At 37.8% G+C, this 72,089-nt stretch overlaps 1 protein-coding gene, 2 long non-coding RNA genes and 1 pseudogene across 4 annotated transcripts in view; 1 reads left to right on the top strand and 3 right to left on the bottom strand.

Moving 5' to 3' along the window:
* LOC148855518 (uncharacterized) overlaps positions 1–7,120 on the bottom strand; it is a 10,419-nt gene extending 3,299 nt beyond the window's left edge. The window contains exon 1 of the long non-coding RNA XR_016112923.1: positions 6,664–7,120. This is a non-coding gene — a long non-coding RNA (uncharacterized LOC148855518). The remainder of the gene's footprint in view (positions 1–6,663) is intronic.
* Positions 7,121–7,464: 344 nt separating this feature from the next.
* On the bottom strand, positions 7,465–9,317 carry SWA1 (transducin family protein / WD-40 repeat family protein). Its single transcript, XM_088984535.1, has one exon. The coding sequence runs from the start codon at positions 9,192–9,194 to the stop codon at positions 7,602–7,604; it is 1,593 nt and encodes a 530-aa protein (XP_088840661.1). The 5' UTR covers positions 9,195–9,317; the 3' UTR covers positions 7,465–7,601.
* A 10,148-nt stretch (positions 9,318–19,465) lies between these two features.
* LOC148855516 (uncharacterized) lies at positions 19,466–26,570 on the top strand. The gene is made up of 3 exons (XR_016112924.1): positions 19,466–19,651; positions 19,766–19,887; positions 26,111–26,570. It is a non-coding gene; the product is annotated as an uncharacterized LOC148855516 (long non-coding RNA).
* LOC148855515 (protein argonaute 1B-like) lies at positions 24,016–51,878 on the bottom strand (annotated as a pseudogene). Its single transcript, XR_016112922.1, has 10 exons — positions 51,852–51,878; positions 50,637–51,370; positions 50,337–50,548; positions 50,039–50,179; positions 49,814–49,944; positions 48,927–49,036; positions 48,494–48,600; positions 48,190–48,328; positions 47,990–48,106; positions 24,016–24,380 (listed from the first exon to the last, which is right to left on the bottom strand). The product of XR_016112922.1 is annotated as a protein argonaute 1B-like (transcript).
* Between the last annotated feature and the right edge of the window lie 20,211 nt (positions 51,879–72,089).

Here is a 72,089-nt window from a genome sequence, read left to right as displayed (position 1 = left end):
TCAACTATTCATTGTCCCACATTTTTAAATTCTTCTGGTTTCTTTTCTACTTTTTGAATAGCAACACAAGAGTTCTAAATGTTTTTTTGTGGTGCAAATTTTATTTAAGCAGGTGTAAATCTATGAGAGTACAAATAGAGGCCAGGTGTAAATTCTGGTTTATTTTTGCTTCAGTTGTGCTTTTATTTATTTGTGAAAAGTAAAATTGAAGGTAAAATGATGTGATGTGATCCTCGTCTTATATGAAAGAGAATGGAGATTGGAGATGGAATATTTATTGGGTGAGTAAGGTAAGAAGCAAGATGATGTGATCTCTACTTTGTATGAGAAAGAATTGATAGAGGAGGAAGAGAATGCAGGCATGCATCAGTTTCTGTGATGCAAAATTTACATTACTAGTGAATGCAAAGGAGACAAACATTAAGTTCAAAATTAGTATCAAGTAAGAGTTCAAACCATGGTTGTAAAGAAGCAGATGGAAAACTGAACTGAGGTGCAAAATTTATGTCTAGTTCAAACAAACAATGCCTAAAGTTGATGAATTTTTCCACTAAATGAACTTGCCCATTGCTGGTAAATCTATGTGGTGAAAAAAGTGGGAAGAGGAAGAGGTTTAAATTTGAAGTAATGTGGACTAGACATGAAGACTATAATGATGTAGTTGGCAAGGGGTGGAATCAACAAGCAGCTTGCAATGTTTGTTCTGCAGTAGAACATGTGTGTTACAAAATAAAAAGAATCCGATCAGTGCTGAGCAGTGTTTTAAAAGCGCAAGGCACAAAAAAGGCACAGGGGTCAATTTGCGCCTGAGGCGCAAGGCGAGGCACACGCCTTTTTGATGCAAGGCGCAAAAAAAAAGTCAAAATAATAAAAAAATTGCCAAAAAAATTAAAAAATATATATTAAACATAATCTTAATAAAAAATATAAACTAAAATTTTAAAATAATGTTTTAAAAAACCTATTATCTAAAATTAAAATACATAAACATAAGATGTAAAGCATATTCAAATGAGAATTTAAAAATAAAATCAAACATATAAAACATTTTCAAGCATGTAAAACCTCTAATTTCTTTTTTCACTCAATTGCAGTACTTCGCATAGCTAATGCAATGTAAAACATATTAAATTCCTAATTCTACAAGCCGGCTTTGTGCCACACCCCTCGAGGCAAGCCCAAACAAGTCCACATTAGGTCTTAAATTCTTAGTTTTCACACAAAAAATAATGATTTTATAGTTTTATTTCATTACCCCCAATGTTGTTCATTCATTCATCCTAATAAAATGTCTTCTTAAAAAGCAAATAAAACTATAAAATCATTATTTTTTGTGTGAAAACTAAGAATTTAAGACCTAACGTGGACTTGTTTGAGCTTGTCTCGAGGGGTGTGCACAGGGGTCCGGGGGCAAAGCCCTGGGCCCAGTTGTTATGTTAAAAAAAAGCAAAAAAGCACCAAATTTTCAAAAGGCACATGCTTGGGCTGAGGCGCAAGGCGCATCAAGCGCACCAGGCGTGCACCTTTTGAAAGGACCTAGGCAAGTTGCATACCCTGAAATGTGCCTCACCTGTGCACCTAGGCACGCCTCAGGCACACCTTTTAAATCACTGGTGCTGAGTAGGTGGAACAAGACAATGTTTGGCAATGTTTCACACAATTACACAATTTAAGAAGGAAGTGGTTGAGTTACAATAAATGCATCCAAGTGAGGAGGCTCTACAGAAAGAGAAAGAGCTCACAGTGCAAATGGATCAATTGTTGGAACAAGAGGAATTAATTTGGAAATAGAAATCAAGGGAAGTGTGGTTGAGAGAAGGAGATCATAATATAAAGTTTTTCCATCTTTCTACAATAGTGAATAGAAGAAAATTGACTATTGAGCACTTAAAAAATGAAGATGGGGGTGGACAGAGGATGTAAAGGAAATCCAAGAGTTGCTTGTGAAGTATTTTTCAGAAATGTTCTCTTCTTCACAACCTGTTATGTCTCCTACAATTAGAGAACTACTACAACCAATTATTTCTGTTGAAGATAATGAGGCATTGACTAGAGTCCCTTCACTAGAGGAGATACGTAACACTACATACCAAATTAGAGAGCTAAAAGCATCCAGGCTTCATGGTATGTCTACAACTTTTTCCATAAATCTTGGTCTATAGGTCATGATGTTTATAAAACTTTTTCAAAGATTTTGGCTTGCTAATAGAAAATGGTAATTGATAAAATAATTTCCCCATGGCAAGCTGCCTTTATAACTAACTGTCAAATCATAAATAATGTAATTGCAAGCCAATAAGTGATACATTACATGAAGAGGAAAAAAGGTAAAAACAGCATGTTTTCGTTAAAGGCTGACATGGCTAAGGCTTATGATAAAATGGAGTGGGGCTTTTTAATGGAGATGGAGTCTCAGTGGTTTGATGAGCGGAGGTGGCTAGTGCAAATGTGTATTTCCAGAATGTAGTTTGTAGTGCTTGTTAATGAAGAAGAACCTATTTGATTCACTCCTAGTCATGGACTGTTGCAAAGTGATCCTTTGTCACATTTCTTATTCATCTTGGGTATGAACCCCCTATCCTTGATGATACAAAAAAGGGTGGATCATGGGGAGTTACATGGAATTCGGGTGAGGAGGGGTTTCCCTGTAGTGTCACATCTGCTATTTGCAAATGATTTGCCTTTTTTTTGGTGTTCAATAGGTTAATTTAAATTTCTATCTCCCTGAATTATGTCTACCTCATGAATTTAGTACCATTAGCCTATTGTAATCATCAAAGGAGCAGCAGATGTAATGGTTTACAAGCAGAAAAAAAAAAAAAAAAACAATGGACAAAGCAGAACTGGATTGTCATTCAGGCTTAGCTATCTCTCTGTTAATTTTGCATTGAAAGTGTACCCGTGAAAACTACAACTCTTTGGGAGATTCTCAGAGGCTAGCAGGGTGGAGGAGAAATTACATCTCTTTGGAAGGAAGAATCACTCTAATAAAGAGAACCCAGGTTCAAAATATCGATACGCCCGATACGCCGGTAGGGGCGTATCGGGTGTTTCGATACTCATTTTTTACGTTTTTTTTTTATTTTTTATTTTTCAAAACTGATTCAGGGGGAGCCAGTCTAGGACCCCTCCATCCCCTGAACCAGTCAGACCCCCAATACACCCACTGTAGGGGCGTATCGGAAGGGTCCCAGAACGATACGTATCGGCCAATACAGGCCGATACATAACGATACTTTGAACCTTTAAGTGAACTTTAACAAACCTACCAATTTACTTCGTCTCTACCTTCAAGATCCCCACTAGTGTGGCCAATAAACTGGAGGAATTAATGAGGAATTTCTTAAGGGAACCAAGGAACACCAATTTACTTCGTCTCTACCTTCAAGATCCCCACTAGTGTGGCCAATAAACTGGAGGAATTAATGAGGAATTTCTTAAGGGAACCAAGGGATACAAAGAAAGATCACTTGGTGAAGTGAGAGGTGGTCTCTAGAAGTAGAGATAGTGGAGAGCTGGGTATAGGAAACATAAAGCTAAGGAATACAGCTTTGTTGGGGAAGTGGCTATGGAGACTACCTCTGGAACAGGACAACTTGTGGCACAAAGTAATAGTGAGTATACATGGATTGCCAGAAAACGGGTGGGGTGCTAGTCTTTGACCCTAGGGCATTCCAGTTATCTCCTTGGAAAGCTATCCATGGCATATTGCCCGTGTTTCTCCTGTATATCAGACTTGATACTTGTTCAGGGAATAAAGTTCGTTTCTAGAAAGATGTCTGGTTTGGGGATGTCTCCCTCATAGATGCCCGTCCATCTACTCTCTTTCACTGAATAAAGAAAAAAGCATTTCCTCGGCCTATCTAAATGATAACTCTTGAAATTTGGGGTTGAGGGAGTCTGAAATGGGAATGGTTGACAATCTCATTGCCCTTCTTAATACTATGTTCCTAGATAAGTCTTGCTTGGATAGCAGAATTTGGTCAACCTTTCCTTCTGGGTTTTTTACTAGTGCTTCTTTCTACACTGCTCTTCTTCAATCCTCTAACATGGCAGGATCCTTTCCAATGAAGGAGGTTTGGTGTAACCTTCTACCCCAAACTACTGCCTTTCACCCCGAGTGTGTAGCCTTTGCTTGACCTGTGGTGAGACAATTACACACTTACTTATATCCTGTCCTTTTGTGTCCTTTGTTTGGAATCGGTTTCTTCACTTTTTGGTTGCCCCTTCCTTTGGATGTAGTAAGACTCTTTGATCCAAACTTTTTTAGACCTCCAAAGAAGAAAGTAAGAGAAATGTGGAGAGCAACAACAGCAGCTGTATTGTGGTCAATCTAGGAAGAAAGAAGCAATAGGATCTTCCGTGGTTCTGAAAGATCTAAGGAGCAAATCATTGATTGCATAGCTACCAAGATCATACATTGGCTTAAAACTTCTCCTTTATTTAAAGACTATTCAGCCGATGACTTGTTTAGAGGATGGAACACTGTGGCAAACTCTTCTTCATTGAGGTGAAGCTGAACTTCAATGGAAGCTCTTTAGGCAACTCGGGTCCGTCTGGATGGGAGGAGCTTTTAGAGACAGGGAGGGCAGATTGTTTGCACTGTATTCTGGCTAAACAATGGGGCCTACACCAGAATGAGGTAGAAGAGGACTCCAAATTATTAATTGGGTGGATGCATTCACATAATTTGGGGGCTTGAGTACATCGACAACTCATGAGGGAAATAAATTGCTTAGCAAGGGAGGTTGGGGCTCTGTTCAGGTGGACAAGGAGGTCAGCAAATGGACTAGCCGACACCCTGGCAAAGCAAAGAACTTTTAGGGAGAACTTGTCTTGGGCTGTTCTGTAATTTGAAAGCATTCTTCTAGGGGTCAACACCCTTATCTAGGTGGTGACAGTGTATTATTTTAAATATTTTCTAATGAAAATTACCGTTTCTAATAAAAAAAAAAAAAAACAGAAAGTGTATCCATAAAGAAGGTTAAAGGTTAGTAGTCAGCCCCAGTATTTTCAATTTGTTGTTGACCCATCCATCCAGTGACATGGTCACAATCCCGGTTCAGGTCATCCTCTAACATGTTATGCTATAAAAAACCATTGACTGAGCCAACAACTTATAGACCTGGTCAGTTGAACTGTTAACCAATCTGACCTGTTTAATGGGCTACCATTTTTTCCTACTTTCCTTTAAAAGATTTTACAATGATAGCATCATATGTTGATCCAATTTGGATGGTTGAACCACTGACCATTGACTTGGAGGGAAAAGCAGTTCAGCGTCCAGGCCAAGCTTAAAACACTGGTTGGCCCTGTGACCAGTTATCCAGTAGGCACAGGAAGGATCAAAATAAATCTTTTCAGGGTTTGCAATTAGATGACTCAACTATAGAAGGCTCAAGGCTCAGGAAGAGATCTATGGTGATAAGCACAGAATCTGAAGATGATATTTATAAGCATTATAGAGCTAAGGAGAAATGGTTGTGTTTCTATTGATAGTGTGAATTGAGGGGAAGAAATTTGTCACCCAAGAAAGTACCGAACTAGGTCACTATCAGCCGAGTCCACTGAAGAATCTGAGGATGAAAATTGGAAGCAAGAGAAGTGAGGTTGGCACATCATCGGCTCAATATGGTGATGGAAATGGAATAACCATGGATGAAGTCCATTTAGTAAACAAAATGATAGATTTAAATTTGATTGGTACAGAAATCCTTATAGGTAGGAATGCAGAGAATGTTGATATAATCAATATTGGATGTTTATATCCAAGGACTTTGAAGGCTTATCACTTAACCACTGATAGCTGGGAAGACATTTTTTTTCATTTCTTGTTTCAATACACAGGGTGATACATGCATATTTTTGTACATGGTTTTAGGCCAAGTTTGGAAATGCTTAAAAATATATGCTTATTCGGATAAGCACTTATTTTGGGTCGGGACTACAACAATAAGCACTTATTTGTGTTTGGAAATAAGCCCTGAGAAGCTCAAATTTTGGGCTTGTTTTTAAGTGCTTATTTTCTTTCTGGCCTATCTTGGCCTGCCATGTCATTTAAAAATACCTATACTACCCCTGTATAAAATAAGTGTTTTTTCACCAAACATACGTGCTCATTAACAATGTAGAGATTTCTGTAAAATAGTAATACACCATACACTATTTATAAAAAAAAAAACATTAGATTTTTGTAGAATAGAGATACATGTAATCTGGGGACAAGTGTCTCAAAAATACCATCAAAAAGATCAAGCAATACTTGAGGGAAAAAAAATACCAACTGCACGATACATACCATACCTTTAATTAGTATGAGCTCATTTGTTAAGGGAAGTTAACAAAAAAAGCATCCAATTAAAGTTAGACACAGGCATTGTTCCATAAGTTTAAAAACGTTTAGGAGCAAGAGCCCACATAACCTGGCAGGGTAGTAAAATTGCCTGCTTCTAGTTCGTTGTTTCTAAAATATACCCAGCGGAGTGCACAACATCAAATTAAAAAGTAAAAGGTAAATGCTGATAAGAACATAAAATAAACAAAATCGGATAAAATTTTCTTCAAATCAAAATTGCAGAATTTCTTCCTTTGTAATGAACCAAATACAGATACCAATCAAAAAAGTTCAAAGAAATACAGATGGAAATAAAATCAGAACAGTACCTCAAAAACAAGCTAAGAGAGATCACATTTATCTCCTTCCAGTTATCATCAACAAAGGAGATATAATACCCTGTATCTCCTGTAATGACTGCTGTGTTCTTATCTCCTCCTCTACCGAGCTCTTGAGGTTTCTAATGTGGCCCTTCAAGACATCCTCAGCCATAATATCATCAGCTCTCAACTGAAGAACCTTCTTGCACAATGCCAGCAAGAAGCCCGAGTATCTTGGCATTGTTGAGTACCGTTGTAGAAACCGAAGGAGCAACTCAAGCTCCTCTCTATCCAAATTTGATACACATCCTAGCAGCTTCTTCCTAGCCACCAATTCCTCCATAACCGCCACCACACTCTGCGGACTATTCCCATTTAACGCAGAAACTAGAGCTTCCTTGTGCCTAAACTTCTTCAAGAGTTTATCGTGCTCTGCCAATTTCACCTTTGCCGGTCTCTTAATCAAGTAATCTGGGGACAAGTGTCTCAAAAATACCATCAAAAAGATCAAGCAATACTTGAGGGAAAAAAAATACCAACTGCACGATACATACCATACCTTTAATTAGTATGAGCTCATTTGTTAAGGGAAGTTAACAAAAAAAGCATCCAATTAAAGTTAGACACAGGCATTGTTCCATAAGTTTAAAAACGTTTAGGAGCAAGAGCCCACATAACCTGGCAGGGTAGTAAAATTGCCTGCTTCTAGTTCGTTGTTTCTAAAATATACCCAGCGGAGTGCACAACATCAAATTAAAAAGTAAAAGGTAAATGCTGATAAGAACATAAAATAAACAAAATCGGATAAAATTTTCTTCAAATCAAAATTGCAGAATTTCTTCCTTTGTAATGAACCAAATACAGATACCAATCAAAAAAGTTCAAAGAAATACAGATGGAAATAAAATCAGAACAGTACCTCAAAAACAAGCTAAGAGAGATCACATTTATCTCCTTCCAGTTATCATCAACAAAGGAGATATAATACCCTGTATCTCCTGTAATGACTGCTGTGTTCTTATCTCCTCCTCTACCGAGCTCTTGAGGTTTCTAATGTGGCCCTTCAAGACATCCTCAGCCATAATATCATCAGCTCTCAACTGAAGAACCTTCTTGCACAATGCCAGCAAGAAGCCCGAGTATCTTGGCATTGTTGAGTACCGTTGTAGAAACCGAAGGAGCAACTCAAGCTCCTCTCTATCCAAATTTGATACACATCCTAGCAGCTTCTTCCTAGCCACCAATTCCTCCATAACCGCCACCACACTCTGCGGACTATTCCCATTTAACGCAGAAACTAGAGCTTCCTTGTGCCTAAACTTCTTCAAGAGTTTATCGTGCTCTGCCAATTTCACCTTTGCCGGTCTCTTAATCAAGTAATCCCCTTTCGAGGGCTTTTCGTTCTGTCCTCTTTGAAAGTACCGAAAATATGTAGGCTTTAAGACCCGACTCTCAGGCTCCTCCAATGAACCGAAACCCAAAAATTTATCCATTCCTGGAATATCATTATCACCAGAACTTGGGTATTTCTTCCTCTTCCCAACAAAAAGGGCACCATTGGAGGTACCAATAACTCTGCTAGAACAATCAGGGGAGAACCCCATCGACAGAAGTGGTGAGGGGTACCTCATTGAATGGACGAGCTTCAATGCCGAAAAATCAAAAACCTTCATATACCCATCCAATGACACACTCAAAAGCCTGAATTGTTGAGACTGCTCACCGCCATTCTTTCTGACTTTACCGACACAAAGCGAAGTCACCGTCTTATTGTGACTCTCCATGGTATAAACAAGCTTCCCACCTCCAATGGCATCCCATATCTTAACAGAATTCCCACCAGCAGTCGCAATTAAGCCACCAGATGGAAGAAAGATAACGTCTTCCACCGGTTTTCCATGATTAAGCTGCAAAACCGAGCTTAGAGAAGAAACGCGGACATCCCAAAGTCTAACTGTATGATCATACGACCCAGTCGCGAACATGTCCGAACTAGCAGGCGAAGCAAACCCACATCGGACGTAGTCCTTATGGCCTTGAAAGTTAATTAGTTCGGTCTCTGAAGCGACATCCCAGTACTTGACGAGAGCATCGTCGCCACCTGAGAACAGGTGGAGTTTATCCAGTCCTGGGTACCGAACGAGTCGAACCGAGCGAGAGTGGCCGCGCAGCTGACGCAGGGGAATCCGTTTCTTGAGATCCAAGACTTGGACGAGTCCAGACTCGCCTCCCGCGGCCAGGAGCTTTCCGTCGGAACGATAAGTAGCAGAGTAAGCGACATCAGTGAAATCGGAGATTTTCGCTTTGGGTTCGAAGGTTTGGGAATCGTAGATGGTTACGGAGGCAGAATAGGTAGCGGCGAAATCGTGTGGGGGTTCCGGGGAGAAATCGATGGAGGTGATAGCCGAGATGAGGCCGGAAATTTGCTGAGTCTTGAATGATCTCCAATATTTGGATTCAGGAGATGACGAGGGATTTTTTGGAGTAGATTTCAGCCGTGGTTTTACAGGGAAAGTCTTCCGCAGCTCACCGTCCGCCATTGGAGTTTGATGGCTTCTTTCGCCAACGCCGGCTGGTAGGGGTTTAGGGTTTAGAAAACAAACCCCATGACTAAGTAGTTGTTAGCGATGGTTACGACTTACAAGTTACGACCCACCTTTAGCACGACGCTTGTTAGCGATGGCTTTTTAAGGCTATGTTTGGTTTGAAGGAAAGGATAGGGAAAGGAAGGAAAAGACAAGAAAACCTATAGAAAATTTGTAAAACTTTTTCACCTTTTCGTTCTTTTCCCCACCTTTTCCTTCACGTAAGAGTTGAGGACCTGAAGGATTTGTATAACGCACCGGTATATATAATTGTTATATTTTAATTTTTTAAATAATTCATAATTATTTATATTCTATATACTATTTTCAATACAAAAATAAAAATAATTAATTTCGTTAGAATGGTTCATCAAATTGATGAAACTAACCAACCTGACCTAACTTGACTTAAATTGGTCAATTTTTTAATATTTTTCAGTCATTTTTGGTTTAGTGATTTTGACCATTTGTAAACTGACCAAATTCAAGTCAAGTTGACCATAGATATATATAAATATATATATATCTTATATTTTAAATATAACTTTTAATATAAAAAGTGAGAAAATTCTCATATTTCTTAGTCTAAAATAATTTATACTATAAATTTCAATTATTTATTTATTTTTTAATATTGTTGTAATTTTTAAATTTAAATCTCTTGAGTCAATTGACCAAATTGAAATAACCCAAATTGGCCAATTTTTACTAATGGTCGGTCGATTTCAAGTAGACATATAGATCGATAAGCCCAATCTAGGCATTTCCTCTTTATAAATAGAAAATGACAAGGCCTGAACCGAAGCCTATCCCAACCATTAGGCCTAGATCTTGATCCCAAGTCCTAAGCTTGACCTACACAAATATTTTATATTATATTAATTATATACTATTAATAATATATTATATACTTTAAAATATTCTATATATTATAATATATAATACCTTTCACTACTAATTTTATTATTATACATTAGTTGGCCAAACAGCCTTTAACCGAACCAAAATGACCCATGAACACTCCTAATTTTAGCTAAATTAATAGTTTAGCCTCAAATAAATAGCAATAGTTTAATCTCCAATAATTATTAAGAATTTATATAAAAAATACACTATTATTGAAAATAAATTTATAATGAAAATATAACAAATAAATAATAAATATAAAATGAATACAATAATTATGAAAATACATTAAACACTAAAAATATATTAAATTAGTCAATAAATAGTGTAATATACAATAATAGTTTAATCTCTAAAAAATATTAATCAATAAATTATAACAAAAATATAATAAATCTAATAAGTATAATAAATTAAATTTAAAATAATATTTTAATCTCCAATGATTATTGAAATTTTTCTATTAAATAACAAAATAAAAATAGATTTATACATAATTGTAAAAAATATATTTATCACAAATACAATAAATAATTACTCAATTTTAATTAGTATATAAAATATATAATAAATATAGATAAATATTGTAAATTTATTATTATTAAATACTAGCTTTTGAAAGTTATTACATAATTTCCTTATTTAATCTATTTTTAATTAATATTCAGAATACGATTTAGTTATTAATTTTTATATTTAACATATTTAAAAATTAGTTATTTAAAATAGTATTTATTTTTTCAAATAATGACATTATTTATATTTTTTAAATATTAATTATTTATTGAATATAATAATCTTTAAAATTATAAATTATACTATTATCATATAATTTTGTTATTCTAACTATTTAATATTTAGTTATGTTAAATATATCGCTATTTAAAATATTTAGTTATTTAAATATTTAAATAATATGTAAAATAATTAAATTTTATTTATTTTAAAGTTATTATGTAATATTCAATATTATGTTGTATAATTATTTAGATATTTTTTATATTTTTTATTTAAGGTATTTAGTTATTGAAATATTTGAATAATATTTTTTAGTTTTAATTTTTTATTATGTTAATAATGTTTAAATAATTTTGTCATTTAAATTTTTAAAATATTATTTAGTTATTAAATTGAATAATCCATAAAAATATTATTTTTTTGTTTATAACAAATATTTTTAAGCTATTACATAATTTCATTATAATATTTAAATAATTCTTACATTTTTTAGTTCAAACTTTATTTAGATAGATATAGATCAAAAGTGGGAGAGGGTAAATATGACTTAGAGATAATTTATGAGAGAAAATCTCTACGTAATTAGAAATAATTTTAGAGATAAATAGGAATTAGAAATAATATAGAGGAAGGTGGGGGATAGTGCTGCCACTTGGCTTAATGTGTGGGTTGGGAAAGGAAAAATAGAGTCCTCGAAAGGGGTATAGGAGAAAGGGGTATTCAAAACTACCAATTAGAAACTCTACTTCACTAAAAAACCTTACTAAAATCTCCCTCTCTCTCTCTCTCTCTCTCCCACATGTTCCTATAACCTAAATCAATGTTTTAAAAACTCACTCAGAGGCCAAACCATTTATGCCTCTGGGTCGTGGGTCACCAGTTCAATTGGCTAGGTCGAACGGTTCAGGCTATGCCACATCATCATATATATGTATTAAGTATATATACTTATATGCATATGTATATGTGTATATATCTATACTACTTTAAAAAGCACGAATGGCATCAATAATATTTTTGGAATTTTCTAAGGACAAAATTTATCCTTCTATATTTAAATTTATTGATAAAAAATAAGGCAAATAGGGTAATCGATTCTTGATATTAAATGAGTTGAAAAGAGGTAATTTAAAGATTTTCAATGCATTCAATTTTCTCTCATTAATTCCAACATTTAAGTTATTAACTTGCATTCATGTTCATTGAATCATATATTTAAGTCATTTTTGTTTCTCCTCATTATTAAGTTCAATTAATTAAATCTGTAAATAAATAAATAATTCCAATAATATAAAGCTTATACTTTTAAAATCTACCTAGCAAAAATAGTGTTTTCATCTAGGTGTTGGTAAGAAATTAAATCATTTTGGGTCAAATGGATTATTCCATGTCGCCACAATTAAATAATAAAATTAAAAAATAGATAAAATGAAAAAATAGAAATTAAAAAAATTGAGAACATCTTTAACATACATATTAAACAATAATAAGTATGATAAATAAGAAATATTTTTATTAATGGTGGTAATGAAATGTAAAATTTAGAACCAATTGGAAATAAAAATATTTTCCTATTCTCTCTCATTAAATCCTATTGATGGAGGATGATTTGACCCGACCTACTGAGACGATGACATGTGGATCTGACTCAGAATGAGCAACAACTCAGCATCATGGCCTAACCACAGCTAAGTATCGAGCCTGTAGAGCAGCTCGCTACATCATAGCTCATTACAACGCGAGCTCCAGATTCGTCGAGCTACCGATAAGGGAATACTCCAAGATTATTTCAGCTCGCGAGCCAAGGGAACCAGCTCACTCCAGCACCTGGGCAGAAGAACTGCCTCAAAGACCAACCTTGATGAGGGTCACCTCGAAGTACCCCTAAGAACTTGCTACAAAGTAGCTCGCGGCAAAGATAGCTCGCTACGAGGTAACTTGCAACTGAGTGATGCGACGCTCTCAAGAAGCTTCCATCTGACAAGACCGTACCGGACAAACTGCGCTACGTCTCTTGACTGGCTTGTCCTTTCGATAGTCTGTACCCACGTTCCTCGATAGATGGAGGCGTGCCTGTCCCTTTGGGACGTGTCACTCAGCCAAGCGGATAGTACACTATAACAATCACCCGCGCAGACCTGGCAGGTAACAACTGCGACAGGAGCCCAGTGGCGGTTATGCCCGATCTCACAAGAGCACCCCTATAAAAGCCCTCAGGGCAGAAGAGAAGCTTAGGCGGGAGACCTCTAATCTCTCGAGTATAGTGATAAAGCGTGACCTACACTCTTAGCTACCGACTCTTCTTTTCCTTCTTTCTTGCGTTCTAACTTAAGCATCGGAGTATTCCCACCGAGTAAAATCCCCAAGAATCCTTCCTTTCATCTTCTCAAGTACCGTCCATTGCCAGCAAGGAGCCAGTCAGCAGTCAGCTAGGAGTGCCCGGATCGTGCCGTATCACCTATATTTAAGATATATTTTTCTTATCATTAAATTCTTGTAATTAAATCTATAATATTAATTTTAATAGTATAAAAAAAATATTTTAAAAAATAATTTGAAAACAAAACCATTTTCTTCCCTCCCAGTGGTGGGCAAGTAATTCGATCATTTGGGGTCAAATGGATTAATAAATAATGTCATAATTAAATAATAAAAATTTTAAATAAATAACTATGAAATGTAAGAAGTATTTTTGTTAATGATGAAAATTGATTGCGGAATTCAAAATCTACCTAGAAATGAAATGATGTCATAATCAAATAATAAAATTTTTAATAATAGAAAATACAAATAATCATAAAAATAAAAAAAAATGATAAAGAAAATTTTGGGCACATATCTAATGTTATATATTTATAAAAAATAAAATTTTAGGTACATATCTAATATTGTGCATATTAATTTTATCGATGATGGAAATGTAATACAAAATTTAATGTCAACTTAGAAATCAAACAATTTTTATTTTTAAATGGTGGGTTAGTGGTTTGAATCAAATGATACCATAGACAAACAAAAATCAAGTGTGATAAGTAAAAAATATTTTATATAGTGTAAATGAAATATATAATTTAAAGGAAAAATTATAGTCAAAGTCAATTGTACATTTAAAATTAGGTTTTAGGTTGGTCTAGAAACCAACAAAACTCTAACAACCAGCTCTAAATTTTAAATTATAAAAACCCCTACTATGTCGTCGGAGGCTTATGTAGATGTTGCCAACATGGGATTCTTAGTCCATGTTGGACACAACAAAAAACCTATACCAAAAATAGGTTTTCAGTTTCTCTCCCACTCCCTCTGTCTCTCGATCACCTTCCCTTCTCTTTCACTTTCATAGTCATATTTTGATCTCCCGCTCCCACTCCCTCTGTCTCTCCCACTCTCTCAGCTTTGGTTTGTAGCCAAATCAAAATTGCTCTCTCTCTCTCTCTCTCTCTCTCTCTCTCTCTCTCTCTCTCTCTCTCTCTCTTTATATATATTGTTCTCCTTTAATCTTTTCCATTCTTCTTCTTCACTCTCCCTCTCGGTCGATATTTTCTTCTCCCTCAATCTTTATCATTCTCCAATTGGTGTAAATTTCATAGCCAAGAGTTTATTGTGAATTTTTATCAAATTGGTGTAATGATTTTTGAACCATACTAAGGAAGAATAATAGAAATTAAGGGAGAATGAGATATCGACCAAGAAAGAGAATGAGAAAGATTGAGGGAGAACGATAGGTAGAGAGAATGAGAGAAATTGATATAGAAAACATAAATATAGAAACCAAAAACCATTTTTATTTATTTTTAAATCACATAGTCCTTGAGTAGATAAAGATGACTGTGAGTGAGAGAGTATAAGGGAGATTGTTTGAGAGAGAGAGAGAGAGAGAGAGAAGTAAAACCCTTTTTTATTTTCCAATCACCTAACATTAAAGGAAATTTTCAGTATATGCTTTTTGTTGTGTCCAACATGGACTAAGAGTCCTTTGTTCGCAACAACCACACAAGCCTCCGATGATACAGTGAGGGTTTTTATAATTTGAAATGTAGAGCTATTTGTTAGAGTTGTGTTGGTTTATGGACCAACTTGTAGCCTAATTTTAAATGTACAGCCAGGTGCAACTATAATTTCCCCTAATTTAAAACTAATCCAAAAGCAAATCTATTTTCTTATCTACATGGTGGGTCATTGATCAAACTTTTCAAAGAAACCCGTGATGTCATAATTGAATAATAAATATTTAACTTTATTTTTAATCATATTATTACTTTTATTAATTTTCTATTTCTATCTTAACTAGTAATTAATATGAAAAATTTCTCGCGTGCAATGCATGTGCTTAATTACTAGTGTATATATGTGTATAAATATATTTTATCAATAAATACTATATAAATATGTTTTAGATATATTATATGTATTATTATATTTAATTTATATTTTTTAACTTAGTTTTAAAATTTTTTATTTATAAAAAATATTAAAAATTGCAATTTAAGGCTAAAAAGGTGGGTCCTTTTGCTAAAACAGCCGGGTGCAAAGTTACCTAAAATTAAAAAAAAAATCACCTCAATCGAACATCGGAGTGCAAAGTTATGACCTTGGAAAGTTTACATTAAGTGTGCAACCTACGACCTAGTGACCGGGTCGAACGAGTCAACGGTTGAACCAACCAGGTTGAACGGTTATTGACCAAGCCAACAGTTTTTGACCATCTAATGGGTCTTCATTGAACTGAAACCAGAATCTTGGTCAGGTGACGGTTCAAACGGGTCAACGGACTTGGTCAACAACGGGTTGAAAACACTAACCTAAATAATCTACTATACTAAAATTTCTCCTAAAAAATCACCTCAATCGAACATCAGAGTGCAAAGTTATGGCCTTTGAAAGTTTGCATACATTGAGTATGCAACTTGCGACCCAATAACTGGTCGAATGGTTCTTGGCCAAGTCAATGGTTTTTGATCGTCTAACAGGTCTTGACTGAACTGGACCCAGAATCTAGGTCGGGTGACGGTTCAAATGGTTCGACCAATCGAGTCAATTACGGGTTCAAAACAATGACCTAAATAATCTAATATCCTAAAATTTCTCCTAAACAACCTCCCCTACTATCCCCAACTATCTCCTAAGCTATCTCTAATTTAGTAGAGTTTCTCTCCTAAATTATCTCTATTTCTTAGTTATCATCTCCCCCACTTTTTATCTACATCTATCTAAAGAAAGTTTGAATTAAAAAATTTAATAAATATTTAAATATTCAACCAATATTATATAATAACTTTAAAACATTTATTAAAAAGATAAAAAATAATTATAATTAATTTAATAATATTCATATTATTAATAATTATATACTTTTACAAAATTTATCACAAAATTATGTACAAACAATACAAATAATGATTTTTCTGGATTATTCAATCCAAATGTTATTAAAATAATAAAAATATAACATTAAAAATGAAATATTATTTAAATATTTTAAATAACGAAATATTTAACATAACTAGATTTTAAATAGTTAAAATAATAAAATTATGTATTAATAGTAATATAATTTTATGGACTATTAAATTCAACAAGTAATTAATATTTTAAAATTTAAATAATGATATTATTTCAATAAATAAATAATATTGTAAATAACTAATTTTACTTTTATCAATTAATAATTCTAGGAAATAACTTTCAAAAAAATATTTTTTATTAACAATAACTTTAAAAACTTAATCTTTATTTTTTATATTTATCCATACTAAAATTAATATTTATTTTATTTCAGTAATTGTTTATTGTTTTTTTTTGATAAATATATTTTCAATAGTTATGTATAAATCTATTTTTGTTTTGTTATTTAATAAAAAATTCAATAATTATTGGAGTTTAAACTATTGCTATTTAGCTTGTTAAATTTATTGTGTATTATTTGAATTTCTGTATTTTCCATTTTTTGGGTTTTAATCTTTTTAAAATTTTATTATTTAATTTTGACATGAATGGTTAACACATTTGACCCAAAAGTTGAATTGTTAACCCACCACTAGATAGGAAAAAAAATCATTAACTTCATTTGGACCAGTTTTAAAAATTGTATTTCATTCCCAACATCAATAAAAATATTATTGGTCACACTTATTTTTCTTTAGTTTGATTAAAATAAAATATTATAGGTGTGCTCAAATTTCTTTATATTTTTTATATTTTTTGTATTTATTTCTATTTTGAAAGTTTTATTATTTAACTATAACATCATGGGTTGATCTATTTGACCTGGATGGTTGAATTGCTTACTTCCCACTATGACACAAGAATGGTATGAGTTTTATATTGTTAAAGGTATTGGATATACTAATGATAGAATTTATTGGTGAGGAAAATTAAATTAAATGTAGGATCCAATCATAGAGAATAGAAAATAAAACCTTAAATATAAGACTTTATGAGAGGGAAGTGAATGGGGTCAAGAGTAGTAGTTCAAATTACATTTTATTGCCTCACAATTAAAGAGGTACCAAATTAAAAATTGGTGTATTTAGTTAAACATAGGATTCAATGAAAGATAATGGGAGTTAATTTATTAAATATATGACTTAATGAGAAAAAACTAAAGGAGGTGCAAAGTAGTAGTTCAAATTACATTTTTTTTTGCCCTCACAGTTAGTGAATGACCAAATTCAAAAATAGGGGATATTTTAGCCAAACAAAATTTCTATACTCTCATTTATACTTTTAAAGGTAGTATAGATATAGATATGAGAACCGAACCCTCCTAAGGTCATCTTTGTTGAACCAGGGTATGTATACAAATTCTGCACCAAGTAATAGGGCCACACTAGGACTTATTTGTTTTTCTTCATTATCCAACCTAGGGGTGGCAATCAGATAGGTTGGGGGTTGGATTGAGCTTCAATCCAAACCATATGATCTACCAACCCATTAATGTCTTAATAATGCATTTAATTGAAATTAAATGGGTTGGATCCAACCAAACCTGCCTTGACCCAACCAAGTCAGCCCAACCCATTAATCTTTAGAATCGTCAAATGAAACGTTTTGTTTATACATACACAGACACGGATTTTGCTCTTTCCAATATGTTTCTATCCAAATTGAAGTCCTCTGCTTTTTTGGTACTCATTAAAAGCCAACAAAGGGACAAATACACAAATCAACAACCAACAAAATAGAAACACGGCACCAGAAATACTTAGAACTAAAAAACAACAAAACTTCTCAAGACATCTAGAAAGACTAATACAAACTATTATAAATATATAGGTAGAGGAAGGGTGAATGGAGCTTATCGTTTTTGCACACTTTGAACTCGTGTAAGCTACAAAAGATCAAGTTTGAAGTGTGAAACACTGCAAAAGATGCTTGTGAATTGCAAAATTGCAAACTGAAAGTGTGAAAATAGTGAGGAATGACCTAAAATTGCATATGGCACTTGTAGTGCAATTGGGTTTTGCAAATAGGTTTATAAGATGAAACAACCTATAGGTTTCTAGTAGATGTGCATTCATTAGTCCTCATTGAATCAATTTAGAGTGCTCTTATTATGATGATAGTGTTGAAATAATGTAATAGCAGTAATTGTGTGTCATCGCATTGTCTAATTCCCTATTAAACATATATGTGTTTCCCCTTAAGCAATGGTTAAATGGATTAATGTTTAAAACATAACTGTTTAAAAGGGATAAGATGTGGCATACATGTATACTTGCACCTACACCCATACCCACATCTCAACCTAGCCTGGCCCGGACTGACTTGGCATGTGTGCATATGTGTGAAAGCACCCCCAACCCCACACAAACATGTGAACACAATGTATAGTGTATTCTTCTCCAATGGATCTCAACCCATAGAGATAACAAGGTAAGTTATAAGTTGAATAACACATCTTTTCCTACGAAAAGTGAGACAAGGTGCTTTTACATATTTTGGAAGGTTAGGACAAGAGATGAAGACAAAATAGATAAAAGATAAACCAGAGAGAGAGATTCATGTATTTTGCATCTTCCCTCTAAACCACTAAAAATACAACAATTTCCTACAAGATTCTAAATACAGGAACAATCCAATATCAAAGTGTGTAAGACATTCGTATTGATGTCTTTTGGATTTCAATCAACATTTAAGTATGATAAATTATATCATTGAGTATGGGTAGAGTTGGCCTCTTTCAACCTTTTCCCTTAGGGTCTGTTTGTTTACCGAGAAAGGAATGAGAAAAATGAATATTCCCGAATGCTTTCCCTTTCTTGTGTTTGTTTGTTGGTAAATAGTGTTTTTGGGATGAGAAACGAGAGGGATGCGGGATACCAAAATGAAATGAGCGGTGTCACACCAAAATAGTGCAACCCCGGTGGGAAAAGAAAAAGCTAAGAAAATTGCTTGGCTTTTTTAAAACAAGAAGTCAACAGTCTCCTCTCCCTTTGAAGTAGCAATCCAACGGCCATGTCTCCGGTAGCTTTTCTAGCCATCTCTCTGAAAGGTAACACAAGATCCATGAATCTCTCTCTCTCTAGCGGTCCTATTCTATCCTTCTTTGTTTTTGTTTTTTTTTTTATTTATTTTTTCCGGTCCATGGTTCCTTCTTCCCTAACCCCATGTTTTTCCCCTCAATGGCTGGAAGCTCAGACATTTTTTTTCATTGTCTCTGGCAAAGGTTTTGCCGAAATAAAATCACGCTCTCCACGAGCATGCATCCATGTCCAGATTTAACATTTTAACCCCATTTGCGTAGATCACTGAAACTTTGAACCCAATAGGTTTTCTTTATGCCATTGCTCACTCTTTTTCTCTCTCATTTTTTCTAAGAAGTGAAGTGTTGAAGAATGAAATTGGTTTCACTAATTTACTATTATTATTTTTTTGAGTTTCAGCCTTGAGGAGAGATTTACGAAGAATCCAAGTATCTCCCACTCATCTGTTTTAGGATACAGAAGGAGCTAGTTTTCCTCCTAGATGAAGAAGCTTCCACTTCCGCTCCAATTTTCTGTCTGAAGTAAGAAAACTTTGATGATTGAAGTTTTCCTCTTTTCAATTTTCTTTTGCAAAACAAAATTCATAAATCCATTTGAGTGTTTTAATAACATGAGTTGCATTTGTTTTGTCTTGAATAAAGTGTTCATGAGTCATGATTAATCATCTTAACTATGGGGTTATTCTGGGAAGCATCATGAGTCATGCACAGGTTTTTTATGGATAAGTACATTGAGTAGACCTATGAACAAATTCTATGATGAATGAGCATGTCCAAATAATGAAACATTTCTTACTCTTTTAAGTGAAATTTTTGAATGAGCAAGTTTAATAACACTGTCATGCCACATTGCAAGTTCAATAGTATGTGTCATTCATTTGGGGGGTGCAAGTTGTCATAAAAGTAAATTATATGCATTTTTATCGTTGAGCATGATTTTTTTCCTATAAATTTTCTTGCAAAACAAACACTAGAAAGCGGATTTTCTCACAAAATTTTTCTCAGCAAACAAACACATTATAACTAACTGAGAAAATAAATTTTCCTCTTCTCATCCCATTCTTTCTTAGTCCAATTTTCTCAGCAATCAAACAAACCCTTAGTTAAACTACCATTAATTCATTATCTTATCAATTCCTTATGGTTTGTTTGGTTTGTGAGAAAGGAAATGGATGGAAAGAACATTGGTGGAGTATTCCACGTTTCCTGCATTTGTTTTGCTAGAAACCGAGGAAATTAGAGGGATGGGGGGTCATGCCAAAATGGTTAGACCCCGTTGAGAAGAGAAAGAAAGTTTAGGCTTTGTGAGAAAATTTATTGAGCCTATCAAACTACCGAGACTCAGACCATCGTCTTCCGCTTGCTTATCCTCCAAACTACTCACGCTCCGGTGATGTGTCTAGCGGTCTCTTGCAACGGTAAGCATATATCCAACTTCCTCTCGTGTTTTCCTTTTATTTTTAGACCATTTTCATTCACTTTCGTGATTTCTTCTCCATTGACATCTTTTCGTTTTGCTTCTTCAACCATGGTTGGTTGAACAATTTTTTCATTGCTAGTGAGTAGAAACAAGGCACCAGTTCTCTAGACCTGGTGCATTTAGCACTTAGCTTAACCTTGTTGCTCTAGATCTGGCAAATTCATGTGTTCATTCCAGATCTATCACTATTTAACACCTGGTTTAGCATTGATGATCTAGATCTAGCGATTACATGTATTCGTTCAATATCTAATGTATTTCCCACGGTTTCCTCAAATTGACCATGGTTTCCGCCGACTTCCACCCATTAACACTACTATCCTAGGTCTGTGTGTCAATTTCCTCCATTTAACATTTGACTAAACATACTTCTGAGCCTCAACCGGCCTATGTGTTAATTTTGTTTTATTTTTTCTTTAACATTGTTTATTTAGTGTGTTTACTTGCTTGTTCAATTAATATGTTTGATTTGTGTGTAAAAACTTGTAGATGTAGATGTATATTCCATTCCATGAAGTATTTCATTTTGGTTTATATGTGAATGAATCTTTGGATAGTTACTTTGTTATTCAAAAGTAAGCCATTGTTTATTTTGCTTTCCTTTTGTTCTTCATAACAAGAAAACATACTTCACACAAATGTGTTCCATATAGTTTTGTTGCTATTTAAAAAGACCATAGAATTACACTAAGGGGCGTTCTTTTTTTGGATTTTGAGAGGAGAGAAGTTGGTCAATGGGATTTTGATTCCGATTGATAAAAAATCCCATGTTCTTTTTTCAGATTTGTGTGGGGACCAGGGAAAATTTATTTTCCTAGGTATCACTTACCCCATCTCCTAGGTGGGTAAATAACTTTCCCACCTTGGGGGAAAGTTGCCAACACTTGAATGGGACAAAAATGTCCCTTATAATAATGGATTTTTATGGCTAAAATGGTCATTGTCTGGTTTGCATGGGAAATAAAAGAACATGGGTAAATGCACTTACTTGGGTAAGTCTTTCTTGGGAAACACTTACTTGGGTAAGTGCATTTACCTGGATAAGTACCTTACCAAAAAGTGAACGGGGCCTAAAATGAAATATACTGCAGTAGTTATGAATATATACATTTTCTCTTGTAGCATAAAACTAATTCTTTACTGATTTGTAAAATTGAATATACTATTCTAATTTACAGGTATCTTGAATATCCTCTTGAAAATACGGTGGGGGAGAGCGGGAAAATGAAAGAGAGAGGGAGAAAGAGGGAGATATAAAGAGAGGGATGGAGAGTTAGGGGGAGAGAAAGAGATATATAGAGATATAGATGGAGGGGGAACATGAGAGAGAGAGATAGAGGGATGGGGATAGTGAGGGGGAGAGAGATAGAGAGAAGGGGAACATGAGAGAGAGAGAGAGTGGGGAGACAGATGTAGAGAGAGAAATGGAGAAAGGGATGGAGAGAGAGGGAGAAAGGGATGGAGAGAGAGGGATGGGGAGAGTGAAGGGGAGAGAGATATAGAGATGCAGAGAGAGGGGGAACTTGAGAGAGAGAGAGAGAGAAATATATATAAAGGGGACATTAGGGGGAGAGAGAGATGGAGCAAGGAAGAAAGGGGGATAAAGAGTGTAGCACCAACAAAAGTGATATTTATATCAACATAAATAATTTATTGATATGTATGTTCTCCTATTAGAAATATAACCCAACATGTTACAAATGATCTAATTATAAGTTCATCATTGTGGAATCCTTTTACAATGCCATCTAATCATGGACCTTGGAACTTTGTGTCATATGTTGGATCACTTGTTTTATATTCCATAGATGGATAATGAAATGCTAATTATGATTGTTGTAGTTGCATTGACCATTGTACAAGAATGGTTGGACTATGTTAATAGGGAACCTTCCGTTAACTGAGAATTATAAAGATAAGATCTATGGGATCGATTATATAGGGGACAACAGATTGATTGTTACAACCAGTTAAGAATGGGTAAGGAAACCTTCTACTAGCTTTGTAAAATCCTATGGGAGACTAGACGACTCCATGATACACTGAGGACTACTATTGGAAGAACAAGTTGCTAGATTCCACACATAAATAGGGTTGTGTTGTGGAATTGGATACCAAACTAGCTAAAACCAAACATTTTACAAAATTTTCTCATCAACCAAACATTGAAAAGCTTCTATGAGATAATATGTCCGAACAAAGAAACACAGGTACCCAAGTTGAGAAAATAAAATTTTACTTTCTCATCCCATTGTTCCTCAACAACCAAATGGACTATTAGTGATTCTTTTGTATGTGGAACATTTCTTCCTTGTTCCGTTTTGATATCATGATTATCTTAGAAAATCGGCTTAAAATTCTTATAAATATGACCACACTTCACACTCACTTAAATTAATTACTTAGGTGGCGTTTGATAAATCTGAAATCTTAAAAGTTAAAAAGATGTTAAAAGTGTCTAAAATCTGAAAAGAGGCATGGATGCTTTTCTACTTTTTAGAAGTTCTAATTGATTTCAACATCTGAAATTCCCCGGTGTTATCTGAAACTCCCCACCCTACCTCGAATAGCACCATTGTCAGCCAACTAAGAGCAGCGATAGTGGCGGCTGACAAGAAGAAAGGGGGAGAGAGAGAGAGAGAGAGAGAGAGAGAGAGAGAGAGAGGGAGGGAGAAGGAAATCGAACAGAACCACCAACTGAGAATGCCGCTACTGAGAAATTGAACAGGACCACCGCTGACTGATTAAGAGCAACAACAATGGCTGCCTTCGGGAAGACATGGGAGAGAGAACACGAGAAAGAGGGAGGGAGGGAGAGGGAAATCGAACAGGACTGCCGACCGAGAACACCACTGCGGAGAAATTGAATAGGGCCACCGCCGGTCGACTGAGAACAGCGGTAGTGGTGGCCGACGAATATAGTGTTTGTTCGAGTTCCCTGTCACCATCTCCCTTCGAGTGTTGTCCTGCGTCACTGATGGTTAGGAGTCGAATGAAAAAAGTTTGGGTTTAAAAAGGGATATCCATTTCAATATTATGAGGGGCATTTAAGACTTTAAAACACATTTGAAACGCGTCTGAGCACGTTCAGTGATGGCCCGCAATCTAAACATTTCAGATCTGAAATTCAATTTCAGATCAATTTTAAGATGCATACACAAACGCTTATGGAATCTGAAAAGTAATGTTTTTAGATTTCATAACTCTTAAAAGTGTTATCAAACACCACCAAAGTGTGCATTGCAATACACCTTTCGAATTCATAAAAGGTTTGTAGTGGTAAGAATTATTTGATAGATGTTCATAGCAAAGGTTAAGCCATCAAGTACGTTCTCTTTTTTCAATTTGAAGCTTTTTGTTGCTTGTAGTGGTTGTTGAATCCACCTCCACCTGGATTCTTATATAATCATTAAGAAACTGCTGCATTTCCGTTTTCCTATCTACTGCTAGCACCTTCCCTTTCGCCTCCACCACCTTACTCCCCATGAGCGGGTTGTTCGCCTCCATTGGTAAGATGTATATTTTGACCCAAAGGCTGCATTTGGTTGCAACACAATTTCATTTACACTAGTACAAATACATGGGAGTACAAATAAAAAATATGCAAAATTTGGTTTAATTTTGTTTTGGATTTTATTTTATTATGCTTCAGGTCTTATTTTATTTCATTTTTACTGCAAATAAGTAAAATAAAGGTAAAGTTTGAAATAAAAGTAAATCAGAATTTGCACCCAAATCATTTGCACTACCAGAGTTTTGCACTAATGCAAATAAATTTGCGTTGCAACTAAACACAGCCAAAGTAAGTGCAACCAAATTTGTATATCAGCCAAACACACCCAAATCATGGCTAAATTGTATCGATGCTAGGCCTGTGTTTTTCCCCTATGGTTGAATGAGTAGTAATTGCTTGTCGAAGTTCCAACTTCCATGGCCTATTTTCAACCACTCCTTGCATATGCTTTGCACTTGTGATAAAGCTATAACCTAGGCCCGGGGGCCTATGCTTGAAACATAAATTGATCCAGACCTGATTATGAACCTATATATTGTATGCATAAAACAATATACATAATATTTCCTATATTATGTCATATAATATGTATACAAAATTTATTTTATAAATTGTATAAAATAACAAATACTAAATTTGCATTTCAATATTTTGAACCTTGCACTTAAGGAGATGGGGCCCAAACAAAAGTGAGAATTATTGTTAATAATTTTACTTCAGTCCAGATCTCCGACTCTTAACTAAGGTTTACACTAACCAAGGTTCAAAAAATTTCGCAAAGTATATTAGTTGATACGCTATGCAGAACGTGTAAAATTCATTTGTTCTGTTTCTTTTTATATGTATCACGTTAATACAGACCCATATCAGGCTGTTTTAGCTGATACGGGCCCAAAACAGTCCAACACAACCCAATACACTTGATTTTTTTTTAGGTGCCCTTCATTCATTAATCTCTTTAATTACTTCTATATTTAATTCTAACTTTTCTTTCATTAATTAGTCATTTATTCCTACTTTAAATTTAAAATTACTTTTATATTTAATTCTAATTTTTCTTCCATTAATTAGTCAATTTTTCCTACTTTAAATTTAAATTTGAATTTTAGCACCTATTCGAATTCTCTTATTAATTCCACTAATTAATGATACTCTCTCATTGATTTCATTTTGTTAATGTAAAAACTACAGACTTTAAACAATGGCAAGATTCGGACTAGTCACTAGGTTTTAACAACCGTGAGCCACCACTAGGTCATGCCCATTTGTTTGTTATGGTCATATGCATTATAATTTTTAAGTAAATTTTCTCTTTTCTTAATAGATATTTATTAGTAAATGCTAGAATTAATTATTAAAATTTATATACTAATAAATATTAATATAAATTGATGTACACATAACATTTATATCGGTTATTTGAAAATTGATGTATACATATTCATATTTTAATTTTTTCTCACATTTTATTTATTCCATCATTTTTTCAACAATTATTGATTGTAATTATTTATAATTAAATGATTATAAATATGGATTTTTACATTTAAATAACTTATTTACAATCATTTAAAACTTGTAATTATTGTTAGTAATATATTTTTTAGGATATATTTGAATTTCCTAAAATATTTATAGTATCTTAATTTTTCGTCCATATCTATGCGTATCCAAAGCGTATCTTGATACGTCTCTTAAGATTGTCTTTCCGATATTGTTTGCGTTTCTGATACTTTGAACCTTGTGTGCAGTTATGGTGCCTTGTGGATAGAGAATCTAGACTCTTCTAAATGCAAGTTGGATGCAGCTCTTGGATACAAATTTCAAATTCGGACCCTATGGTCCTTGGGGTACAAGCCCAATAACTTTCAAGAGAAAATACCATTGTTTTCAACCCACCATTGATGCGACCAGTTAAACCGTTTGAATTGTCACTGGACTAGGATTTTAGGTCTGTTTCAGTCAAAACCCATTAGGTGGTCAAAAACCATTGATTTGGTAAAAAATTGTCTGATCCAATTAGTTCAACTATTGACTTGTTAGACTTGGTCATTGGGTTGCGGGTTGCATACTCAAAGCATGCAAACTTTTAGAAGCCATAACTTTGCACTTTGATGTCTGATTGTGGTGATTTTTTTTTTTTTTTTTTTTGAGTAACTTTTCGAGATCTATGCATCCCAAGGTGGCATAAACACCTTTTTTGGCCACAAATTGCAATTTTTAATACTTTCATAAATAAAAAATAAAAATGAATTAAAAACATAAATTAAATATAAAAATACATATAACATATCTAGTGAGGAGTAATTTGGCCCTCTAGTGACATCACGACACATGGCACCCCATAACCATCATATAACACCTCTATTCCATGTAAGCATTGACTTTGGAAGTACTTCAAATACATTGCGCCTGTCTTAATCTCCTCGACCCCACCTCAATAGGCCGACCTATGGATGCCCTGGAAGATGGCAGGTCGGCGTAAGAGGCGTCTTGCCTTTACTAACCTAACCAAGGTTTGATTGGTAACTTGCACGATGTGATGGGCGACCTCCTTCATGAGCAAGTTATCATGTCCAACTGATTCAGGACCACATCGCTACACCAATGGAATTGACTCCCATCCTGCCCGCTTCAGAGGCAATCAGATAGGTGTTATCAATTTATGCAAATTCCGTCTCTGGCATGAAATCACCTGCAAACCAAACAAGCCGGTGATCTCAGATGCGCTACATGAAGTCCACAACAACCTCTGCCTATATAAAGGTGCCCCATTCCTAAAAAAAAGCGTGTGATTTAGCTCTCAAGCATTCTAACTCTCTTACTTTTTAACTCTCACAACTCTTTGCTGACTTATGCATCAAAGTGCCCATCCCAAATACTCTAACTGTTCTCTTATAGTTTGGCCTTCCAACCTCACACGCTGACGTTTGAGCTGTCATTCCAGCAAAGAATTACTGGATTGTGCTACATCAATATATATATATATATATATATATATATATATATATATATATATATATATATATATATATATATATATACACACACACATTTGGGATATAGATATCAGTCATGCCCTTGCGGCACTAAACTTAAAATAAAACTAAGTTATTTCAACACTCCCCCTCAAGTTGGGATATAGATATCAATCATGCCCAACTTGTCAGATAAATCATCGTGCCACAAGTGATGTAAGCCTTTTGTAAATATATTTGCCAGTTGTTCTTTAGAATTCACATATGAGGTGCACACTTCCCCATTAACAATTTTCTCTCTAATGAAGTGTTTGTCAACCTCTATATGCTTAGTTCTATCATGAAGAACTGGGTGGGCTGCAATATTGATGGCAGCCTTGTTATCACAATACAAGGACACAGGGCTATCAACAGGAAAACCCAGTTCATTCAACAGATTCTTTATCCACATGCCTTCAGCCACCCCATGGGACATTGCTCTATATTCAGCTTGAGCACTAGACCTAGCCACCACATTTTGTTTTTTGGTTCTCCATGTGACTAGGTTTCCTCCCACAAAGGAACAATACCCACTAGTAGACTTTCTGTCATCAACTGATCCAGCCCAATCAGCATCTGTATATACTTCAATCTTCAAATGACCATTCTTTTGGTATAACAAACTAGCTCCAGGAAACCTCTTTAGGTATCTGAGTATTCTTTTTGCTGCCTCTAAGTGTGTGGTCTTAGGAGCATGCATGAACTGACTAAGAACACCTACCGCATAAGCAATGTCTGGCCTGGTCATGGATAAATACATAAGCCTTCCCACAAGTCTCTGGAATTGTTTTACATCTTTGACAACTTCTCTGACCTTGCTGTCCTGGCTTCTTATTCTAATCGGGCTTTTTACTCATTTCCTGAGCCCACTTTGGCTTCCCATGAAGCTCCCAACATGTCTCCCGAGTATGCCTAGACTTTTGATAGTGTGTACACCATAACTTATCTTTGTCATCACCTCTCTTCTGGAGGTCACTCTTCTTGAAGGAATTTCCACCACCTGTAGCAACACTCCCTTTAGCTGCTAAAGCCACATGCTCTCCTTTAGGATTATTCATCACATTCCGCCTACTCTCTTTTGACTGCACCAGAGCATATACTTCTCGTACAGATGAGAGATCTTTACCCCCCAATATTTGAACCCTGATAGATTCATATATAGGATTCAGCCCTAAGAGAAAGGCAAACACTCGTTGCTGTGAAACCAGAGACTTGTATGCTTTGGCATCTGCATCACACTTCCAGTCTATATTCTGATAGTGATCGAGTTCCTTCCGAATAGAAGTCAGGTTTGAATAGTAGACGGAGAGACTCCTCTCCCCTTGTTTACAAGTTGAGGAGGCAACATGCAACTGATATATTTTAGCATAATACCGTTGTTCGGAGTATGTAGACTGTCTGCTCCCATATCTCATGAGCTATTTCTACCCACATGAAGGTCTTTCTCACTTGTTGCAGCATAGACAATAACAGCCATGACATCACCATGCTATTTTCCTGGTCCCACCTATCATGTTCCACACCACTAGACCGGGGTTTTGTAATTCTACCATTGATGTATCCTGCTTTTCCCCTTACGATTAAGTAAAGTTTGATTCCCTTGACCATTCTAGGTAATTAAAATCGTCAAAGGGAATCACAACCATGGGAAAACTCATACCAAAACCTCCGTTCATCCCACTCTGACTAGAGGTAACACCAGACATACCAGAATCTTTTGAAGACATAGAAGCAAAATCTAATCAGTCACAAACCAACTAGAGAACAAGTTTTTCAGTTCAGTTCAGACCCACAGTATAGTCAAAAACATGTTACAGCAATCTGATCAAGTTTCCAGTTCAACTACACTTCTAGACAAAAAAAAAAAAAAAAAAAAAACTTGTTCTCACTCAAGGAAATCACAGCTGGTCCCACACCATTACTGTTCTCAGATTTCAGCCCTACTGAACCCTTTTAGACTGATCACATACCACTTTAGATGTGTAAGGAGTATAAAAAAAAGACAGACTGACCATTCCCTCCAACAACAAAACAGATTTCACACAGTAACTTAGGTTCAATATGAGTAGAAGAAGAAAATAATCTACTGTCACAGCAGTTACATATCTGTAGCCTTGAAATAATGACACCTTTTTGGGCAAAGTAAGGATCACTTGATCCACATACAATGAGAGAAAATACTCTCACACCAGACGTAGGTCATTAGACCCACATAACCCATACATCTGGGTACAAAAAGGATCAGTTCGATCCACAAACTGAGGAAGAAAAAACTAAAAAGAACTCACGGCATTCGATTTTTTTTCCTGATAGTTTCTGGGCTCACGACCAAGAAAAAAGGAACAGTCTTGCAGTGAGCTTCCTCACACGTCCACCAGAGATCTTGTTCTTTGGTTCGACCACCAATAGACAGAAAAGGAAAGAAGCGCCGCCCTGGTCCTAAGATTGGATCTGTCGCTCTGATGCCATCTTTTCTTGGTGCTGAGATGGTGTGATTCCAGAACAGAGAGGAGAAAAGAAGGAGAAGGGAGAAAAGACAGAATTGAAAGAGGCAAAAGTCCACTGGCGGCACCAGTTTATTTGGTATATATACTAGGGCAACCATACATAAAAAATAAAAGAAAAAATTACAAAGGTGCCTTTGCGGTACTAAACTTAAAATAAGACTAAGTTATTTCAACATAGTACAAACTTGTTATCTGTTAGTAGCCTTACTAAAAGCCTGAATTGCTCTATGACCATTTTCCCTCATGGTAATATTTTTCAAGATCTAGTGTCCATGAGTATAATTAGGAGTGGTCATGAGGAAAATGGAATAATATCTTTTGGACATGCCTCCTGGTAAGAGTTCTCAATTGAATCATCTTGTCACTTGCAAACCTAAGCCCTCTAAGTCTGTTGATTGGGTGATTCTTTGGCATGCTTGTCATTTGACATGGTCATTTAACTTTCCATACTTCGAGTCAATTATTTCCGTTATATTTTCTTCTATTCAATTATCAGATTCACATTGTGAAAGTTTTCAATTAGCTATCATTTAGATAAACAATGTAGATGTTTGTTTATTTTAAGTAAGAAAAAAGATCAACATTTCGGTCTAGGATTATTCATTCTTATGTAAGGAGGCCTTACCATTTGCCTACTATAGATGGTAATCAATATTTCTTGTTATTTGTTGATAATTATTTCCATTGTTCATAGTTGTATTTAATCAGATCCAAAGATTAGGTTCCAAATTTAATTCATCAGTTTCATCATATTATACTTGCTCAATTTGATACTTGTATCAAAATATTCCATTCTGATAATGCTACAGAATATATTTAGGACCTCACTACTTATTCCTTGGAGTATGGGGTTATGAGTTCAACTATGATGTAGGAAAATTTTATAACCAATTAACCAGCATCATAATAGTGGTAATTATCAAGTCAGTTTTCATCGAAATTCATGGAGGGTTTTGATTGGTCAAAATCTTTGTGGTATCATGTCTCTGACATCATAGATTTTTCTTCGAGTTACTCAAGGATGACAACAAGGAGAGTTCAGAGACGGTTTTGCATACTCTAGACCCTCCCCAATTCCCCAAACCTTCCAACCCATATCCTCCCCCAACCCACAGGTTTTTAGAATCCAAACCCTCCCTATACATGAAAATGCAAAACCCTCCCCAACCTTACACTCCCTGCATTTGAGGTTGGGGGTAGGGGTCGGATTGACAGATTGAGTCCAAAACCAGCATCTAATTTCCTGTTATTTCCTATTATATATAAGAAATAAACAAGCAAAATAGCATTAACAAACGTAAAAATTTCCATTCATTTGATTGAAACATATAGAAAACAAATACATTATCAATTATACTTCAAATAAGATTCAAAACATCATTAAATTCAACACAACAAATAAGTTCATATCCCTTGGTATATTGCTAATTTAATTATAAGCACAAGGGTTGTTTTAGAAAATTCAATATACAGGCTGGAGAGGATTGGGTTTAGCCTACTATCATACCCTACCCATAACCGTATGGGTTATAGAATTCTAAAACCCATCCCCACCCCAAAATCCATTTTTCAGACAAAAAAAAATACCCAACCTAGCAAGTCAGGCACCCAACAAGTAGGGTGGAAATTTCCATCCCTAGTTATTCATCAGATTTTTCATGCCTATACTCCTCAACAAAATGGTATTTCTAAGAGGAAGAATAGGCATATTCTTGAGATAGTTAGGTACATTTTAGGGGGGATGCCATTGTTATTGCTATTTATTTTATTAACTATATGCCTTCTAAAATTCTTAGGCTTAAGATTCCTTTCCATTATATCATAATGGAGAAATGCTATATGTTCCTCTGAGAGTTTTTGGCTACACTTGTTATCTTCAAGTACTAGGTCCCCATAGTTCAAAGCTTGATCCCAAGTCTATTAGCTATACCATTCTAGGCTGTGCATTAACCAAAAAGGTGTATTGTTGCTTTGATTCTATCTTTGGATGAGAGTACGAGTCTATGGATGTCACCATTGATGACCTTCTGTCTTCCATTTCTTTTGCTTCTGGTGAGAGAGAGAGAGAAGGATAGACTTTTTTATCCTTCCCTTGCTCCTCTTCCTATTCCTATAACCAAGTTGCTACAGTATTACGTATTCATCTAGTCTTACCTCTCCTATTTTGAGTCCTCAGGAGTTATAGATGTATCAAAGGTGTAGGAGGGTTGTTGCAACTTAAGACATAGGCTCTTCCACCATCAATTATTACCAAGGATGACATATTCAAATGCACACCATATTGAGTTCTTATATTTTGATGTTCCAACTCCCAACAACCTTGAAGAAATGTAAATACCAAACTACTATAGATCATTATATTTCATACTATATTTTCTATGAATATTTGTTCCCTTCCTATAGATAATTTCTTGTAGCAATTTCTTCTTGCATTATTGGTCTATTCCTAGGTAAATGTCAAAAGCTTTATACAAACCTGAGTGGAAATCAACTATGCAAGTAAAAACAGATGCTTCGGTTGAGGAACCATACTTAGGAGATTGTTGATTGGTCAAGGGGAAGGAAACAATTGGTTGAAGATGGGTATTTTCAGTGAAGTACAATGTTGATGGTTCTATAAATATAAGGTGGGACCAATGGCTAAGAGGTATACCAAAACATATGGAGTGGGTTATTTAGAGATTTTTGTTCTTGTAGCCAAGATGAACTCAATTATATTTCTTTTATCTTTGGTAGCATTCTATTCTGAACATCTATATCAACTAAATATAAATAAATAAATAAATGGTGATTTGCATGAAGTGATCAATATGGAGCTTCCTCTTGGGTATCCGTGTGGATTATCTATATAACAAACCATATTTTGTTTATTAAGAGAAAGGGTACCTCTATCACTGCATTGATTGTATATGTTGATAAAATCGTTTTGACAGTGCATGGTATCATAGAGATGGGGGAATTGAAGAAGTTCATTGGCAATGAATTTGATATTAAAGACTTAGAAGTCAAATATTTCCTAGGTATTGAGGTAGCCTTATCCAAACATGGCGTGTTATTTCCTAGAGAGAGTATGTGCTGGTCATGTTGAAAGATACAGGTAAGTTTAGTGTTAAGCCTATATATGCACCTATAGATCCTAATCATAGATTTTCTACATCTAATGGTTAGTTGCTTTAAGATTGAGGCATGTTTCAAATTAATCAGCAGGTTGTTATACTTATGCATGACACAACATGATATTAGCTATGCTGTAAGTGTCATAAGTTGGTATATGCACTCACTTAGAGACACATTTGGCTGCAATAGAGAGCATCCTTGCATACTTGAAAGAACAACTTGGCAACGTCATTTTATATTCTAATCATGGCCAGATGAGGATAAAAGGATTTATATAATTAAATTAGGCAAGATTAGTGGATGACAAATGCTCCACATCTGGTTACTTTACTATAGTAGCTAGCAATCTTGTTTGATGAAGGAGCAAAAAGTAGTTAGTTGTTGCCAAGTCTAGTATTCAAGCTAGTATTAGGCTTTGCCACATTGAGTTTCAACTTTCAAAGATGTAGTAGGTTCAATCTTTACCATAAGAATTGGTTGCATCTTAGGACAGATATGTGCAGCTCTGTTGTGATAATCAAGTAGTCATAAGTATAGCTCATGTTGTAACATGTAGTGACCCTGTAAGGGCTTTTTTGGTTTTTTCCATGATATTTGCTATAAGCTGTTCCCCTAGGTACAAATATTAACTTAGGGCGTCACCAGCCTTACAGATAATACTGAACATTTTCTTTTTCTTCTTCTTCCCTCTCTCTTCCTTCTCTTCTCCTTTTCTCTTTTATTTCTGTCGATCTACATGGTATCAGAGCGCTGATCTGATCTGGGCACAACCTTCTCAGATCGATCTCTTCATCTGAGTTTTTTTTTTCTTTTTAATTAGAAGAGGACATGAAGACCTCATTGTGTTCTTCTTCTAGGCGTAACCTTCAGCCCTCGTTTAATTAGAAGAGGACGTGAAGACCTCATTGTGTTCTTCTTCTAGGCGTAACCTTCAGCCCTCGTTTAATTAGAAGAGGACGTGAAGGCCTCACCTGTGGTGGCAGCCGAATGCAGTAAGGAGTTTTCTCCTAATGGTTTTCTATGGACTGTAGGTCGTGGAAGCCAGGTATGGTACTGTTACATTCATATCAAGTGTATGACCACTGTGAATGTCACAGTTTTGAGGTTGTAGGGGCTGGTTGTCTCCTCCTATAAGCTGAAGTGATTCAGCTAAGGTTTATTGACATACAGTTCGAGTAAAACTATATTTGGAGCCTTTTTTGTCAAACTACAGAAGTACAAACCTTCTATCTCAGATTTCTTTTTGAAAAAAAATCAGCAGTAAAGTATGAGAAAAATGGCTACTGAGGATTCAGCAACCTCTGGCATTACTTCCCATCAAGGAAACCTAAATAGGGGAATGTACATCACAGCTAGGGGGAAGGGTGGTTACATAAGTGGAACAATAAAAGAACCGAAGTCCCAGACTGCTGAACATGATCGATGGAATCAAGGAAACAGCATGGTTGTTAGGTTCCATGCTACCTCATGTAAAGAAAAATTTCATATGGGCTGACACAGCTTGTGAAATTTGGGAACAAGCCAAGGTAACCTATTCTGAACAGAGGCACTTTGCCAAAATTTATCACCTTCAAGCAGAATCATCTACTTGTAAGCAAGGGGGACCGTAGCCTATCTACATATCATTCAGCCCTTACATCCGTTTGGAAGGAGTTGGACTATTATCAGACTATTGAGTGGAAGAATGATGAGGATTCACAGGCATACTGGCATACAAAAAACTTGTCTCTCATAAAAAAGTATTTGCATTCTTGCATGGGCTGAATCCTGCTTATGAGCCTCTTCGTGTGCAGATTTTAGGAAGCAAGGAACTTTCTTCAGTTCAGGAAGTAAATGCCCTAGTCCAATATGAAGACAGCTGGAAAAATCTAATGAATGTTTCTGAGGGGGAGCAACCTGTTGCCCTGGCCGCAAAAGGGGGTAACATCGGAATGAAAAAGGGAGAGTCAAGGAAAAGTGAGGACAAGGACAAACTGTGGTGCACACACAGCCAAAAGCCTAAACACACTTGAGAAACATGTTGGGAGTTAGTGGGGAAGCCCAAGTGGGCAACCAAGAATCAAGAAACTTCAAAGAAACCTCCTTAGAAGAAATTTACTTCTGCAAATCTGGCCGCACAAGATTACCATCCAAATAATTTGGCTACTGGATTTTCCCAAGAGCATCCTAGTGTTTCTAATCCCAAGGAAGACATCATTAACTCCTTCAGAGATCATTTGTGAAAGCTGAAGTGCTATAGCTAAAGCAGTAGAAGAGAAGAGAAGACCAAGAGATGTTGTGAATGTCGAACTGAACTAACCCACTCGACAGTACTATTATTTATATTAAGTTACAGTGTTACATGAAATGACTGGGATGCCCCTGATTAGTGATGGGACACCCAAACAACTTAAAACACTAAACATACTTAGGCCCATTAACACAGGCCCAATACATAACAACTTAAACTCAAATACAGGCTAATAAGAACTCTTATCAACCGAACCATCAATACATACAAAACCTTCAACCTAACACTCCCCCTCAAGCTAAGCATGCATGTCAATCATGTTTAGCTTGCCAAGAAGGTCCATGAACTTTGCTGCAGCCAACCCTTTAGTCAATACATCTGCAATTTGCATCTCATATGGAGTATAAGGAATGCAGAATTCTCCCGAGACTATTCTCTCTCTAACAAAATATCGATCAATCTCAATATGTTTTGTCCTGTCATGTTGCACAGGGTTATTTGCAATGTTGATGGCAGCCTTGTTGTTACAATATAGTCTGAGAGGACCCTCAGCTTTAATGCCAAGCTCATTAAGAAGGGTCCTGAGCCATAGGAGTTCAGCAACCCCGTGAGCCATAGCTCGATATTCTGCTTCCGCACTTGATCTAGCAACTACATTCTGCTTCTTACTGCGCCATGTGACCAGGTTCCCTCCCACAAATGTGCAATATCCTGAAGTTGATTTTCTGTCTCCAACAGAATCAGCCCAATCTGCATGAGTATAAGCTTCAATTTCAATTCTATTGTTTTTCCTGAATAGAATTCCCTTCCCTGGGCAAGTCTTCAAGTACCTGAGAATCCTTTCAACTGCTTTCATATGAGGGACCTTTGGAGAGTGCATGAATTGACTGACAACATGTACAACATAAGCAATATTTGGCCGAGTAAGAGATAAGTATATCAGCTTCCCTACCAATTTTTGGTATCTCTCTCTATCACAATAGTCCTCCCTTACTAATTCTTGTAGGCCATGATTCAGTTCTATTGGAGTATCTGCTGGCCTACACCCCATCATGCCTGTTTCCTCTAGGAGGTTAAAAACATACTTTTGTTGACATATGTAGATTCCTTCTCTTGACCTAGCAACTTCAATCCCAAGAAAATATCTCAAATGGCCCAAGTCTTTGATCTCAAATTCTAAAGCTAAAAACTCCTTCAATCTTTTTATTTCTTCCAAGTCATTCCCGGTAATTGCCATATCATTCACATAAACAATCAGTGCCGTAAGTTTGCTATCCTATCTCCTTATGAACAATGTATGATCTGCACCGCTCTGAGTGTACCCCACTTTCTTCATGGCCCCACAAAGCCTCTCAAACCATGCACGAGAAGACTGCTTCAAACCATATAATGCTTTCCTCAGTTTACACACCTTTCTACCAAAGTCATAGCCTGGTGAAGGTTCCATAAATACCTCTTCATGAAGATCACCATTTAGGAAGCATTTGTTGCTAGTGACAATAGAACCCGAATTGTGTTGAGCTTTGCTACTGAGGCAAAGGTTTCTTTGTAGTCAATTCCTTCTTTTTGAGTAAACCCCTTTGCCACAAGTCTGGCCTTGTACCTTTCAATGGACCCGTCCTCCCTGTGCTTTACAGTAAACACTCACTTGCACCCAACAGTGCCTTTCCCCTCTGGCAAATCCACTAATTCCCAAGTTATTGCTTTCATTTCTTCATTCATAGCTTCTTTCCACCTTGGATCAGACACTGCCTCTGAGTACCTAGAAGGAACACGTACAGAGGAAAGAGCGAACACAAAGGAGTGATAGGCAGGAGATAAATGTGAGTAGGAAACAAAATCAACAATGGGGTGCAGGGTGGTACAAGAACGGATAGGCTTACAGAGAGCAATAGGAAGATCCAAATCAGAAGTATGTAAGTCAGAATTACCCTGATTTACGGAGACAGATTGATCTGAGTCCAATTGGTTGCTGTCATGAGGCTAAGGGCCCTTTTTCCTTCTGTTGTATGTGAGTATCTCTTTCTGTTGCCTACTGGAGCCTTCAGGGACATCTACAACATTAGAAGTAACCAGCACAGTGGGAGCCTCACTAGGTTGACCTGGAATGCCACAACTAGGAGTAGCAGAAGAGGATGGAAGGCCTGAGGCAGATAGAGGGATAAAAAAGGAGGGAGAATGAGAATCCTCTTCCATCCCACTAGTCTCCCCCTGAAGAGGATTCTGAGAAGACTGAAAATAGGGTTGAGACTCAAAAAAGACCACATCTCTGGTGACATACTTTCTCTTGGAAACAGGATCATAATACTTGTACCCCTTCTATGTAGGAGAGTACCCCAAAAATATTCCCTTCGTAGCCTTAGGATCCAGTTTGGTCTTCTTTGGATCCTTCACATGTATGAAACATATACAGCCAAAGACCCGTGGAGGGAGAGGAAAGTCTGGAAGAGTGGGACACAAAACAGAGAAAGGGGTTTTCATACCCAATACCTTAGATAGCATCCGATTTATCAGATATGATGCAGTAAGTACAGCTTGAGACCAGTATTGCTTGGGAACTTTGTGTTGGAATAGTAAGGCTCGAGCTGTCTCCAATAAATGTCTATTCTTGTGCTCAGCAACCCCATTCTGCTGAGGGGCATTAGCACAGGATGATTGATGTAACATGTCAGCATCTTCCATGAATAAGTTCAAGGATTTTTCAAAATGTTCAGTAGCATTATCTAACCGGAATTGCTTAATCTTCTTATCAAACTGTGTTTCAATCATCTTTCAAAAATCTATAGTTATCCGTGGTACTTCATCCCGTCCTTTTAACAGATAGATCCATGTGCATCGAGAATAATGGTCAATAAAACTGATAAAGTAACGGAAGCCATCAATAGAAACAATGGGTGAAGGACCCCAAACATCAGAATGAACTAAATCAAAAGGAGCTCGAATTTCATTACTGGAAATTCGATAAATAGCTCTACATTGTTTTGACATTTGACATACTTCACAGAATAAACTCTGACTTGAAATGCCCTTAAACAATTCGAGAAACAACATTTCTAATGAAGAGAAAGACACATGACCTAGCCTAGCATGCCACATATGCAACCTAGCTATTGACTCCACACACTCCGGACTACTAACAGCAGATGCTTGTAAGGCTGAACCGATGTCTGCATCAAAATAGTAGAGGCCTCCATACTCATGACCGCTTCCAATCGTTCTCCTCGTCAATCTGTCCTAAAAGACACAATGAGTAGGAAAAAAGGTTATACTACAATTCAAATTTTTTGTAAGTTTTGAAACAGACAAAAGATTTGAGGTAAGATTGGGAACATGTAGAATTGATTTAAGAGAGAGGTCCTTGCTTAGGTCAATCACCCCCTTTCTAGAGATGGTAGAGAAAGACCCGTCAGTAACTCTCATCTTATCCTGACCAGACAACAAATGATATGAAGAGAATAAGGAAGACATATGTGTCATGTGGTCAGTTGCACCGGAATCAATAACCCAAGAAGTAGAGTCAATAGAACTAGTTGCACTAAAGGCAGAGACTATACCTGATTCGGCAAGAGAGGTGGAAGCAAAAGAATTATTGCTTAGACGGGCTAATGCCCGGCTAAGGACCTCTACCTCACTAGCAGTGAAGCCCAAAGCACCAGCTCCAGAGGAATCAGCAACCTGCCCCATAGGAGAAGAAGACACTGTTGGTATATTCTGTGAGTTGTCACCATTGTTGTTGGTGAAAAGATTCCCACTTGCCGCATGACCCTTCTATTGTTTCTTGTCCTTTCTCAATGCAGCTGGCTTCAGGTGAAGGACCCAACACTTTTCTTTTACATGTCTCTCACCACCACAATGAGTGCACTTAAGGTGCTTCTTGTCTGGATGTCTGTTTCCCTTAGTGAAGACCAGGGCTGAATGTTCTCCAAATTGTTCAGTTGGTTGAGTCTGAGAGTCAACTTGCATCTCCTTTCTCCTGAATTCTTCATTCCTCACCAGATAATAAACATGGTGTAACTCGGGCAATTCATCTCCCTAGAATTTGTGACCTTATACCCTCATACACTGGGTCCAGGCCAGCCAAGAACTTAAAGGCTTTGCTCTCTTCAATCTACTTATCATGTCTCTCCTTGTCCCTAGCATTTTCCCAGTCCAATATCAAGTGATGGTCAAGTTCTTCCCAAAGGCCTTCCAGAGTTGCAAAGTATGTTGCAACTGTCATATCCCATTGCCTTAAGGCCGCAATGTCTTGATTCAATCTGTAGATTCTAGCATTGTTTTTCTTATGTCCATAGGTCTTAGATACCTTTTTCCAAATCTTAGCTGCTGTAGGAAAGTGATGAACAGTCCTGGCAACCCGAGGAGTCATAGAGGCAAGCAACCATGACATAACTGTGGCATTCTCCTTGCGCCACACATCATACTCTGCACTGCCAACCTCAGGTTCCTTCTTGTTCCCATCTAAGTAGCCTATGAGATCACGAGAAGTAATAAAAAGCATTACAGGAACGGACCACTCCCTGAAGTTGTACTCATCCAGTAGCACACTTGTAATCTGCAAGCTGTGCAGATTAGGGTTTTCCAGATTTGAATACCTTGCAGCAGGTCTGTTGTCCCTAAAAGAAACCTCTCCGAATACTGAAGACATCTTGACTGCAGCCTCTGTGTAGATGGCACTGTTTAAGACTAGCCGAAATGATCACAGTGCTGAAAGAGAGACTAGTTGCAGAGTTGAAGAAGGTTCTAACAGCTCGCAACACTGTTTCAGACTTGTCGAGACTGTCACAGTTCCGAAGCAGTTCAGTTACAGCAACAAATGAGGGGTTCTGGACTGGTAACCGACCTGAAACTAAGGGCTCTCCACCACTGTGCTATGCGGAATTCACTTGAGTTTCGAGTACTGCAACTGTAAAGAGAGTTCTCCCAACTATGCTATGCAGACTTCACTTGAGCTTCGAGTACTGCAACTGTAGAGAGAGTTCTCCCCCTTACGGCTACTGCTAGGACTGTTGAAATCAGTCCTCAACTAGGTCTATCCTATACAAACCTCTCTTAGTAGCCGAATAGCTACTATCTACTAGAAACAATCTAGTAGGACATCAGCGTCTGGGTCTTACTTCCCTTGCGCCCTACAACCAAGGGAAAGCCTAGGTTCGAACCTTGTTTTGTTCTCCTACAACCCTAGGGTTTCACGGAAGGTGCTTAATGCTCTGATACCATGAAAGCTAAAGTGATGTAGCTTAAGCAGTAGAAGAGAGGAGAAGACCAAGAGATGCTGTGAATGTCGAACTGAACTAACCCACTCGACAGTACTATTATTTATATTAAAGTACAATATAATGTTACATGAAATGATTGGGATGCCCCTGATTAGTGATGGGACACCAGACAACTTAAAGCACTAAACAGACTTGGGCCCATTAACACAGGCCCAGTACATAACAACTTAAACTCAAATACAGGCTAATAAGAACTCTTATCAGCCGAACCATCAATACATACAAAACCTTCAACCTAACAATTTGGAACTGTATGGTAGGACTCTCAAGCAGATGGATAGGTCGGTTCCTACCCCCTCCACTTCATTTGCTTCTACATCAGGAAAAGGTGTTTCTACATTTCATGTGTGTACCTTTGCTCCCAAGTCACCTTAGATCATTGACTCAAGGGCATTGAACCATATGACTAGTAAGTCAAATTTATTTCAAACCTATACTCTTCTCTCTAGAAGGGATAAAGTGAGACTTGCTGATGGGTCTCTATCCACTATTGCTGGTTAGGGATCTGTATCCCTTCCTGATGGCCTTGTTTTACCCCATACCCTTCATGTTCCCAAACTTCCTATAAATTTATCATCAATAAGCAGTATTACTTAATCCTTAAACTGTTGTGTAACCTTTTTTCCTTATTCTTGTGTTTTCTAGGATTTAACCTCGGGGATGACGATTGGTAAAAGAGATATGGTTGACGACCTATACATTTTGGAGAATAAAGCTAGTCCTATGGCATCAGCTCCTATAAGTCTTATGAGTCAGTCTACAAAAAGTCGGTTGTGGTTGTGGCATAATCGCCTTGGTCATTTATCCTTTGAGTCTTTGAAAGTTATGTTCCCTGACTTGTCCACGTCTGTGTCTATCACTAGTTTACATTGTCAAACGTGTCAACTGAGTAAGCATTGTAGAACAACTTTTACATCAAATAATAAAAAATCTACTTTGCCTTTCTATGTTTTTTTTTTTTTCTTTTTTTTTTCTTTTTTTTTTTTTTTATGTTTAGGGCCTTGTAAATATACCTACTGAGAGTGGATACAAGTATTTTATCAGCTTCATTGATGATTATTCGAGATACACTTGGATATATCTTATGCATTCTAGAGAAGAAGCACCCAAGATTGTGGAAGACTTCCACCGCATGGTTTTCACTTAATTTCATGTTGAAGTTCGAATTTTCCAATCGGATAATGCGAAGGAATATTTCCATCATGACTTAGCTGAATTTTTCTCCTCTCATGGATCTCTTCATAGAAGCTTGTATGCCAAAACACCACAACGGAATGGTGTTGCCAAAAGGAAGAATAGACATCTTCTTGAAGCTGCCCACAGTATGATGCTTCACATGCAAGTTCCAAAACGTTTTTGGGTTGATGTTGTAATGGCCACAGCTTATGCTATCAATCGTATGCCATCATGCCTCTTGCAATACAAGGCCCCACATCAACTTCTTTCCCCTCAATCCCCTTTATTCTCTATTCCCCTGCATGTGTTTGGTTGTAAGTTTTTTGTTCATGATCTATCTCCAAACCAGGGTAAATTTAATCCTAAATCTGTTTTGTGTGTTTTCTTGGGTTATCCTTCTTCCCAAAAGGGATACAAATGCTTCGATACTGTCACTCATATATACTTTGTATCGATGGATGTGTACCTTTTTGAATTTGAATCCTTCTTCCAAGCCTCTCCTCAGGGGGAGAATAGTGTGAAGGAGGAGAGGCAAGCTCCTCAAATTTCTCTTCCCTTTATTCCTGACTCCTCTCCATTCCATGTCTTCTTGAGGCGCCGTAAGGGACAGCTGAATTCAAAGGCTGTGGAGCAGCTTGAGACTACACATCCAACACCGTCTAACTCCTTGAAGGAAAATCCAGGTACCCTTGTTCCTTTTGACATTACTGAACCTATTGCTATTGATGATTCTACTAATGATCTTGATGTCCCGATTGCTCATAGGAAAGGAGTTAGATCATGTACTACTAAGCATCCTATTGCCTAGTTCCTGTCCTATGAAAACATTACCCCCTCATTGATTGTGTCTCCAACTCTCCATTCCGAAAAGCGTTGCAAAGGCCCTATCTATACCTGAATGGACTGAGGCAATGAAGGAAGAAATTGGTTCTCTACACAAAAACAACACCTAAGAGTTGGTGAATCTTCCTAAAGGCAAGGAGACAATGAGGTGCAAATGGGTGTTGACAGTAAAGCACAGAGCAGATGGGTCGGTTGAGAGATATAAGGCCAGGTTGGTTGCAAAAGGGTATACACAGGTATATGGGGTCGATTATGCAGAAACATTTGCCCCAATTGCTAAAATAAACACTATTCGGATTATACTATCCTTGGTTGTTAACTTTGATTGGGAACTCCACTAACTGGACATAAAAAATGCGTTATTGAATGGAGATCTGGAAAAAGAAGTTTACATGATTCAACCTCCTGGGTTTATAGTACAAGGGTGTGAAGGGAAAGTTTGCAAACTAAAAAAATCTTTATATGGTTTGAAACAATCCCTAAGAGCCTGATTCAACAAATTTCACTTGGCTCTTCAGCAAATTGGGTTCAAACAATGCCAATATGACCATACCCTGTTTGTCAAAAGAATCCAGAAGAATGTTGTGGTATTGATTGTCTACGTTGATGCCATTGTGATTACTGGAAATTAGGACTCTAAGATTCAAAAGGTTAAAAAATCCCTTGCTATGCAGTTTAAGGTAAAAGATCTGGGACAACTACGTTATTTCCTTGGTATTGAGGTTGTTGGCTCAAAAAATGGCATCTTCATTTCCCAAAGGAAGTATGTCCTAGATCTCTTGTAGGACACTAGAAAGTTGACAGAAAAGCCTATAGAACCAGTGACAAATGTCAAGAAGTTTCAAAGGTTGGTAGGAACACTTCTCTACCTATCAATGACTCGGCCAGATATAGCCTATGTTGTTAGTGTTCTTAGTCAATTTATGCATGTATCAACATCCTCCCATTTAGAGACAGCTGAGAGAGTACTCAGATATCTAAAGAAATATCTAGGAACTAGGATACTTTTCAAGAAACACGGTCATATGCAAGTGGAAGTCTACATATATGCAGATTGGGCTAGAGCAGTTGACGATAGAAAATCAACTAGCGGATATTGTACCTTTGTTGGTGGAAACTTGGTCACTTGGAAAAGCAAAAACAAAGTGCAGTGGCCAGATCTAGTGCTGAGGTTGAGAATAGGACCATGGCACATGGAGTTTTTGAAGTACTATGGCTAAAGAATTTGATTGGAGAGTTGGGCTTCTCTGTTGATGGACCGATGTCTCTCTACTATGACAACAAGGCTGCCATTAATATTGCAGCCAATCCAGTTCTTCATGACAAGACCAAGCATATTGAAGTCGATAAGCATTTCATAAGGGAAAAACATGAAAAGGGGGAAGTTTGTACTCCTTAAATCAGCTCCAAGGAACAATTAGCTGATGTCCTGACAAAGGGTCTTTACTATTTGCAACATAATGAATTGTGTGACAAGTTGGGCATGATTGACATGTATGCTCCAACTTGAGGGGGAGTGCTGTAACATATAGCAGCACTGTAAGGGCATTTTTGGTTTTTTCTATGATATTTGTTATAAGCTGTCACCCTAAGTATAAATATTAACTTAGGACGCCACCAACCTTACAGATAATACAGAACATTTTCTTCTTCTTCTTCTTCCCTCTCTCTTCCTTCTCTTCTCCTTCTTTTCTCTTTTATTTCTGTCAATCTACAACTCATAATCTGGTTCAGCATACATAACCAAACACAGAGAATTTAGTAGGCACTTTATCAAAGAGCCTGTAGTTATAGGGCAAGTTTGTCTTCCCTGCGTTGGTATAGATGCCTAGATGGATAGCTAGGTAAATTGTTCAAATGAAGTCAACAAGGTAAAGCTTGATTATTATGTAGGCAAGGCTGTCAAGCTAGGAATGATTAGTTTATATGCTCGGCTTGAGGGGGAGTGCTAGAATATGGACTGTTTCTGTTCTTTTATTACTCCTGTATATGGATTGGGCTCTTGATAAGCTTTGTCATTTATTATAATTTTTATGCTTCTCATTGCTGTCAACCACTATGGGTAGATCAATCTTTTTAACTTTTATTGTAAAGGCTCTCTTATAATGAATAGAATGGGATATATGGCCCATTCAGTTTTGCTTCCCAAAATACAACTTCTTTCTCTCCTCCCTCCTCTTTTCAGCGCTATTACTAATTGGTTGTCTCTTGAATCAAATCAATTCTTTGATCAACTACTGCAACTAGATCAGAATCTCAGAAGTGTGCTTGCTAAAAGTAGTGCTGAAACTGAGTACAGAGCAATGGCACACGCTACTTGTGAGTTGATTTGGTTAAAGCGTCTCCTTCAGGAGATACACATTCCTATAGCTAACCTATAAAGCTATTTTGTGATAATCAAGCTACAAAACATATTGCCTTCAATCCATTTTTCCATGAGAGGACAAAGCATATAGAAGTTGACTGTCATTTCATGAGAGAGAAGGCAATAGGTTGCGATATAGTTACACCATACGTCAAATTAAAACCAACTAGCAGATCTCTTCACTAAGAGCTTGAGTTGAACTAGAACATGCCATATTTGTAACAAGTTAGAGCTCTATGATATATATGCTCCAGCTTGAGGGGTAGTGTTAAAGTAACAGTCTAGTTGGCAGGGGTATAATTGTCTTCCCATTTATATTTATTAGGATGCTTATTCTTTCTCTTACTGGGACTTAAATAATATTGTAATTTCACTTTAAGTTATGAAATAAAGTATAAGGGTCGACAGTTAGGGGAGTCCAATTCGAACTCTCTTATTGGAAAACCCTTCTCTTGTTCTCTTGTTCTCTTGTTCTCGTGTTCTCGTGTTCTCTTCTTCTCTTCTTCTCTCAGCCATACCCTTCTTCACTTTATCTTTATTTTTCCTCTTCTCTTATTGTGTCTATGGAAGATTACATGGTACCAGAGCACCTTTAATCAACCTGGACTGCTTTTGACGTCACAAGAAACCTTTCCATTGAGAGCACTCCCTCTCTACTTCGAATGAAGACTTCAGATCAAAAAGGACTGGTCGTTTTGGGGTTTAGTAGGTTTCCATGTCTCATATTTCAGTCATTGACAGTTTTTCGGTGGTTTCCTAGACTCCCTCTAATCTGCAGCCAGAAATGGGGTGTCTTTTTGGTGTAGGAGGTGTCCAGTTCTCTATCAATTGTGGTGATCAAGTGGTATGATGTGGTGTAACAGTAGCCTGATCGTGTGGCTATGAGGTTGTACTAGTGATTAAGGTAGGTGGTGTTTTTTTTATTGGTTTTTAGTGTTGAAAATTGGGTACAGTAGAATTCCATCTTTGCTTTTTTACAAGAGCTTTCTTGAGTAGTTGTTAGCAGTAGCATATTAATCAAGCAACTGGAGAAGTGAACAGTGTTCTCTTTTTTCCCTTTTGATCTCTTTGGCCTGATGGCTTCATCAAATAGTGGACTTAAATCAGTTCTAGCGTTACAGCAAGATTTTTTAAATTACCAATTGACTACAATCAAGCTTCATGGTACCACTTATCTACCATGGGCGAAATCAGTGGAAGTTTCATCTATTGGGAGAGGAAAACTGAAGTATATTAAGGAGGGACAACCTAAGAGTGGATCTGAAGGGTACAATGAGTGGGTACAAGAAAATTCCCAGATTATGATATCATTATTGAATATTATGGAGAATCACCTAAGTATTAATCTTATGTTCCTAGATACGGCTAAAGACATTTGGGATCGTGCAAAACAGATATACTCTAGACTGGACAACGTGACGAGAATCTGTCAATTATATCAGGAATATTTTACCCTCCAACAAGGTGATCAAACTGTAGAAGAATATTATTCGGCCTTGAAAAGTCTGAGGAATGAACTGAATGTATATCAGCCCCTACCCACTGACTTGAAGGTACAACAAGTACAGAGGAAACATTTAGATGTTGCTCAATTCTTATCTGGGTTGAAAACTGAGTTTGAACCAGTACAGGCTCAAATTCTAGGTAGTAGTGACTTTCCGTCACTCTTTGAGGTGTTATCCCGCATTAGGAGAGCTTCCAATCCACAAAATAAAAGCACACTCATATCAGAAAGACCTAGGATCCTTGAAATATTTCACAGGGGCAATCTTGAAATTTCACTTTAAGCTATGAAATAAAATTAAGGGTTGACAGTTAGGGGAGTCCAGTTCGAACTCTTTGACTGGAAAACCCTTCTACTCTTCTTCTTCCTTCTGATTCTCTCAACCCGACCCTTCTTCTACACTTTATCTTTCTTTTACTCTTCTTTTATTGCTGTCTATGGAACATTCATCAATCATCTTCTTTTATTGCTGTCAACAGTACAGTAGTAGAAACCATTCATCATTCTAGAACTATCCCAACTTATTTGCACAAAAGAAACCCAATATTCAATCATCTAAAAGTAAACCGTCAATATTTTTTACAGTCCCAGATAATACAAGGAAGACTATTACTTTAAATAAGATAAGATACAGCTAACGAGATACAGATTGTTTTATTCCAATTGTCAAGATTCTCAAATATAGTATAAACAAGAAGAGACCTCTGCAATGCATGGGCTGGTGATGCCCATGTTACATTCAGTTTCTCAACTGAATTGGTTGTAGGTGATCTTAAAAATCCCCATATTTAGTTTTGTATTTTAAAAAATTAAAAACACACACACACAAAATTCTAGAAGGGTTGGGAAGCAATAACGAGGAGTTTGACGTGGACAACTGCATTTTAGATCATAGTGTAGATTTCCATTTCGGGCCAATCCAACAGTCGTCCCAGAATGCCAATGAACATGTATTTTAGTTGTTCACTTGTTGTTTTTGCATTGTGATTTTAGAAACAACAATGGATGGATCCTACCTAATAAATTCCTTATGCCCAAAACCTAGCACTATTAGAACATTTTCACCCATTTGATCTTTAAAATATTTCTGTCAGCATTCTAGAAGCTCTATGGACCATCCAAATATAAAAGGAAAAAACTATAATTATATCATACGATCAGGCTGATTTTTTGGCATGCAGGGTCTCTTAGTCTAAAATACAAACAAAGATCAGAGATCAAGGGTCAAATGGTACAGTATGGACGGATCTTATTTCAGGTTGACTTGTTTCCTAGCATTTATCCACAGAAAATATATATATATATATATATATATATATATAGTCTAGAGGTGAAGACAAGAAGCCTGGACCAATCCACACCAAACTTTGTTCAATATTTCATTCAAAAAACTAAAGTAAAATGATCCCTGACTAAGCAACCAGCTCCATCAATTCCAAGGTTTGTTTCAGGGTCAGGGATAAAAGTTGAATTGAATAAAAAAAGGTTTCATGGGTTTCACCATCACTACAAGCAAACAGAAACCCTCCTTAAGCAACAGTTATTTGGGGCATGAAAGGAAATGAAGAAATACTTTAGAAGTGCTGATACATCACCTTCAAAATATCTTCCTCTCGATCAATGGGACTTTTGCAGTTGAACCCTACCATATTGGAAATTTGGTTATCATTCAAATTCTTTTTATAATTCTGCCCACGAACAATCTTGCAAACCTGAATGCATTTGAAGAAAGATTAGCAGGTAATTCACCCAGCAGAACAGAAGGTAAAAAAAAAAGTATGTTGAATATGCTGACCTCCATTGGCAGATAAATTGGCTTCTCATTACTCCCCACTTGCAAACAAGGAAGTGAAGTATGTTCAAGGATCACATTGTAGGTCTCTTTGAAATACTGAACAACATATTTAGGGGGGCCAGTGTCGCCAAATGGGAAACTATTGACAAATAGTTACCAACCGAAAGAAAGAAAAAGTAAGAAAGAAAATGAATTAATAACATATAAAATGCATTTCAGATAGAATATAGAGTAACCGATAGAATGGAAAGGTTAACCAGTAGCAACCATGGTGTAAAAATAACTTTGGAAAATAATTTCTTACCTAAGTTCTATAGTGGACTCTGATGTTATACCAGATATGCGATATCTCCTGCGAATGTTCCCTCTATGTGTAACTTCAATTTTCAAACCTATAAGAGCCTTCTTGATCTGTGAATTACTCCACAAGGCACTGATTAATACAAGTGATAAATGCAATTTTTTATCACTAACAAGAAAACAAAAAAAAACGAAAATACAATAAAAATGCAACATCAAATTGACCAAAATATGGAAACAGAAAACATACACCAAAATTTATTAAGCAATGAAAAAGAAAAAAATAAGTGTTTCAAAAACTTGAAATACTGCTACCACCAGAGTTCACTAGGAATCGATGAAGGTAAAAACCAAAGAGGGGATGAGAAAAATGCCAATTCGCTTTAAGCAAGGAGGTTAATTATCATAACAACAGCTGTAAACCAAAGCAAAAATACCTTCAGACGGTCAGCATCAGATAACGGTCTAGTTGAGGGATTCTTGTTCAATGTCTGATGCACAAAATCACAAACAGGCAAATCCTTGACAAAAACAGAACCTGACATGTCTGTGACAGAAAGAATCCTCTCAGAAAAGACAAAATTACTTGATTTATAATGAAGTGTCACCATTCCAAGGAAAAACAAGAAAATGATCACCTATATGGGCCAGTTGATCTCATAAGTTTGGTTTTCTTTACATCAAAACATGTCAATATAATCCAAGAACCCCAGAAATAGGCCAAGCACAATACAAAATAGCTAAGAAAAATTGGTCAAAAAATACTAGAAAATAGTTCACAATATATATGGATGTAATATCCATGAGAAGCACATTTATTAATGTGATAATGGTTGGATTAGTCCTTATTTGTTTGCAGTTGTCATGGGTGAACTGACTAAACATATTCAGAAAGAGGTCCCTTGGTGCCTGTTGTTTTCTGATAACAGGGTACTAATTGATGAAAATAATGAAGGATTAAATGCAAAATTAGGTTTATGGAGAGAAAGTATACTAAAAGGCTTGAACTCGTGTACAGTGGACCATCTACTGCAACTATAAGAAGTGATTTGTTACAAGTTGAAGGGGATAGAAAAGCTACAGGCAGACTAGAACAAACATGGGTTGAAGGCTCAAAACAGTAAGAAATGATTTAATCACTCATAATTTAACAATGCATATGGCACTGAACAGAATGGAATGGTGAAACAAGATTCATGTAGCCGACCCCATATGGTTGGAACAAGGCTTGGATGATAACAATATGATGTATGTATGTAAATATGTATATGTATGGATGCAGGTAAGAAAAAAGCCACATATGGATGGTAATATATGCACATACCAATATTTAGTGATAACCCCATCTCAGTTGATCTTAAACTCTGGTAGAAACCACACCAAGCTTCCAAACCATTATCAATTTCTTGTCTTCCTAATTCATCAGAATAAAATGATCACCTCAAGGGAGTATACCTACAATCAGTAATAGATAACATTTTCTCAATGTAGAGAACATGATAATGCTCTAAAAAGATGGAGGACACATCATAGAAATAACAGAGATTACTTGTTCATAGGTGTCTGGCGCAGAACAACATATAGTGCCTGAAGAACCACTTGAGACACATTACCATGCTTCCCTTTTATTAAATGATGCACATCAACACATGCAGCAAAGTTAATCAGAACCTTAAATTTCCTTTCTCGCCTGTATACAAGAAATGCAACATGATGAGAATCATGAGATATAGAAGGTAAAAACATACACATACTCCTACATGACAGACAATCAGAACAAAAGCAAAAACCAATTTGTACACAGCAGAGCAGAGTAACAACAATATGAAAGTGCTTTATGCAAGGACCTGGAACCTCCTCCACTTTCATCATCCTCATTTCTCAGTATGATCTCAAACTCTTTTGAAGTAAATGGAAGTGGACCGGCTGTATAAAGACTATGTTGACCGTCAAAAGCAGGCATCAAGCCTCCCAAATGGGAATGTTCATATAGTTTCACCAACTCTTTCATCACAGCTTGGTTAAGACTCACAGAAGTAATCTCAGGCTTCAACGAAACCTAATCAAAACCATTTTCATATTAATATTTAATTCAGATATCACCAAATCAAGACACTAGAAGATTTAATAAGGAATATTGAGCTCACACGATATTGATGAAGGTCTTTAACAGATAGCTGTACTAAGAAATGATTTGCCTTCACCATGCACTTCATCCCTAATTTACCCTTGCCAGGGCGCAGTGGGAACCTCACAGATTCACCTGATGGAACAGGGTCCACAAGTGCTTGAGTAGATGCTCCTTCTGATTGGACCGACAACTTCTGAATTTCCTGTTCCATTTGCAACAAGGGCAACTGAGATGAAGAAGCAGCGTGTGATGAGGATCCTGCAAGTTCTGCAGAAGGTTTTGGCTGGATGCAAGCCAGGGTTGCTTGGTGCAGATCAGGAGTTTCCGAATTGGAAATAGTTGCAGAAGAAGGGCCTCCACCATGGCCACCAGCACTGGCATCACCCATCTGTCTCCTTTTAGATTCAGCCATAGCAATACCTGAATGTTGAGCCAGCAGGCCTGTCTGTGACTGAGATCCAATAATTGGAGGCTGAGGGATAAATTCATCAAATTGCTGAGAGGCAACCTCACCACGTGATCGGTATCTACCATGCCTCTGATGATATCCCTGCCCACCACCTCGTCCCCGATGACCACCTTGGCCCAATGGACCCTGACGGGCCCGACCCCTTCTCCCTTGAAATCCTCTGCCTGCAGGTTGTGATGATGAGGCTGTCTCCACTGAGCGTTGGAACCCTATGCCTCCAGTAGCTCCACGTGACCCTGAAGTAGGATGCCCATCACCCTTGTTCCTCGCCATGATGATGACTGCACAGGAACATGAAGAAAAAAATAGACTATAACCAAAGAAACAAGTAAAAATGCATAATTCAAAATAAACATAAGCCCCAAAATGGAGAAGCATGCTTACAACCGAAACCATAAATAATTCAGTGCAATAAACTTTCGTATTGAGACAACAAAAACCCAATTTTACTGAAAACAACACATTTATGCACAGGAAAGATGAGATTCCCCAAGCACATAACAAAAGTAAAACCCTTAGACAAAGCATCAAAAAGATGAAACAGGAAAAACCACAGAAAAATTCAATCATATAAAACTGAAAAATGCAATAGTAAAAATAAGTGTACAAGAAATCCAGCAGGACAAACAAATAGTCTGCACAAAAATAACACATAAAAAAAGATAAATTAAGCATTCCATATCCATAATAATAAGATTTTAAATTAGAATCAGTGGAAACAACAAGGCATCAAAACAACTGAGAAAATGCATATTTACTTACTCTATGGACTCGCAACTGAGAAAGAGTTCTTTTGAACATGAGAAACTGGAGGAAAAACTACATAAACACAAATTTCAATTTACAAATCACTTCGACTTCTAGATAAGAGGAAGCAAGGAAGAGTACTTCATGAATTCCAAAACTTTCAAGAAATAGCTTATACCAAACATACATACACCTGAATCTCAAAAATAGGACCTCTAAAGTAAGTTCACTTTTTCATTAGCCATAGGTTAATGCTTCCTCTAATAGCACATTAAAGTAAATCAGTGTATAAGTAAATCTGCTCGAAACGTAGAAAATAAAAGACTAAGGAAATTTCAACTACAGTCTCAAACGATTCAACAGACACATTAAAACCAATATTTCACTTCTAGTTCAGATTTCGAAGTCATATTTTCTGATCTAAAAAAAATTACACAAAATTATTGCACTCTGTATTCATATTTGCAGCCCAATCAAAACATCATCATCTTCAATCAAAAAAAGAAAATCCAGAGGATCTTACTGAGTCCAAGCAATAAGCAACAAAAACTTCACAAGACGATCAACTCATTTTCAACCAAAAAAACAGAGAAGACAAGGCAAGTTCATGAGAAATAAATCTAACCGAGTGAGAACTACAGCCATACATGATCATAATAACCAGAGAACAACGTTGAGTAATTTAATTCAGAAACCTCTCTCTCTCTCTCTAAAAGAGGAAGTAGAGAGAGGATTTTACTGAATCAAATAAGAAGAACCAAAACCTCATAAGACAAACAACTCTTCTTCTACCAAACAAAAAAAAAAAACAGAGAAAACAAGCCAAGTTCATGAGAAACAAATCTCACTGAGTAAGAACTACAGCCATACGTGATCATATAACCAGAGAACAACGTTGAGTACCTTAAGCTTATCAATTCAGAAATCTTTCTCTCTCTCTCGCTCCGTCGCTCGTGGCCACTGAAAGGCTTCAGACAAGACTTTTAAAAGAGGGAGTGGAGAACAGTTAGTTAGGCAAGGTGAAAATTCATGATATCGCGGATTCGCGGGCTCTCACTGTGGGACCACTATGTATTGCGGGCTTAAAACACGCCAGTGTTCCTTACTCATGATACTGTGCGAAACACTGACGTGTTCAAATTTTATTGGTTATTTTGCCTTCTATACAAAGCGCTATAAACAGCGGATCAGGTCTCGTCTAGGCTCAGACCCTCTGTCTCTTAACCACTCCTTCAGTCCTTCCTTAGTTCAAATCTGCCCCTCATAGGATGGACCGAGCAGTTACATCGATGAGATGAGGTCCACATGGATGCGGATGTATTATTTGCAAACATGCAGCCTACACAGCCGGCCCAACCAACCTGAGATGGAGAATTGTAAATGCGTAATTGTAATTAAATATTTTTACAAAGTTTCCCTGTAGTATAGCGTCAGGGACAAATACTCCTAATTTTTATTTATGATAAAGACCCATGAATACATTATAACAAATACCTAACCGCTCAGTCAACTGACAGAAGCTATTTTTTTTTTAAAAAGAAAGAAACTGACAGAAGGCGATAAATTACCAAAATTCCGTCTTCAAAATTCAAGGGGTATGAAATGAAATAAAATTTTCAAAATAACAAAAATGGGAAAGTCATTCCCTTTTTTGTCTATTCCCTGCCTATTATGATTTTCTCCTAAACCCTTTTCCTTTTTTTGATTTACAAATTTGCTTTTTTTGATTTACAAATTTTCTTCCAAGCAATGGTATGGAGTGGTCTCTTGTTCTAAGAATCATTCCACCAAAACTTTTTTTTTTGAATTTGCACCAACTTTGAGATAGTTTTGGCAATTAGGATTGTTGACCCCATTGTATATTTAGGGTTGACAGGGCTTGGAGAGCAGATTTTACCATTGTAGTCCTCTTTGCTTGGGACAATAATTTAGCTTTTCACTTTAATAGCTAAACCTCCATCTTGTTTATAGTTTATTGGTTTCTGATGAAGGATGATTTGACCCGACCTTACAGTTATGCGACATGTGGCAAAAGCAACAACTCGGCACAAAAGCAAGCCTAAGGCGTTTTCACCAAGAAGAGAAACCAGCGGACCGAACTCCCTACTAGGGGCCCGAACTCACCCTTGGCCCCAAACCGGAAAGTAATCCACTGGCCTACCTTGCAACAGTTCGGGACATACCTCGCCGAACTGACCTGCCTTGAAACAGTTCGGGACATACCTCGCCGAACTGACCTACCTGGTAAACCTCGCCGAACTGACCTGCCTTGCAACAGTTTGGGACATACCTCGCCAAACTGACCTACTTGGTAACAGCTCGGGATACACCTCGCCGAACTGACCTGCCCTATACATACCTCCGAATTCAAGAATTTGCCTCGCTCACCACTCCACACCTTCAGGGCACCAAAACCAAACAAACCGTACTATGCCTGACACTGAGGAAGTCCGTTCCCAAGGGCGCCGCACCTGACTGGCTTGGGATCTGACGCTTGACAGCCGTACTCTAAACGACCACCTACCACCGCCACCTGACACCGCCATCTCCAGTTAGAGAGACGGTTAGGCAGTGACGGTTCTGTCCCAGCAGAAAGGACGACGATCGAACTGACAAACGTAAGGGTAATCATACCCGACCTGACAAGGGCCTCGGAGCGAGTGCGCGAAGTGATTATAAGAGCCCCCTGCCCCCAACGAACGAGGTATGTGAACTTTGCGCCATCTGGTCTACACTTTGCCTTTGAGAGATTTCTGACTTGAGCTTCGGAGTTATCACACCGGGTTCCCCCCGGAGTTCTCTCATTTTTCCCATTTCAGGCTCACCGACGCTCCAGCTCAGAGGCAAGTTCGTTGACAGCTAAGACCGACCGGATTGCGCTCCATCAGTTTCTATTACCATAGCTGATCTGATGATGCACAATCCGGTCAGGGGTCGGGCGAAATCTCCCTCCATCATGATTCAAATTGCAATTTTTTTACCAAGACATTTCTCTTCCGTCTACATTTGTTTGACATTTAGGGATATCAATAGTATTTCCTCTTCTTTCTATGGACTTCCTTGCTAAAATGAGCTCCCAATTTATTTGAGTTGATCATTTAGCCTAATAAAGCCTCAAATGTCTTTACTTTGTGAACTTGTCTGGGTTATCCTTACACAATACTAAATAGTCATCTTCAAACAACAATAGGTAATTGGTGTACCTCTTCTACTTAATTTAAACCCTTTCGTCCCTTCCTCTCTTTTTGCCTTCTCAAATAATCTAAATAGGATTTGCATTTCTATGGTGAATAAATGGGGATAGGCGATCCTCTTGGTTTACTCTTTTCTTAACTCAAAGAATTCTTTTTGTGTCCCATTAGTTTTGATAGAAAATCTAACTTGAGACATTGATACAAAAATCTACCATTTTCTTAGAAATCTAACTTGAGACATTAATGTTTCTATTATGAATTTTCTCCTCATTCTATCATATAGGTACTTCACATATCAACAAGATTTTCTATATTCGAACCACTAGGCACTTTGTAATGATTTTGTTAATGAAATTGCAAACACTAATTGGCCTATATTGTGATACTCTCACTCTCTCTATCTCTCTCTCTTTGGGTGTTTAAATTTAGGGATATAGACTAGGCTGATGGAGTTTATTTATGAGGAAAATTCAACTATATTACAGAAACCTTTGACCATTGTAATTACATCATTTTTTATGATATACCAATATTTTTTATAAAATATAAAGGAGGAAATCCATTTAGCCAAGGGCCTAGAAGGGATCTCTAGATTTAACAAGGTTCTCAATTTCTTCTTTAAAGGGGGGATTTAATAGGTCAAGAGCCTCTATTCTAAATAGTATAGAAGAAATGAGATTTTAATTGATGTCTTAAGTATTTACTGTTCCACTAGTTTCCATAGCATGGCTCCTAAATCTAGTAGCCACTTCTAACTTATAGGCTCATCAGTTGTTCTCTTATTAAGAATTCTAATGAATTCCGCTTCTTGATATTTGCACATCGATGATAATATCTAATATTCATATCTCCTTCTTTAAGCTAGAGTTCTCTAGATTTTATCTTCCACATTTGTTCTTCTCAAGTCATCCATTTCCAATAACCCTTTCTTAATCTATTTAATTTAGCACTATTTGAAGGGGACTCTTCCCTTTGTCTACTCCAACCAATCTAATTGTACCTCAATTCTGCCAAATCTAGCATGGTTCCCTTCTTTAAGGACTTATTTACATCTCCTAAGCTTGGACAGTAGATTAAGGGATATATGGGTGTTAGTGGTCCATTGGTAATTTATGATGTCCTTACATTCCTCCTCTATCCACATAGATTGATAAAATGAAATTGTTTAGGACTAGAGATTTTAGAAAGGGAGATGCCTAACAATAGGATGGAATGGTTAGAGAATATGGAAGGGATAGCTTTTATTTTTGCTTATGGGAAAGTATAATTCCACCATGTTGAAGCCAAGTCTTTATCTAAACACTTTTTTACTAATTTATAGCCACTTTTATCATTTTTCCATGTGAACTGGGACTCAATTGATCAATCTCTAAAATAAAATCATCTTGAATCAGCTTATTCAACTGTTTCAACACTTTATTCTAGTTTTGGCTTAAACCCCAATATTTTGATGTATCAACTATGTCATTTAGGTTCCCTAAGAACAACATCCATCTATCCCTTTCTATCATCATTGTGTTTAGAGCATCTTGAAATTTCTCTCTCTCATTCTTTATTGGGTGTCCATAAATCAAGAAAGCTCACCACTTCGGATTAGATATTGTATTTATTAGTTGTAGTAGAATTGTCCTTTCAGAAGAGAAATAAGGTTGTATTAACATATCATTTTCCCAATAACTTAGAAGACTCCTAGATCTCCCCATGGACAGAATAATAAATGAATTATCATACCCTGGTTATTTTACCTTGTATCTAACATATCATCCAATTTAGTTTTAGAAGGGAAAACGAGGCCTAGGTTATGTTTTTGTATCTGTTTTCAAAGGAAACGGAAAGCGTGAGAGTCATTACACCCCTAATATTCCATACAAATAATTTCATGATAAAAATTTGATACCAGTTAAAATGGAGAAACAAAGAAGTATCACACTAACAATAAAATGAGAGAGAACATGTACTTGGACTTTGAATGAAAAGGACAACAGAGAGACAATCAATTCAAACTGTGGCGGTGCTAGGTCCCCAAATATTTCACCCCAAGTGATTGTCATTGTCAAAGGTTCAAGATCAAGAATGTCAAGACTACTTTAGCCTTATTGTAGAGTCTATGCTATGAGGATGGTCTCAAACCAATATCATCTATTATCCCCATTACACCTTCATGTTCTTCCTTTAGGTTGCTCACTATTGGCTTATAGTCATCAATCCTTCCATAGATTTTACTCCATTGATTAATAAGACCTCCATACTATTTATCAACAATCTTAATAGTAGATTTAGTTTTCTAGTCAGAAACTGTTTTCCTAGGCCAAACTAATTTTTTAAGCCCAACTACAAATCCATAAAACCCAAAACCACCAATCTTCATCAAATATTTCACACCTGCTCATCACATGCATTCATGTTGGCACAACTAGACTAGCCTTTTTTTGTATGGATGTCAAGTTCCATATTCGCAACACCACTTTACAGCCTTGTACTGAGACTCTTAAAGCTCGAGTATCACCCTTCTTGAGCATGGATTCTGATTCGGCATGATCCGGGCATTTCTAGTTGGCTGCTGACCGGCTCCTTGCTAGCAACGGACGACACCTGAGAAGATGAAGGTGAAGGATTCCCGGGGGATTTATCCGGTCTGAAGCTTAAGTTAGAACGTTGGGGAGGAAGAAAAGAGTGCAGGTCGTGCTAGATCACTGTGTCTCAAGATTAGCTCGTGAGCAAGTGAGATAATTCAAGTTCATATTAAAATCCGAGAGAGTGAGAGAGCGTCATCTCCCCTTTGACTAAAGGACTTTTATAGGGGCATTCTTATCAAATCGGTCATAACCGCCACTAGGCTCCTGTTGCAGCCGTTACCTGCCAAGGCTGCGCAGGTGATCGTTACAATGTACTACCCACTTGGATGAGTGACACGTCTCGAAGGGACCGGCACGCCACCATCTGTCGAGAGACGTGGGTGCAGACTGTCAAATGGGCAGGGACTGCGCCGTCAGCCGAGAGACGTGGTGCAGTTTGACGGGTACGATTTTGTCAGATTAGAAGCTTCCTGAGAACGTCGCGTTGCTTAGTCGTGAGCTACCCTGTTGCGTAGCGAGCTATCTTTTCCATGAGCTACTTTGTAGCGAGCTCCTAGGGATACTTCGAGGTGGCCCTCATCGAGATTGTCTTTAGGGCAGTTCTTCTGCCTAAGTGTTGGAGCGAGCTGGTTACCCTAGCTTGTGAGCTGAAATAGTCTTGGAGTATTCCCTTCTCAGTAGCTCGGGGGACCTGGAGCTCGCGTTGTAGTGAGCTCCCCCTACAGCGAGTTGTTTTACAGGCTTGTTACTTAGTTGCAGTCAGGCTGTGGTGCTGAGTTGTTGCTCGTGTTGAGTCAGGTCCACATTTCATTGTCTCAATGGGTCGGGTCGAATCATCCTCCATCAATTGCCCCCCACTCCTCGGGCTAATAGTGCTGCCTTAGCTTGAGGAGTTCACGAAGTGTGACGGGTTTATTTGACCCAAGTTCAAACTTGATTGACTGCTCATATTAAATGTGTGTGCAGGAATCAGGGGATTTTTGACTTTTCGAATACCGAAAAATGCGCTAAAGCGGCTCTTAACCTCGAATATCGTGTAGTTGCCATTACCTCAATCATGGGAGACGTGCAGCCGATCACATTTCGGTTTCAGAAGGCGTGCGGTCATCTTGATTGCGAACCATTAGATCTGCCTTAATTTGGGCCATTGATTCGGGGGCACAGTTACTATAAATAGGAGGGCCCCCTGGGCCTCATTTTCTTTCACGCTAACTTGTTGTCTTCGGATTCTGAGGTCGCGCATCCATCTAGTCTGCTCGAGCTCTTCTGTTCACACCGTTTCACTTTTTCTCTCGGTGAGTCTTAATCATTCTATCAATCATGTTTGGGTATCCGTACCATGTTTATTCCCGAGATGGTAACCAGGACGACGACACTCCCTCGAGCTCAGGGGGAGCTTGGGAGCAGGTCCCGGAGGCTCAGGAGACCTCCGATGATGTGGCCTCTACTTCTCGGGGGAGGGAGCCCGACACCTTCGGCCCCTCCTCCATGACGGTGGAGAGACTCAGGTCTCTAATCTGTTACTTTCACCTTCCTGGGGACCTCCTCTATAGTATCCCCCCTAGTAACTTTCCCTGGGAACATGGTCCCAACGATATAGTGATTTTCCAGGAACAACTCGAGGCTGGCCTACATCTTCCCCTGCACCCCCTAATAGTGGAGGTGTTAAATCATTTCAATGTCACCATCGACCAGCTCCATCCCAATGCCGTCCAGAACATGGTTGGGATGATTTCTTTGTGCTATGAGTATTGTCTTCCCCTTGACCTTGATATTTTCACTTCTATTCTCTGCATCAAGAATGTCGTTCCCGGAGCTCCTCCGGAAAGGCGTTTTTACTACCTCTCTCCCCGCCGCGGCTATAAGCTCCTGTACGAGCTACCGAACAAGATTCCTACCTGGAAGCGGGACTATTTTGTGGTTCGTAACCCCAAGGGGTGGCCCTTCCCAACTTCCTGGAGGGGCACCATCCAGGACCCCGGGGCCGAGTTGGACCCTGAAATTCAAAAAATGATGTTGTCTTGGGCATCAATAGGCTTCCTCTATTCGGACTACTTGACCAAGGAGAAGCTCACGCAGGCTGGCCTGAGTCCGGGTAGGTTGCCTTTTTAGGTCGCGTAGTGCCTTATAAAAATATATCATGTGTATACATATATTTCCTTTTTTACTAGACTAATACATTACAGTTTTTTGGCAGTCATCGTGTCTAGTGTTGACGCGTGCCACCTTCGCTCGAGCAACCAAAAGCGCATAGTAAAGAGGTCACATCCTGACCGGACTCCCACCTCTGGGGGCACTGAGTTTGGGTCTGCTAAGCCAGACTTTACTTCTCCACCGCCTGAAGTTCCGCTGCCTCCATCTGAAGGAGGTGTTGGCGGAGGTAGCCTCGAGGAGGACGAGCTCCCGCAGCAAAGGGTGGTTTCCCCTAGTCCTTCCTATCCATTTCCCTACCTGTGTCTCCCAGTGGGGAACTAGGAGGGTGTTAATGATTACGTTGTGGCCAGGCGGAAGAGCCGAAGGGGGAGATGGAGCCCGGGGAGCTCGTTGCACTCGCTTCCTCTCACTGTATGGTGGTAAGTGATCCTTCCCCTCTCCTCATTTTTTGCTTCCTTTTGCTGTCTTCTGACCTTAGTCTCTTGTTGGCATGTGAACTCCGCCATCCATGCCATGCCCCTCCAGACGAACATCCACTCCGGTAATGCTCGCAATCAGAGGGTCGTCGTTCAGAAGCTCTAGGGCGAGCTCGACCGGACCCGGGGGGAGCTCCTTTACACTTGCAAGGGGAGCGAGTCCCAGGAGTAGCTCGTCTATGACCAGGAGGTGCAGATCGCCAGGCTTTCCAAGGAGAGAGCGCGCTACAGGGAGGAGTTGTCAAGGGTGGCAGCAGAGAGGGGGCTCCTTCACCAACAGGTTCGGGACTTGGAGTCCACACTTCTAGACCGAACTCGGATCTTTGACACCATGGTGGAGGCCGAGCGGGAGAGGGCGGTCTGGGACTTCAAAGACTCCCAGGAGTATCACGACCTCCAAGTGGAGTATGGCTCGAGCTCGTACCGCTCTAGATTCAAGCTCTGCCGCTGGTTGGTCTGAAAGAAGTTCTCTAGGCTCAACCTTGATAGCGTTACCATGAAGGGCCTGGCTCCCGAGACAGTGAACCAGGCGGAGGAGGAAGAACCTAACTCCCCGAAGGACAAGGACAAGGTGGAGGAGGTGGACCCCTGAGGCTGGCGGCTTTGTTTTTCCGTTCTTCTAATTACTGGTGGCTCCTGGGTGCTAGAACCCGGTCTTGAAAAGATCTTCTTGGGCGGTTGTGCCTTTTTTTATCTCTTGTTGAACTTTCTCGAGCTGTTTAGCTCGGTTTTTTTTTTTTGGAATGGCAATGAAATTTCTCTTTTTCTTCTAAGTATGGTGTGCTCTTTTATTTTTTTCCAAAGCGATCTCATCGCTCGAGCTATTAGAGTTGCATACCCGAAGTAGGGTAGGGTTTTCGGTAATTGTTCTCCCGAGCTATCCCTTAGTGTTTGAGGTATTTTTATAGTATACCCCGAAGTAATCACCATATATGCCCAAGCTGTATGTTTGTAGGTTGTCCTTATCTGGTCCAACCGATGTACTGAGACAAGCTATGCTTCGTAGGGTTTAGACTCGAGCTGCTTACGCCTCTGATATTTCATACTTTGCCTTCACCACTGAAGTGGCTAAGTCTTTCTTGATGCCGAGGTCTTAGTTAGCTCGGTGTTTTAGCCCTTAGGCTGAGGGGGCGACTTATAATCTGCCCTTGAAGTTTGCCCGTGCCATGGAGTCGACTAGGTCTTATAGCACCGAGGTCGTGTTAGCTCGACATTTTGGCCCTTACGCTCTAGGAGTGACTCATGGTCTACTTAGTAGTTTGCCCATGCCGTAGAGGCGACTGGGTCTTATTGCGTCAAGGTCGTGTTAGCTTGGAATTCTGGCCCTTAGGCTCTTAGAGTGACTCGTGGTCTACTCAATAGTTACAAGTAATATTGCCTTAAGTTGACAATATTCCATGCCCGAGGTACTTGTTTCCCTTCAAGGGTTTCGAGCTCGTATGTTCCTTCCCCGAGCACCCATTTCACTCGGTAGGGTCCTTCCTAATTCTGTCTAAGCTTGCCAACGCCGGGCTCAAGTACCATAACTTTACGAAGGACCAGGTCGTCGACGTGGAGGTTTCACTTCTTGACCCTGGCGTTATAGTACCGAGATGCTCTTTGCTGGTAAGTTGCGGTCCTGATATATGTGAGGTCCCTTACTTCATCGAGTAAGTCGAGGTTGGTACGTAGCTCGTCTTCATTTGCCTTGTCGTCATATGCTTCTAGTCGTAGCGAGGGAACCTCAATTTCAACTGGGATGACTGCCTTGATGCCGTAGGCAAGGTTGAAGGGAGTCTCTCCTGTGGCAGTCTTCTCTGTGGTTCGGTAAGCCCATAGAACACTGGGTAGCTCGTCCGCCCATAGTCATTTAGCTCGGTCTAAGCGTGCCTTCAGTCCTCGGAGGATAGCTCTATTCGTGACTTCTGCTTGACCGTTTGCTTGAGGATGTGCGACCGAAGTGAAGTTCTATCGGATTCTTGAGTTCTCAGACACCTTTTGCTGGTGACAAAGTGGGAGGTGAAAACTTGCACGAACTGTGCCCAGCTTCTTATCGAACCAGGCGCGAGGTTACGGTACCATGTGCGGGCTACCCCTTTAAAGGTGGTGGAAAAGGCCATGCACATGCAGGATTCACTGGCTCTTGCCATGTGCGTCTGGGAATGGAAGGCGTCCACGTGGTCATTTAGATCGAAGGATCCGTCATACTTGTCCAGTGGAGGGAGCTTGAAGTCCCTTGGCATGGGGACAACAAGGAGTTCTGGAGATAACGAGGAAGAAACTAAGAGGAGAGGGGTAGCTTTCACTTCACCTGAGCATACCTCCTCTTTTCCCTTGAGCTCGGGAGAGACTCGGGTAGCAGTTCGGTAAGTTTGCCGGCATCTTCGCTGCTGCTTTGCTGGCTCGGCGTTGGTGCTTGATGCTTCAGTGTCGCCGAGCTCGACGGGCTCAGACTGCTTGAGGTGACCCTAGACCGAAGGGCCTTGCCTATAATCTATGGCCAAGACCTCAAATGGATTCTCTGCGAGCGGGAGCTCGAACTGCGAAGGTTGGAGTGATATGGGCTTGGTTGGCTGGGAGGCCCCCGACCTACCCGTAGCTTGTGAGGCGGGGGTAGTTGGCCTCTCCTTCTTGCTATGGGAGGAGGATTGACTCTTGGCGGGATCCTGAGCCTGGGAGGCCTCTCCTCGATGAGGTTGTCCGGTCCGGCGGGAGGGCTTGGTCTACTTTGTGGCCGGATGCCGAGGGGGAAGCGATGGCTGGGCCTGAGGCAAAGAGGGGAACTGCTGTTGGTACTGGTACTGGGAAAACTGGTGCAGCACTTGATGTTGATAAAGTTGGAATTGTTGAAATTGTTGCATTTGAGCCTGCATGGCTCACATGCATTGCATTAAGTCCTCCAACTGGTTTGGGTTGGCTACCGGGGGCACAACCGAGGGTTCAACAAAGGTTGCTCCAACTGTGGAAGGGAGTGGAGCGACCGCGGGTGCCATAGTGAGGGGCGCATTCAAAGTGGAGACTCCATCCACGGAGAGGGGGACGGTGAACTGCCCAATACAGGCAGTAGGAAGCTGGGGCTGCTCCCCAGAAGCATTTTGGCTGGTACCACGTCCGGCGTTACTAGAAGAAGCCATGACTGTTGAGTTTTTGGAAAAAAAGAAACTATTAACACTTAGAGGAAGGCTTTTCGAAGCGTTCCTACAGACGACGCCAAATGATGCGGCATGATCCGGGCACTCCTAGCTGGCTGCTGACCGGCTCCTTGTTGGCAACGGACGACACTTGAGAAGATGAAGGTGAAGGATTCCCGAGGGATTTACCCAGCGGGAATACTCCGAAGCTTAAGTTAGAACACTGGGGAGAAAGAAAATAGTGCAAAAGGCTAATAGTGTAGGTCGCGCTAGATCACTGTGTCTCAAGATTAGCTCGTGAGCAAGTGAGATAATTCAAGTTCAGATGAAAATCCAAGAGAGTGAGAGAGCATCCTCCCCCTTTCGACTAAAGGGCTTTTATAGGGGCATTCTTGTCAAATCGGGCGTAACTGCCACTGGGCTCCTGTCGCAGCCGTTACCTGCCAGGGCTGCGCAGGTGATCGTTACAACGTACTACCCGCTTGGATGAGTGACACGTCTCGAAGGGATAGGCACGCCACCATCTGTTGAGAGACATGGGTGCAGACTATCAAATGGGCAGGGACTGCGCCGTCAGTCGAGAGACGTGGTGCAGTCTGACGGGTACAGTTTTGTCAAATTAGAAGCTTCCTGAGAGCGTCACGTTGCTTAGTCGCAAGCTACCCTGTCGCATAGCGAGCTATCTTTGCCGCGAGCTACTTTGTAGCGAGCTCCTAGGGATACTTCGAGGTGGCCCTCATCGAGATTGTCTTTGGGGCAGTTCTTCTACCTAAGTGTTGGAGCGAGCTGGTTACCCTAGCTCGCGAGCTGAAATAGTCTTGGAGTATTTCCTTCTTAGTAGCTCGGGGGACTTGGAGCTCGCGTTGTAGCGAACTCCCCCTACAGCGAGTTATGACGTAGCGAGCTGTTTTACAGGCTTGTTACTTAGTTGCAGTTAGGATGTGGTGCTGAGTTGTTGCTCGTGCTGAGTCAGGTCCACGTGTCATCGTCTCAACGGGTCGGGTCAAATCATCCTCCATCACATTTCATCTAAATGGTTGTCTCATCTTGACACCCCATTTCCTCTTTCACTGTGATTGACAATCAGTCCTCTAGACACCTTTGTTTTTTTGTCATTCCTTCATCTTTTGAGTCCTCATTCGAGATGTGTTGGTCATTCTTATCAATGGTAACTTAAATCCTTCCTGGTGGCTTTTGTATGTTGGAATCTTCAAAGGTCATTCTAGTTTGAAGTCCTCTATTAGCCATTCGCTAGGCAAATTAATTTCTCTATTATCTATTGCCGCTTTAATTAAATGCCTCCAAGGAGCCTTCAATTCATTTACACCTATGCCATCCATTAGCATAGTCATTTACTTTGGGACTAAGAGTGCTATGGTGGTCTTATGATGATTGCCAATCCTTCTCCTGGGGATCCACCTGAGAACAACCTACTTTTTCCTCGATCCTTACAACCTCTCTTTCTTCCTATGGTTCTCAATCCTCCAACTATTGATCTCCTTATTAAATATCACTCACTGAAAAGAGGTGAGCTTACAATCCTTTTCATTGAAGAAGAAATTGACAAATTTATTTCTCCCCTTCATTTTTCGCTACTAGGGAAGTGAATGCATGGTCAACATCCAATGGGGAGATTAAAGAATTTCTAGTTCACTCATTCAAGGACGAATCTGGTGTGGTGGTTACAGTAATAGACTCTTGTCAATGTTTGATCAAATTTGTGGATGAGATGGAGTTTCTTAGATTATGGCTAAAGGAAGCTTTCTGGATCAAAGAATTTTCTTTTCATCTGTTAAAATGGGCGCTAGGTAAGGAATTAGGTTGGGAACCTTTGGTGCTTCTGGTTTGGATTAATTTCCCTCTATAACCTATTAATCTCTATAATGAAAATTATTTGAAACCTATTGCTCAAGTTGCTGGTGAAGTTCTGAAACTTGACATTTATACCAATAGATTAATCAAAATGACAAATAGGGTTTGGGTAAAAGTTGATTTGTTATAGGAACTTCCTTCGTGAATTTGGATTGGGCTCAGAAAAGATGGTTTTTGGCAACCGATTGTCTATGAGAACTTGCCAAAATATTGTTCCTACTGCTACAAAAAAAGTCATGATGAGGCTGAGTGCCGAATGAAGAAAAAGAAAGAAAACATAAAGTAATTAAACCAACCCCTTGTGCAAGAGAAAATTTTACCCCCAAAACCCCTTCTAATTGTTTGATTTGAGCTCAAACTGATTGGAAAACATTTTGAGCCTAGTGTCTGTAATATTGAGACTTATAGCCCTGTTTTAAATGTTGAGGATGGCCCTTTTAGTCCATAGGAGCATGTCAGTGATCTTGAAGAACGAGTTACTGAAACTTATGATAAATAACTGGTTGAAAATTTGGTGAATAAGCTAGATCGAAGGTTTGTCCACTCTGTTTTGAAAGATGATTGAGGACTATGAAAATGTCTACTAGTGGTTCAAAAAGAAAGTATTCTTATACCAGTTCCTATGTGGATCTTGCAAATTTGAAGAAATCCAAATTAGGGTTGGATATCTCTTTCTTGGAAAATCAGTTACAAGGGTTCTTTGTCCGCCTTCTTTGGAGGTTCAACCTCAACCTCTACTATCTTCGTGTGCTCTCTCAGAATCATGGCTTTCAAGAGACACAGATGATTGTTGTAATTTTGATGGTTTTCAGCCTGTGATACAGAACAAGAAAAACAAAAAGTCCCAATCAGAAACTGTGGCCATCATATGGTTACTAGATCACAGTCGCGTCAAGGTACGTTCTTCCTTATTTTTTTAATTAATGAATGGTCCAGTGTGGATAATAAGAGGATTAAATAATCCTAATTCCCTAAGAAGGCTTAAGCAACTTGTTAAGCTGCACTCGGTTGGACTTTTATCTATTCTAGAACTGATGGCTACTATTGATGCTTTACATTCAAGTGTTTCCCGAATATAAGCTGCTGGAAGGATCAATAATAACAACTTCAATAATAAATTTTGTATTTTCTAGTGGGAGGGCTTTAATGTCACTCTCCTTTATGATTCTGATCAACTACTCACTATTTTGGTTACTTAATGTTCTGGAGATTGTTTTGTTTTGTTTTATCTGTATGCCAAATGTGATAGGGCGGATAAATGTTCACTTTGGTTAGAGCTAGCCTCTTTATTTGTAGTTTTAACTTTACCTTAGGTTGTATCTGGATATTTTAATGCTATTCTTCACTTGGAGGAAAAGGTTAGGGGAAGAGGGCCTGACCTCCTATCCACGTTCAAGTTTAGTGATGTAGTGAACAATGCCGCTCTTGTTGACTTAGGTTTTTTTGGCAGCCGATTTACGTGGTGTTATAATAGAGAAGGTTCAGATTGTGTCTAGGTTTGCCTAAATTATATCCTTATTAACACTCAATGGCTCTAACTTTTTCCTACAAGGGGAGATCAACATTTACACAGACATTGTTTAGATCATGCTCCAATTCTTTTCTCTATTGTGGCTAGTGCTATATATTCAGGGTGTTAAACCATTCCGTTTTCAACAAATGTGGACTAGAAATGATCAATTTCATTGTTTAAAAGATAACTAGGATCAACCCCTTGCTACAAATCCTCTTTGGTGCATTTTTCTTAAGCTTCACAAGCCCATAATCCCATGCCCATCTCCATACTTGAAAAATCTAATTTACACGAATTTTATAGGAGAGAGGACATTTTTTGGAGGCAAAAATCCAGAATTAAATGACTCATGGATGGTGACAAACTACAAAGTTTTTTCATGCATCCATTATGGCCAAGAGGACCTGATATCTATTGAATAGGGTGAAGGACCAGAATGGTAATTGGACTGAGGACCCACACCAAATTATTTTTTAGGTTGTTGATTATTTTCAAAATATTCTAATTAACCTCCCAAGCCATTAACCAAGATGATGAGATTCTGAATTATATCCTTCAACTTGTTACTCCAAAGATGAATTTGGTTCTACTAGAATTAATTAAACAAGTGGTTTGGACTATGGACTGTGATAGTGCACCAAGCCCAGAAGGATTCATTGGGTTCTTTTTTTCAAAATTGTTGGATTATTATTTCTACTGATGTATGTAATGCAGTTCGGTTCATTTTTCAAAGAGGTGAACTTCCTTGAAGCATTACCTCTTCTTTTATTGCTTTCATCCCAAAGTGCAATAATCCTAATTGCTTTTCGGACTTTAGACCTATAAACTTGGGAAATTTTTATTACAAAATTATAGCTAAACTCTTCACTAAAATACTAGCACCATTTATGCCAAGTTTAACCTCTCTAGAACAAGGTGCTTTTGTTCATGGGAAGAGTATCATTGATAATGTGGCCCTTGTGTAGGAGCTTGCCATGGATATAGACAAAAAGTGACTAGATGTAATGTTATTTTCAAGATGGATATGAAAAAGGCCTATGACGATATGGAATGGCTTTTGTTGAACAAGTCCTAACTAAATTTGGTTTTCATTTGACTTGGATATTTTGGTGAAAACATGATGGTGAACTACTAGTTTTCAATTCTAGTAAATGGATGTGTTTGCAGTTTCTTCCGGTCCTCTATGAGTTTGCAGCAAGGGTACCTTCTCTCACTTTATCTCTTTATTCTAGCAAAAGAGGTGTTAAACAAGGGCATAGAAATTATATTGTCTTCCACTTGGTCGTTCTTTGTATGCGGATGATACCATTATTTACACTCAAGGTAACAGATGATCCCTTTCTTTAGCTATGGACTTCATTAAAAGATATGAATGTGCTTTTGTCCAACTTCTTAGGCTTCGTTCTCTTTTTGGTAAATTATTTACCCAAGTAAATGCAGTTACCTGGGAAAACTTACCCGGGTAAATGCAGTAACTACCTGGGAAAACTTATCCGGGTAAATGCATTTACCCATGTTCTTTTATTTTTCATGAAATAAGGCAATGACCATTTTAGCCATAAAAATCCATTATTAAAAGGGGTATTCGTGTCCCATTCAAGTGTAGGCAACTTCCTCCCTAGGTGGGAAAGTTATTTTCCCACTTAGGATATGGGTATCGCTTACCCGGGTAAGTGGTACCCAAGAAAATAAACTTTCCCTAGTCCCCACATAAATCTGAAAAAAGACATGGAAACCAAAATCACATTGACCAACTTTCCCCCCTTTCAAAATCCGAAAAAAGAACGCCCCCTTAATGTAGGCAAAAGTTGTTTGTTCACCTCAGAAAAAGCCACAACCTCCATAGTCCATATTATATCTTTGTCATTGGCTTTTCTAAGAACTTCCCATTCATATACTCAAGAGCTCCCATTTCAAAGGGCACGATCCGTATTTTTTATTTTTATGGAATTGTATACAAGGTGAATTCCCGACTTGTTGGGTGGAAGAGTAGATTTTATCAAGTGGTGGAAAGTTGGTGCTCCTAAGGCATGTCCTATTCAGCTTACCCATTCATGTTTTTGCTGCCACAAATGTAGTCGAAGGTGTTATTAGGAGGTTGGAAACCATGATGACAAATTTTCTTTGGTTAGTCTCCAACTTGGAAGGTAAATACCATTGGGTTAATTGCAAAAAAGTCGGTCGTCCTATTGTGGAAGGTGGTCTTTAAATGCGTAGTTGAGCAGCGTAGCAAGTTGATTCAAATTGAAATCTCTATGGCATTATTGTACTCAACCTTCTCTTTGGGCTGGATTTTTTCTTGCTAAATATCTCTAGAAGAACCACTTTCACCTTCCACATTTGCCTACTTAAAGTTCTTCTTTTGCTAAATTTTTTGATCTCTCTGAGATCTTCTTATAATAGATGATGTGGCTTATTGGGAATGGCAATATTCGATTTTGGTTCGAACATGGCTTCTATCGTTTGATTGATGAGGTCAATGACACTACCCAAGTTAACTTATCGATCCAGATTGGTGATGTGCTAAATGTAGATGGGATTTGGGACCTTAGTAGGGTGGAGAATGCTCTTAGGGTTGAGATCATCAACTGAATCACCTATAGTGGAGTTTGTACCTCTAATAGAGATGATAGATTGGTTTGGTTATAGAATTTTGGCAGAGTTTTTAGTACCCACTCAGCTTGGGAAGTAATAAGACGAAGTCTTTCATTAGCCAAGTCTTTGGGTCTTCATAAAATTCAGGCGTTCCTAGACTCTATGCTTCTTGTGAAGATTCTTCAGAATTCTTCTTCGCCTCCACATCACTTGTGGTATTAGCAGCTTGAGGTGGAAGAAATTAGTTCTTGTTTGGACGTGGCTTTTTACGATACTTACAGGAAAAGCAATCGGTTAGGCAATGCTTTAGCAAACACTGCTTGTGACACGAATGCCTCATTTATTTTTTATGCTTGCAGTGAGCTGCATCCAGTGGTAGTCGACATCATTTATGCTGATAGACTTGGTCTTTCTTATCTCCGTACTTTTTGATTTTTAGGTGTTGGACAAATTGCACAGTTATAAGCCAGCCCCTGAGTTGTATACTTTTTCAGTGGGTAAGGGAGTAAACTTTGGAGTTAAAAAAATTCCACCCATGGCCCAATAGACCACAATAAGCACAAACTTTAGTGAGATATAGGAATATCTAATCCATTGTTGTTTCCCATCAACATTTACAAACATGCCAGTGAACAGGGATTAACAAACATCAATGATAATTTGGACTTTGGCATATAAACCACGACGGGGAACAACCATAGGAACTTTTGGTTGATCTTTTACCATTTCTCCTATTGTGATTCTTAGGGCTTTAACTCGCATGTCCTCTACCAACAAATGTGGAATTAAATGTAATTGAAGCCAAACCTTCTAAGTGTAAACTTCATCGCCCATCCCATCTTCACTGTTGGTCCATGGAGCTATCATGAACCAGCTAGATTCGTAAAAGCACAACCCTTCTTTAACATGTTTTCTCTTTCATTTAAATCTTCTAAATAGACCAAACTATCCATCACCAATGAAATTAACATGAATCTCAAGGTGCAAATTCCATATGATTTTAACATGTTTTTTGAATGCTTCTTTGGTAACTTATAACTCGAAAGACTTTCCCCTAACTAGGTGAAATAGTATATTCCCCTAACTTGGGAGGCTTGGAGGCTTCTACCATTGAAATCAAGTTGAGATTCTAAACTAGCAATCCAGGTGAGTGTAATTAAATTAATTTTTAATTTTTACAATTAAAAAAATGGTTGACTCCTCATATAACTAATTCCCCAGCATATTTATTGTCAACAATGTTTAGTCGCAACATGTTATAGCATTAACAATAATATGGATGCTATTGAAGTTGCCAGAGTTCCCACCTCTAGTACTGCTGCTACGAGTAGGAAAAAGAAAGGAACTAAATTGACAAGCCTCGATTGGAAATTATTTAAAATAGAGGAGATTGAGGGGAAGGGAAAAAAGGTCATTTGCAAAAAATGTAGGAGGGACTAGCTATTGTACCAAGGGTGGTACTATCCACTTGGGCAGACATTTGCTCACCCATGAGAGACAATAAGAAGAAGAGGGAAAGAAAAATCTCAAACATAAATTGGGAGGGGGTTTTGTACTTTTAAATATTGACAATAAAAAATGAGTCAAAAGTTGGCAAAATATATTGTACATGATGAACAACCATTTTTATTAGTTAAGGATAATAAACTTGAAACATTTTTATGTAATTCTGTAAATCCTCAATTTAAAAAAGTTTCCAAGAATACTATTAGAGCAAATGCTTTGAAAATTTTTTATTCATATAAATAAAATTTAATTTCTGGAGTTGCAATTACTTCTGATATTTGGATCTCTAAATTTAATATAAATTATATTTGTGTTACTAGTTATTTTATTGATGAAAACTAGCTTTTACAAAAAAGAATTTTAAGTTTTTCTAGGCTTAAATGGCCACATATTAGCCCAACTACTGTTGCAAGTATTTTAAATATTTACATGTTTATGAAATTGACAATAAACTTTTTTTTCTATTAGTCCCAATAATGGTAGCAATAATGATTCAATAATAAATATTTTAAAATCTCAATTAAATCCATCTTTAAATGGTAAATTATTTCATATTAGATGTGCATATCACATCTTAAATTTATGTATTCAAGATGATTTAAATATTATTTCTCATCATATTTATAAAATTAGAAATTGTATTATATATATTAAAAGTTATGGAGCAAGAAAATAAGAATTTAAATATTTATGTCATAATTATGGTTTAAAATATAAACATTTTATGTTAGATGTCCAACATAGATGGAATTCCACCTATTTTTTGTTGGAAAGTTGTATTCCCTACAAATATATTCTTACTGATTTTTATAATGCAAAAATGCCACAATATATTATATTTGGGGAAGATTGGGAAATGACAATTTGTATAAGAGATTTTTTACACAACTTTTATGTTGTAACTAATGAATTTTAGGTGTTTATTACCCAACTAGTTGTCTTTTAGTTAATTAATTATTCATGATTAGTTAATGTTCTGCAAAATATAGAAAAAATCCACAATTTACAAGAAGTGTTGAAAAAATGGAAAATAAATTTAAAAATATATTGGAAGAACATTTTTCCTCTTTATTACCCAACTATTTTTACTTGAATCATATTGTGAAAATATGAATATTGAAGTTGGAAATCAAAAAGAAAAAAGTAATAATTCATTATTTGAAATGTATAGCTTATATGAATTTCAAATGATAGGGCATAAAAATCCTACAACTTGTCTAGGTGCAACTTCAACTTATGAAACAACTAGTTCCACAA

The sequence above is a fragment of the Nelumbo lutea genome, chromosome 4, assembly GCF_056320005.1.
Source record: "Nelumbo lutea isolate HS-2025 chromosome 4, American lotus-T2T, whole genome shotgun sequence".
Classification (NCBI taxonomy): Eukaryota; Viridiplantae; Streptophyta; class Magnoliopsida; order Proteales; family Nelumbonaceae; genus Nelumbo; species Nelumbo lutea.
Note: the sequence above shows the minus strand (reverse complement) of the source record. Positions and strands in the feature narration are given on the sequence as shown.

What these genes read in the sequence shown, in the direction of transcription:
- SWA1 (XM_088984535.1), bottom strand. Translation starts at nt 9,194, where the DNA reads ATGGCGGACGGTGAGCTGCGGAAGACTTTCCCTGTAAAACCACGGCTG.